The sequence below is a fragment of the Ursus maritimus genome, assembly GCF_017311325.1.
Source record: "Ursus maritimus isolate PB19 chromosome X unlocalized genomic scaffold, ASM1731132v1 scaffold_X1, whole genome shotgun sequence".
NCBI classification, from domain to species: Eukaryota; Metazoa; Chordata; class Mammalia; order Carnivora; family Ursidae; genus Ursus; species Ursus maritimus.
In genome coordinates, this window is record NW_024423319.1 from 123,673,148 (window position 1) to 123,743,640 (window position 70,493).

Here is a 70,493-nt window from a genome sequence, read left to right on the forward strand (position 1 = left end):
ACGTAAACATATATGATAGTTATATTATTATATATTTATTTTATATTATAACTATATATTTATAACATATATTTATATATATTTATAATACATAGTTATAATATATATTATAATATATATTTTATATTTGTATATATATATTTATAATATATTATATTATATATAAATTGTATATGTAAATAAATATATATAATATAAACTTATCTATATACATATATAGATAATATAAACTCACAAATACAATTTTAATTAATTTAATTATATAATTATACATATACATATACAAATTATACATATAATTTGTAAATAAAATTTGTGAATAAAATGTATACAAATATAGATGTAAAATATAAATATATAGAATATATAAATTGTATAAATCATATATAAATTATATATTTTATATATTTATAAGTATATTTATATATTTATAATATAATATAATACAGATATATAATAATTTATATGTATAAATATATAAACATGTTTATGTATATTTATATATTCTTTATATATTTCATATTTATTTAGAATGTATTATTAAATAATATATATAATTATATATACAAAATATATGTCTTTTTCCCTTTAGCCAAATGCATTAGAATTATAAGACAACACAGTAGCCATCGTCAGTGAACCTGGCTTATGTCCACTGGAAATTCTGCACCCAGCCTTTTCCCTCGGCCCCAAGGTCTTGTGCACAAGCAAAATATATGCCATATCATGAAATGCGTGTCTCTGTACCACACCATATCCCTTGCACCCACAAGAAAGCTCTGCACCCTTTCCCGGGTCTATAAGGACACAGTGTAATACACAACCCTCTGTCTGCCTGGGACAGCAGCATTTCATGTGTCCAAAAGCAATTACCACCTGCACCCAAATGCCTCACACAACTGCTGAATCTCTCGCTTCACACTCCACAGGGAAGCCGTCCACACCATGTTTTGCACCAGCGAGGCCGAGGAGATGGGCAAGGTGTCATGTTCGCACTGTGCTCTTGGCAGGTGTATTTTGGGCACATCCCGAGACATAGAGAGAACCCACACATAGCATCCCTTCTGCACACGCTGATGAACCTTGCGGGCAGCAATGCAGCTGCATTCAAGGACCGTTCCCATCACAATTCTTTTTTTTTCTTTTTTTTTTTATTTTTCAATATTTTTTATTATGTTACATTAGTCACCCTACAGTATATCATTAATTTTTGATGTTGTGTTCAATGATTCATTAGTTGTGTATAACACCCCGTGCTCCATGCAATAGCGCCCTCCTTAATGTCCATCACCTAATTACCCCATCCCTCCACCCCCTCCCTCCAGCAACCCTCAGTTTGTTTCCTGGAGTCCATAGTCTCTTATGGTTCGTCTCCCTCTCTAATTGCTCATCCTTCCATTTTCCCTTCCTTCCCCTAATGTTCTCCATGCTATTCCTTATGTTCCACAAATAAGTGAAACTCTGTGATAATTGTCTTTCTCTGCTTGACTTGTTTCACTTAGCATAATCCCATCCAGTTCCATCCATCTTGGCAAATGGGGGATAATCATCCTTTCTGATGGCTGAGTAATATTCCATCGTCTATATGGACCACATCTCCTTTACCCATTCGTCTGATGAAGGGCATCTTGACTCCTTCCACAGTTTGGGTATTGTGAACAATGCTGCTATGAACATTGGGGTGCAGGTGTCCCTTCAGATCACTACATCTGTATCTTTGGGGTAAATACCCAATAGTGCAATTGCTGGGTCATAGGGTAGCTCTATTTTTATCACAATTCCTAAAGAAAAGTCCTTCATGGTGTCGGGAAGAGAAAATTCTTCCTCTACCCTTCAAGGTCTTCCAGCTGGGTTAGGAATAAAATCAACATGAGACAGATTAACAAGAGAACAAACAAAACCCCACAAAGTTTTATTACGTGTGCACAGAGGCCCAACGTTGAAATTTGAGACCCGAAGAAACGACCAAGGCAGGCAGTTTTTACACATTTTCCATGAAAAGACAACATATTTGTGAGGCATGGGCAGCATGAAAACAAAACAAAACAGGTGTTTGGGAGCTGAAATAAGTAAGGAATTCTGAGCAGAATTTGGGCTGAGGCAAATTAGAAAAAAATAAGCTTTATTTACTTAGCGTTCTCAGCTTTAAAGCCCCAGTTTCTGGTGACCAGGGTTTCTTTTTGCTTCTAAGTACAGGGAGGGCATTTTTCATACAGAATATCTGTTTCCTGCTTTCAGGAGGACAGAAGAGGGTCTGAGTATCCTTGCCCTGGCTGTGTATTAAATAACTTCTATTTAAATAATATGTTTTGTTTCTTAAACTCCACATATGAGTGAAATCATATGGTATCTGTCTTTCTCTGGCTGACTTAGTTTACTTAGCACAATACTCTCTAGAAACATCCATGTCTTTGCAAATGGCAAAATTTTATTCTTTTGTATGGCTGAATAATATTCCATTGTGTGTATACATATATATATTATATATATACACCTTATATATATATGCAATACATATATGTATATACACATTATATATGTAATGTATATATATGTATACACACATTTATATATATAATGTATATATATGTATGCACACAATGGAATATAATATATATGCAATATCTATTATGTAAATTATATATGCATCATTTATTATATAAAATATATTACAATGTATATATTTTGTATGCATACACACAATGCAATATAAATGTGTGTGTGTATATATATATATATATATATATATATATATATATATATCTCACACCTTCTTTATCCATGAACACTTAAAAAAAGATACAAACACAAAAACACTCATAAATACTCAGAACACACTGATGGTTACCATGGGGAGGGGATGAGTGAAACAGGGAATGGGGATGGGGTGCACCTGTCATGATGAGCCCTGGGTGTTGTATGGAATTGTTGAATCTCTACCTCGTACACCTGAAACTAATGTAACAGGGTGTGCTAACTATATTGTAATTTAAAAAAAATTTAAAAGGTAGAATAATGCATATGCTAACGTGGTGCATTTTGGGGGGGGCCTGCCCTTGGCCTCCTACAAAAGAGCAGAAAGAACATGGAAAATCATCCATTGGGAAGGGAACATGCTGGGGGGAGGGTCAAGAAACCCACTGAAGAGATTCAGGTGTTTTCAAAGAACCACTACATTTGGGCCAAGGTGAAGGCTACGGGTCGTGGAAGCATTATGTGTATCGAGGGGGTGCCCGGAAACCCAGAGACTCAAGAAACACAGTGCTTAATACGGAAAGTAGTTCTGCTATGAAAAGTTTGCCTCGCATAGGCATCCTGCATCAGAACGGTGAATTTCTGGAAAGCCACATTCTGCACTCCTGTCCTTGCAAACTTCATGGGAGGAACCGGGGTCACAATACAGACATCTATTCTTCCTAAAACCTTCCAAATAGGTTCCCATCACTAGTGCATGAGCAAAAAGAACTGAATAATTTTTTTTTAAAACAATGCTAAAGTCACCAATTTTCAGAGGTTAGTTATTTGCTTCAATTGATTTGTTTGACTATGTTTCTGGGTATTTTAAATTTTTATTTTATTATTATTATTATTTACTATGTTTCTGACCATCTGAGATTCACACAAACAAAAAAAAAATTCAAGGCCCTCATGAAAGAACATTAACAGGCATCGGAAAATTGATGGGTGCAGAGCGAAAATTACCCTCGAGAGCCCAGCATTGCAAGGTTTGAAGACAGAATTTGGTTCCTAAAGAACGATGAGAATGAGCAGAGCCCCACGTGTGCAGACTTGAGGCTACATTCATCATTGTTTTGAAATACCCGATAGGAAGAAGTCTGACGGGGTCTGAAGTCCATCCTTGGGAGCACATTCTGACATGACATTTGTCAGCCGTGAAAAAGAAAAATCCACAAGCTTTAAGGACGACCGTCTCCCCTGCAGGCAGTAAGAACGGATGGTGTGGGTGGAAATCCCCATCTTCAGGGGTACCTAACTAAAGCCGCTTTTCTACGAAGCCCCAGGATGCAAAGAAAAAGTAACTAAAATCAATAAGCAAACACAATGTCAGTAAATACTTGCTCAAGGTAGACGTCACGCTGCTACGGACGCTGGGTCTTTGGAATTGGGGACAAAAGCATGAGACCAGGTGACCTCGAATCACAAGGAAGAAACTCAAAGAAAATGATGAATGTGGTCACATAAAGTCTCAAATTCTCTGGGACAAAAAAGCAGCCCAAACTACGCTGAATTATCTGATACAAGATAAAATAATGGTGCCCAGACAGCGCTTGTTAAAAAGTCTCCAAAACGGGGGCGCCTGGGTGGCGCAGTCGTTAAGCGTCTGCCTTTGGCTCAGGGCGTGATCCCGGCGTTGTGGGATCGAGCCCCACATCAGGCTCCTCCGCTATGAGCCTGCTTCTTCCTCTCCCACTCCCCCTGCTTGTGTTCCCTCTCTCACTGGCTGTCTCTCTCTGTGTCAAATAAATAAATAAAATCTTTAAAAAAAAAAAAAAAGTCTCCAAAACGGACAAGCTTCATTGCAGTCAGGGGGAAAAAAAAATGCAATTTGAAAGTCAGATTCCAGAACACGCATGGAATGAGTATGCATTCCACGCATAGCCAAATGTCAGCGCAAATGGAAAGCCGTTAGTGAACCGGATTCATGTGGATATAAAATTATATATAATGTATATATGTATTTATATACACACACGTGTTTTCTGTATATTCATTTTATACAGTTTATATTGTATCATGTATTCACATATAAATACATTGTGTATACATATCGTATACTTATATATGTAATTCTATACATGTCGTGAATTATCACGGAATATTGCATTTATAGTGCATCCGCTATGCAAAGAAACAGGAGCATCTTTCCAAAGACACTACAAGCCAGATCTAGGCTTGGGGACCCCCGCACGCTCCCAGCAAAACTGCTTGCGGGAAGATGAGAACTGGTTTTTTGTGTGCTTTCCAGCTCGAGTGTTTTGTAGAATCGACGTAGAAACGTCTGTAAGTGCCAGGCGCGCACCGTGAGGATTTGACAGATTTCCACATGGCAATGGGATTACCAACATCATGTTAGCCAACGCCTCCCTCCTGGCACGCAATTATCCGCTCTCTCGGCGACTTTCCCATGCACCGTGCAGAATAGTGACCATCCTGATGCCCCAGGACTTTTTGGTCTTATCCCTGGAAGCTTGTGCCCTTTTGTTTGGTAGGGTGTGGGGACCCACAGGAGAAGGGTCCCTCCATCAGGACAACCGGGTCGTGACACAGCAGCCCCTCCCCAAAACCAAACTCCTGATGGGCCTCAGGACGACAGGTGCTAGTCTGGGAGAAACAGGAGGGTCCTGCAGCCCCAGAAATCAAGGTGGCATGCCATTGGCCAGAGCTGTCACATGACCATAACGACCTGCAAAGGTTGCTGGGAAGTGTAGTTCAGCTGGGAAACCTTGCACCTAGCTGGAGTGTTATAGATTCAGAAAACAGAAAGAACAGGTTTGGGGGAGGGAAACCTGCACTCTCGAACACTCTGTGCTTTTAGTTAGTGTCTGCAGTTTTGATTTCATGGTCTCAACTTCTCACCTGACTCTAACAAATATCCTATTTATTGCAATGAGCCTAATTCTATTTATATTAAGAAAAAAAACTTCATTTGTGTTTTTTTTTCCTCCGTCCCACCTGCAGCCCTCGCTACCTACCAGGGCCGACTGCGAACGCCTGTCACATATGAGCTCATTGACCTTCACCATTTGGGGGAAGCAGAGCCCATTCTTAGGCTCATTCTTCAGATGACAAAACTGAAGCCCAGAGAGGTCGTTTAACTTGCCGAAAGTTGCACAGCTGGAAATGCAGAAGGCAGCCTGTGAACCCATGACTTGGGCTCGGCATCCGGAGATGAATCCTGACTGGCCTCACGGCTACGTCCCAAGAGGAGCTCAGTGAGTTCCCCATCCTTCCCTCTAAATTAGGAACACATGTACCGAACATGTAGGGATGTAGAGATGAGTTTCTTCGGGCTGCTGTAACCAAGTCTTACAGACTCAGGGCTTCAACGACAGATGTTTATTCTCTCTCTCTCTCAGTTCTGGAGGTAAGATGCGTGGGATCTGGCCAGGGCTGGGATTATAGGGCCCCACCCCCAGCGTCTGGTGGGTCCTCGGCTAGTGGTCCCTCTGCTCTGAGCAATGCATGATATTCTCCCTGTGTGCGTGTCTGTGTCCACATTCCGCTCTCGCACGGACACCAGTCCTATGGGGTTAGAGCCCACCGTCCTCCGGGATGACCTGAGCTCATGACCTCTGCAAACACTACTTCCAAATAAGGTCACATTCTAGCAGCTTCGAGCTACAACTGCAACATATTAACTTGGGTCTGTGTGTGTGTGTGTGTGTGTGTGTGTGATTTCTTCTCCCCACTTTACAAGTCACACGGCAATCGGCGTAACCATGCCTCCCCCTGCTACTGCAAAGCATTGCATCTCGCCATGGATACTGGGTTGGAGAAGGGAGCGGGAGTTCTTTCTAAGCACATGCAGGAAAATGGAAATAAATCTACAACTCCTGTGGGGGTCACCATCCCCTCGACCCGCCTAAAATTTGATTTCATGTTTCTCTCCATTGCAACGTGAAGATGTTCCTCCAGGCCTGGACCCCCCAGGCACACTCGATCTCCCAGGAAGAGGAGAGGAGTGTTGCTTTTTACACAATACAGTCAACACCATCCTTTCTTTCCTTCACGGGCACGCAGAGTGCAGCTAATTGCAATATTTGTCCTTTTTGTAGCAGGAAAGCATGCCGTCCTGGTGGCCCTGGGTGAGTCCGTAAGAACGTATGCTCTCCACCTGAAACTAATGTAACACTCTGGGTCAACCATACTTCAGTCATCAGTCAATCAATCAATCAACTGCTTCTGCTGTGTAATCCCTACCCTCCAAAAAAGATATGCATCCCAGTGCCCATGATTCAAATATTCTTATTCTAACTAGGTTGAACATTAACCGGTTTCCACTTGTCGCTTACATGATTTCCTTTCCCTTTCCTTCCTCCTTTCCTCCCTCCCTTCCTTTCCCTTTCTCTTTCTTTCTTTCCCTTTGTTTTCTTTCTTTTCTTTCTTTCTTTCTTCCTCTTTGTTTTCTTTCTTTCTTTCTTTCTTTCTTTCTTTCTTTCTTTCTTTCTTTCCTTTCTTTCTTTTTCTTTCTTTAAGATTTGATTTATTTATTTGAGAGAGAATGCACAAGCTGGGGGAGGGAGAGGGAGAAGCAGACTCCCCACTGAGCAGGGAGCCCGATGCAGGACTCGATCCCAGGACCCTGGAATCATGACCTGAGCCGAAGGCAGACACTTAACCACCTGAGCCACCCAGGCGTCCCACACTTGAGTGATTTTCATCCCCAATTCTGTAACTACACTTCAGTGTCCCCCATCCACCATATTCCAAATGGTGCCAATGACAACACATCTTCCTCGGGAAGGCGACAGGTGCCCATGTGCTCCCCAAACACCTGCCATGACCCTCGGAACGGAGCAGACATCATGCCGGAGGCAAACCCACACCCAACGGACACCCAAGCCTGCTCAGGACTGAATCTATTTGATGCCCGTAAAGCTGCATAGATAGCTTTGTCGGTCAGAGACCTATCCCATGATGCCTCCTCGTTTTAGGTGGAAACGACAGAAACCAAGAACACAGCAACTCAAGCGGGGTATTCTTTTCTCTTTTACACGTATTGGCAATGGTGGAAATTGATGTAGGACAGTTACAGAAAAAGAAAAAAACAACCCAGATGGATGTATGTCTGTATACATGCTTCTGTTGTGTCCAGGTCTGTATGCAAAGGTGAAAATGCGTGTGTCCACGCACACGTGCACACACACATTCACACGCGCTTCTAACCAGAGTCAAAAGACACTCACGCGGAAACTCACACGCAGAAAACGTGCGGCCACCACGCGGCTTCGTCCCCCAGGGCCAACAGCTGAGACATGGCTAGAACATTTCCGTCCCAACAGGAACTGCGGCCGCCGTCTTGGAATGGCTCAAGTCGTACACGGATCCCTCACGTGAGACGCCCCATGGGGAGTCTCAGCTGCGACCTCCTTTTTGCATTTGGGGAGCTCTTTCTAGGGCTTTCTGCGTTCGGCATCCCCTGTTTGGAGACAGAGCTCTCCATCCATCACGGTGAGCATGAAGCATGCATATTTAGGACTTCTCCAGGTCCTCTTCGTGAGTCCCACATGGCAATAATTGTCTCTATTCTGATATTTGGGGTGAAGTGCCAAAGTTCTATAAGAAGGTACCTAAGTCGAATGAAACTATACCAATAAACCCAAAGGGTCCTTTTTCCTTGCCCTGAAAATGATATGAACATAGAAGCAAATAGGTAGTATGCATTTCAGATGCGTGAGCATTTAAGGTTCTCTACTACGGGTCTCGAACAAAGCATCAACTAAGAAAAAGGATGGCATTGCTCGAACAGAGACCTACAGAGCATCAGATGGAAACTAATACGAGAACAGTCAAGAGACACACATCGCGATCGCCGTGCCCTAGTTTCCCAGAAATCCCAAAACCGTAAGATGTCACGGGGAAAGGAAAAGCATCCCCACGCTGCCTCCCCCCACTCCCACCCCACCCCCAAGACGGCTTGCATTCGAACGACTGTGCATGCACAATCCCAAAACCCAGCCTCCATGTGTGCAAGTTGGGGACAGGGGAGGGAGGGCTGGACAAAGCCGGCCCCGAGTGGCAGGAATTCCCGTATCCGCCAGACCGGTGGGCACTGGCTCCCTGATGAACCCTCAGCCCGGGTCAAGCTTCTCCCCAGAGCTTGCTGCAAACCCCCCACCCCCAGTGGCATTCCCAATACCCCCAAAGAAGACAGCACCCCTGCCCACGACCCCATGCCCTGGGACCCCCACTGGGCTTTGGGGTGACACACCCAAGGGTCACCCAGGTGCACGTCCCAAACCCTGAGGTAGTGCTGGGAACCCAAGACACACTCGGCATCTATCCACACCCACGATCGAACCAACAGATGAAGCAATCATCTTTGTAGGACACAAGGAGGAGCCCAGTTATCCTCATGCACGCACCCCATGCAGTGGACGGGGGATGCTTTCGTTGACGGGTCATCTGTGCCAAACAGAAAAAACACTTCGGGGCGGCGGGGGACGTCGGCAACGGAAGGAGGTGTCCCAGGCGCGGCCGAAGGGGTTCTGGTCCACACCGAGCTTCTCCCGCAGCGACTGCTGAATCTCGAACCCTCACACGTGCACTGGTTCTGGAAGGGAACATGGAGAACCACACGTCTTGACTACGAAAGAAAAAAAATCCTGTCTCGATGGATTTTAACCCATAAGTGTCCTTTCTGATGGTTTGCCATTTTTTTTAGGGCTTCGAACATCATCAGTGAATTGACCGACGACGTCTTTTTGGTCGCAGCTGATACTTGTGCAAACCCCCTTTTACAGATGTGGTTTCATTAACCCTCACACCCCCGAAAGCGGGAGATTTTATGACTTGCAGTTTACAAAATAAAGCCGAAGCATCATGCTTTAACAGTCCACCTGTCGCCCTGTAACAGGCTCCATCCCCAGAAGTGTGTCCCCAAGAAGGTGTGGCAGCTTCAAGGTGGGGCTGTTGCACCTGTCCAGTTCCGCAGGTTGCGCACTGCAAACTCATCCCCCTACCACTTCCCAAGACAGCGTTGTCAGCCGTCCTTTAGCAGACAGGTGACTTCCCGGACCCAACCGCACAGCCGGGCAGCGTCAGTGTGAGCGTGGAGCCAGGCTCGCTGCAATGCTGAGACCCCCACCCCCACCCCCTCCACAACCCGGGTCTCAGATAAAACCCTACATGGGTTCACCATGGTCCTACTTGTTAGATGGTTTGCAGATTTGGCAACGGACAAGACCAGGTAGCCCCAGGATGAGCCCTGCCCACCTTGGGAGGGTCCCCTCGTGCTGTGAGAGCGAGCGTGCCCTCTTGAGGTCTGAGGGCCCTAGCTTTAGCAGAAGGGCAAGCAAACGCGGTCCCCACTGGATCCGGTGACGTGATCCCTCAAGAATAGCTAACGGAGGGGCACCTGCGGGGCTCATTCCGTGAAGCATCAGGTCAGGATCTCAGGGACCTGGGATCGAGTCCTGCATCGAGCTCCTTGCTCAGCGGGGAGCCTGCTTCTCCCTCTGGCTGCCCCTCCCCCAGCTCACGCTCACTCTCTCTCTCTCAAATAAATAAAGAAAATCTTAAAAAAAAAAAAAAAAGAATAATTGAAAAACTAGTTGGGTTATTAAGTCTCCAAAAAACCAAAAGAGCTTCCAGGCAGGAAAACCCAACCCAACCCAAACAAAAAAAGGGCTTTGTCTCAGATAAACAGGGAGACCATGACCCACATTTAAAACAAAACAAAATTTTAAAAAAGACTCCATCTGTTGCAGAAAGAAAGTCAGGTAAGGTGAGGCTTTGGGTGCAAAATTCTGGCAGGCACTAGAAAAAAACCCAACTCAGGTCTACACCGATGGGTTCTGAAATGCCCATGTATCCACGCAGAAGGCGGAATCCAGAGTCACGGTAGGTGCGTCTGCAAGGATCATGGGAGCTGCCAGCCACAGGAGGGGTTTTTCAGAGACTAGGTTCCCCACCAAGCTTTTCCGGGGGCGGGGGGCAGGTGTGGTGTAGACCTGAGCTCCCGGGTGTCTGGATTTGGTCAGTACTGCCCGTCTGCCAGCAGAGGGAGGCCCCGGGCAGGTTTTGGGATTTTGCAATCCTACCTAAAACACCCTTCCTGCAGGCTTCCGTCCTTAGGGCCACAAAGGAGATGTGGGCACCCTGCAAAACCCAGATGGAGTCCAATGTGGGTGCTTGCTGTGTAGACCACCCCTCAACACACCCTCAGCTTTCTTGTGCAATAGAGCCCCCCTCTCTGTGACCGGACCCTCCCTGCAGACAGGTCCTCAGGGTCGGCCACTGCCTAGCACCCACCACCTCTGCCCCCAAGAATAGCCAACCACACCCGAATTCTCCAAACCCAGGAGCCTACGCCCCCCCGAAAAATCCTGAACTAGAAAGCCGCAGCAGCCCCGCACCCATTTCTCTGAGGTCCGTGCACAAATTCAACAGAAAACCTTCCGATTCTGTCCTTCCATACTTTTGTTTTTGGAGAGGAATACAAACACGGCAGGTTCAAACCCAAACGCTTTCCGAGTCTCTTATGATCCATCGACATGGTATCAGCCCAGCCGATTGCAACCCTGAGCTGATAAGGTTTTAGTCTATGTGAGTTACTGGCAGGAACACCCAGTTTTGCAGGTCACAAAGCTGCTTAAAAATATGGAGAAAAAAAAAAGGAAAAGCATCCCTCGTGAGGACCCAACTTAAAACCACTTCCTTAGGCAAGGCCACTCGAGGGGACGTACCCAGAAAGAACCCTGCCCAGTGACAGACTCCAGGAAGTATTTTTAGAGCCAGAAACTTGCCATTTGCCCTGAAACAGTTTCTTCTTCTGTTCCGTTGGCAATAACCAGCCGCCGCCCCCACCAGCGTGACCACCAGCACAGACACGATGGGAGACACGATTTTCGCTACTGTGTTACCTGCGAGATCGAGAAACCAAAGAGGGTCTCAGAAAACAAACACATGGCCAGCAAGAACGCTGTTCGTTGTAAATCATCCCACAATGTCACCTTGGGCCCTTCCCACCCTCAAATGCACGGAAAAAAAAAAAAATAATAATAAAAAGAACAAATCAGAACAAGGAGCCAGAGGAAAGGATTCTGCTTCTATCCCACATTGAGATTATTGGTGACGTCTTACCCATTGAGGACATTCAAGGCAGAGTATTGCAAATAAATACTCGATTTGTTTTTTGTGCATATGTTGAATTTGAAGGATTTGTACCTTTTTCGAAGCACAATGTTTAAACCCATGCAAAAAATAACTATTCCACGCACACATGCTCTGATATGCTTGCCCACAGAGCTCTGGACACAGGCACACACCTGCCCCTTTGAGATGAACTCACTGCGAACGGTTTGACTTTTTCTGCGTGGGACCTTGCGAGACAAAAATCAACGCTTCCGAGAAACAAGAAACCATCGCTTCCATGGGCGAGAACAACCTGTGTCTCCTATCAGAGTGGGTCAGGCAGCTGGTGTGTTGTTGGGATGGATACGTGACCCCCATGGGACCCTGGCTTGGATACCGAAGCATCGCCTGCCCTCTCCCCACCCCAGTTTGGCATCGGTCCCTGTGTCTGGATGCAGAACCCCATACGTTCCATGCAACCATGTGTGTCCCACCTTGATTTTTTCTTGGGCTTCGCCCCTCCAGCTCCAGGGTTGTGTCCCAGAGGAGAACAGAAGGGATGGATGTCCTAAGGGCACCAACACACCCACCCATCAAGCTGCAACCCCAAGGCTCTGCACACACATGGGGACGCAGGGGCTGGAAAGCCCTTCCATGCGTCCTTCTCCTGGAGTATCTATGACTCACAGAAGCCTGGCATGGGGGGGGGAGTGCATTCATCCTCAACGTGAATGACGGATTGCTAAGAGGGGCATGACCAGCGTGGGCCTTCTGGACTCCACCCCTGCCTGGTCTGACGTGCTCTGGGGTGTGCAGTGCACTTCTAGGGGGCTTCTCTAGGGCGGAATGTCCACACCCTTCTTCCGGTTCTCCTTCTTGGCTTCCCGTTCGGGCGTTTGCTCAAAGACCGGGAGCCATTCGTGGCCCTGGAACAGGTGCAGAGCCCTACCCCGCCGTCAAAGCCACGAGACATCCTCCAGTCTGAGACCCACCCTCCTCCCTCCTTCTCTGAGCCCCCAGGGAGCTGAGTGCCCTGGAGAGGTAGACAGCGCTGCTCGGGAGCTCGCTGCTTCTCCATGAAAGCCCAGGTGGGCCGTCCCACAACGCTACGCAAGAGCGTGTTTTTATTAAAGACGGGATGGCTCAGATCCATTACCCTGTGCGTTCCCGTAGGTCGAGTATCCGTCTCCGTCTGTAAAGAGGAAGGCACATGGTCATGGGTTTATTCAGCAGAGTTTCCACCGCCGGGCGCTGCAGAGACGCGGGGCGTGCAGCTGGAAGCACTGCGGCCGGGGATCTCCGTGTGCAGGGAGCTCACCTTCTCCCGGAGGACGGGGCGGACCCCCAGCCTCAGGAGGGGGGTGTGGACGCTACATCCAATGCTGGAGAGTGCGAGGGGGCAAGGGATGGACACGGCAACGCGTCTTTCATTCCAGGCGCAGTGGATATACACACACATTTACAGGTGCGACACGCCTGTGCACGCAGCCACGTTCACGCATGGGCACACATGCACAGGTGCGTACACGCGCGCCACCCATACGCACGAGCACACACTCGCATTCATGCTCGTGCACACGTGAACGGATGCGTATATGCTCACCGCCACGCATGCGCACTCTGCCAGCCACGCGCGCCCTGCCACCCACGTGCGCCCGCGTCCTCCCATGCGCACGAGCACACACTCACACTCATGCACACACACTCGTGGACAGGTGCATACCCAGGCCGCCACCCATGCGCACACAGCCGCGCATGCCCGCTTCTCTACCCATGCGTGCCCTCCACCCATGTCCATGCCTCCACACATGCGCGCGTGCACACGTCCACACAGAATACACGCTAACAGACCTGCAGGCACGCGCACACGCCACACCCATATACACGTGCACACTTCCACCTGCACACGCACTGTGCGCACACAGAGACACACGGACGTCTAGATGCAGATCCTTGTGCACAGACGCACGCCCCCAGAGGGACACGTGTGCACAGGCGAAATACAAGCCCACGGGCATTAGCACCCTTCTGTACTCGGTCACACACGCACACGCACAGGTGAACACTAACGCACACACACAAGCTTGTACACACACACACACACACACACAGAGAAATCAAACGTAAGCAGGGCTGACTTACTTCCTTGCAAGAAAGTAAGGCTGTAACGCAGGCAAAGGAACTTTGCTGACCGCTGAGCACACAGATTAGTCCCAGCGGGTCAGTTAGTTTCCACGCAGGGGACAATAGGACAAGCTTCCCGCCAGCGCCCGGACGGGGTGTTAGTTCTCCCCAAGGACAGTCTCTCTGCACACAGCTCATAAGAAATAATTCCTTTACCGTAATTATTTCCGTAAGAGTTGGGTCTAGAGCGCCCTCCTCCTGCAGGACAGAAAGACCACATGAAACGGAAGAGACCCCTCCAGAAGTTTCGGGGACACCGCTCAGAAAACCAGCACACCCAAAGCGAGATGCCGCGTGAGGCTGCGGAGATTTCCAGGCCACACTCCCGGTGCAAAGGGAAGGGGCACAGTCACCACGGGGTGGCCTCTGACCACACAGGGAGCGGCTGCTGACGTCAGCCTGCACAATGCACAGCTTCCCCTGACGCCCTCTGGAGCACATGGCGACGGGGGCACATGCCACGCTCATCCCCAAAGACCGAGGGCTTGCCTTAGCTCACGGGCAAACACGCTTTTTTTTGAGGTCAACCTCTGGAGGGCCGTGGGCACAGACTCTAGCCATCCCGGCAGGTGGAACAGAAATATTTCTGGTACCTTCTTCTGATGTCTGGAGACCAATATTCTCAACCAAGGTATGAGATGACAAACGAACCGCTTGATGCTAATTTTGTTAATTTGGAACCGGGAGTGTTTTTGTGGGTGCTGTTTGCACACTGTTGGGTCATTTGATCAACTGTCTCTTCCAACTGGGTGATGGGGGTTATAGGCTGAGCCATGTCCCCCTCCCCAAAATTCATATGTTGAAGTCCTAGCTCCCAGGACCTCAGAACGGGACCGCACTTGGAGGTGGGGACTTTAAAGGTAGCAACGTTCAAAAGTAAGGTAAAACGAGGTCACTAGGAGGCGGTCACTAATCTGTTAGGACTGGTGCCCTCTGTGCAGGAGGAAGGGACGGTGCCCAACGCGTTCTGCCACCTGCATGGAGAAGCTGGGTGGCCTGGTCCCCTGTTGCATGAACCCAATCCTCAGTGCTAATCGGAGAGCAGATTCACAGCCTGGTGCAGCTCAGTGCCATGAAACAGGGGTCCTCACATGGATGGGGCCGGATGCTCTTGCCAAGAGCCTCACACGCCGGTGACTGTGGCCCCCCGGAAAACTGTGAACGTCAGCCGGGCTTTGTCCTGCAGCTCTCTGCGCTTGACCCCAGCCCCGCCAGAGAGCATGGGCTGTTTTGCAGACGTTTTGCCCGTGGGGTGAATAATCATCCTGATGAGTCTGCTTTTCTGCACGCAGCAGGGAGACAGGTCTCCAAGAAATGGTGGCCTGTGATCAGAGTCCTGACTAATTTCCTGGGGAAAAAATGTAGGCACCCTTAGGGCTCCCAAGAGCACTGCTAGATGAGTCATTTCTTTCCCGTTTATGAATCCGGCAAACAATAAAACAAGAGGCTCTGGAAAGGATCCTCGTGGAGGGAGAACCTTCAGAGACACACGCATGGGGTAAACGCATCTCGGGATCGGGATACCTCCCTGGCCTGGAGGAATGTGGGGGCGTCATCTGACCCTACGACGTTCGACGTGGCTGCTTATAAAAATACTGAATAAGCTTTTGTCCCACAATTTCCATGGAAAGAGGTTGATGGGAACATGACGTGGGCACATTGAGCTTAAAGAAGACAGCTCTCGACCCCTCTCAACTAGGACCCTTCACACGCCACCTGTCCCATATAAGCAATTTGTGCACCTTGGAGGGAGCGTTATGGGGATGGGGCCATCTATAGCATGACAGATATCTGTCCCTTAAAGCAGACTGTTTGAGCACCGTGCTTCACCTTTATGTTGGAAAACAGGATAGAAAAGAATAATTTGCCCTTCAGAGGTTAGGGACCTTACTAGGACCACATCTCCAAAAGGACCTTGCACACGCACCATACAAATATCCGTTTCAACCAGAAGATAAATCACTCAATTCACGTATGATGCAGAAAACCCTTAACAGGTGGCAAACAGAGAAGAAAAATAATGCTTTGAAATCAATCCATAAATCTATTGATGGGAGAAGGGGAGTCAAAGATAGAAACGAGACATTACAGGATAAGTCCTGGCACGTCACGTAGAGCATGGGGTCCGTAGTTAGCAATCCTGTAGCCTATATTTAAAAGTTGCTAAGGGAGTAATCTTTAAGGTTCTCAATTTACAATAAAAAAACAAAATGTGTGGGCTGCCTGGGTGGCTCCGTCGGTGAAGCGTCTGCCTTCAGCTCAGGTCATGATCCCGGGGTCCCGTGTAGGGGCTCTGCTTCTCCCTCTCCCTCTCCCTCTGCTGCTCTCCCTGCTTGTGCTTGCTCTCTCTCTGTCAAATAAGTAAATAAAATCTTTGAAAAAATTTTAAAAATAAAATTTATAACTACATGTGCCAATGTACAAAAAAAATTGTGCGTGGTGATGGGCACAAAAAATAAAATTTGTAACTGTGTGTGCCAACGGACACAAAAAAATAAAGTTTATAACTACGTATGTTGATGGACACTTCCCAGACTTAGAGCCGTGATTCCTTTGCGACATATAATAAACGTTGAATCACTGTGTCGCACACCTGGAATGAATACAATGTTACAAGTCAATTGTATCTCAATCCAAAAAAAAAAAAAAAATCAACCCGTAGCATTTTGTGTTCCCAGTGATGACGTTTTGTTCTCAGTCTTCCCTTGCGGAAGCAGAGAGCGTCTGAGGGCTTCAAGATCCGCTGATCCATTTACGAACAGCTCAGTGTAGACAAGAACCCCTCGAATCACTCCAGTGGACATTTCTATCCGTTCTTGGCAGAATCTGACACCCCAAAGCGTTTTCTGTTGGCACTAGGTCAGCCGCGTAAGAAAAAGTGCCCGATGTGTTGGATGGTCTCCCCCTGGAGACTGTGGCTACCTGCCTGTCTGTTTCCTGCTACCTGGACACCAGGACCGTGGACGGCAGGATGTGGCCAAGCCAGACGGGCAGTGCAGAGAAGGCTCGGAACCCCGGACGCCAGCAGACAGAGTGCCAACACCCAAGACCCCAGGAGGAGGCTGTGATAGGGATGCAAGGGGGAACCCCTGCAAAGACGACCCCCACCCCACTGCCCACCGGGGTCCAGGTGCTGGGCGTACCGTGCGTGTTTCCGGACCCGTCATGGCTGGGGTAGTAACTGCCACCACCTGCTGCAAGAGAGAAGGTCCATGTCAGGGATGCTCTTCTGGGAAGCGCGGGGTTCCTGGCGACGGCACAAAGCCATGCCCAGGACTCACCCCAAAGAAAGCCCCACATGCTGGCAAAGAGCAGGGACCACCGGGGCACGTCCAAGGCTGCCCCCCTAATGCCACAACTTTCTGGTAGGAACACTCACGCCAAGACAGACCCCCTATGGAAAGCTTGGTGACTTCAGAGAGCACACAGGGACCCTGAGAACTCCCCGTGAACGTAGGGGCGTCCTCCTCCTGCAGAGACCTCTGAGCGGAACTGGACACCCTCATACAGAAGCACCTTTACGAGACGGGACGACTAGGAAAGCAAACCCCATCGTGAATGTTCTTTATCAGGGGCCAGGCATGTTGACCGTTGGCCGATGGTGACCGTCACAACCTTGAAGACAAAGCTGTTTGCTCACGGTGTTAAACATCGCAGAAAGAAGGTGCACCTGTACCCTGCCTGCCCAGGAGACCCATGTGCCCCTTGGCAAAGTATCGGGGCGGAGGCCTTACCTCTTCCGAAACACATTGGATGATGAAACAGGGGAGAAACCTCGCCTACATGACTAAAGCCTCACGCCCTACACCCTGGAGCGTCTAGAGCTGGACTGTCTAGAGCTCTGTCCCCTACCGCCATGCTTTTGCGTCCATAGGAAAATTCTCTGCAGGTGTTCCCGTTGGAGTGATAGAGAGAGCATCACATAAAAGCTTTATATATACGTGTGTGTGTGTGAGTAAACTTATATCTCTATGCAAAGGTATATACACACATATGCAGAAATAAAGGTACATATAGATCTGTAAAAGTACATATGTAAAGACACATGTGCGTATAAAAGCATAGATATATATAAAAGTATATACATATAAAGATATATCTACACATATAAATATGTAGAGATGCATATATAATGATATGTATACTCAAAATGTATGCACACATATAACGCTGTCTCAATGTGCATATATAAATGTATATATGCATATATAAAGATACATCTCTACATATATAAAGGTATATGGATGTGCAGTATCATGAACGTATATGTATAAACATGCAAATGGAGACATATATACATATTCAGAGGTGTGTATGCATATAAAAATATAGAAATATAAAGGTCCATCGAAATACACATATAAATATTTATATACACTATATATAAACATATATGTGTACATAATGGTATGTAATTCCTATGTCGAGAAATATATATATACACACATATATACACACACAGACGAACGAAGAGATATAGAGATTCATACTTATAAAAGGTTATATGTAAACAGAGACATGTAAATAAGTACAGACGTATATAAAGGGATATATACATAAATAAATATGGAGACTTATGTATATACAGGTGCATATGTAAATGAGTATAAAGGGATCCATACATAAATATAAAGATATATAAATATGTATATCCATATAAAAGGGATAAATACCTAAGTAAAGATCTATGGAGACGTATGCATATAAAGATGTTTATATAAATGTGTATAAGGGACATAGGCATAAGTGAAGCTAGACAGAGACCTGCGTCCGTACAGGCGCATGTGTAAATGTCTGTAAAGGGATCCATACATAATATAAAGATATATAAATATATACATCTCTCTATAAGGGATATATGCATACGTGAAGTTGTCCAGAGACACGCGTACACACAGGTGCACATGTAAAGGTCTGTAAAGGGATCCACACGTGAACGTACAGATGCGTGCAGGGCTGCGTGTCCGTAAAGCCATACACACATGAAGCCTTGCGGGATACCGACACGTACAGAAGTGTCGTGAGAAAGGCACGTGTACAGGTGTGAGCAGAGCTATAAAGGAACGCACACACAGGTGCACACAGACACACACATGCACACACGTGTGCACAGGCACAACCACCCCTTGTACGTGCAATCTGCCCTGTGGCCAGTGTCGCCCATGACTCAAACCCCCAGGGGGGACAGGTGCACAGAGCACGGCCTGCATTGCGGCATGGGACGCGGACGGCCCGTGCACTGTATCTTACGCTCGGGGCCGACTCTGCACCCAGGCCTCCCCAACACCTCGCCAGCAGAGTGAGAGAAGCCACGGGCTTACCTGCGGGCGGCTTGGGTCTGGGCGGGTAGCGGCCGTCATCCCGGTCGGTGTTGCCGAAGTAACCTGAGGGGTGGAGCAGAGACCCTCCTTCAGACCCTATGCAGACGGCGCTCCATAAGCCCCAGCCCGTGGGTAGCTTATGGAGGGCACGACAGACCCCTTCCAGGATGCGAGGACACCGGGACCAAACCACAAGTGTTCCCATTGCTGTACAGGTGGGACACCATCCTTCCTGCGGGGAGAGCGTACGGGGGACCCGGCAGCCCAGGGAAGGCACATGCTGGGACGGGCCCCTTATGATCTGAGAGCTGATGGAAAATGCAGAATGCACAGGAAGACAGTGATCCACCCTCTCTCAGACCCCCAGGCCACAGGACCTTTGCACGTGTCCTCTGCACTGAATGCAAGCTTCCCTTCCCTTCCTGCCTCAGCCCCTGTGCTAAGACCACCTCCACCCTGGGTGGGACCCCAAAGGCCCCACACTGACCCATCCTTTAGTTCCATAGTGCGGGGGGGACACCGTATGCGTGGTCACTGCTGCACCCCCCTGCCCAGAACCAGCCTTGGCACTCAGTATACACTCCCATAAACACTTTGGGATTCCTCAAGCTCAAACTACTGAAACCCTTGGAATTTCCCAAGTCATAAGGTTGAGAAACACACCTGAGCTGACTTAAAGGAAGCCCCAAAAGAGGGACGCTGGTTGCCAGGGAAACCAAGCCCCCCGTGATTGTGATGACCTGGTCATAAATTGCAATCCCGTCCCCTGACTTCAGGGGACGGGGAAGGCTCCACAGGTTGAGTTAATCCCCGGGATGACCCATGATTTAATCAGTCATGTTTATGTAATTGAAGCCTGCCTGAAACCCAAAAGGACGGGGTCCAGTGAGGTTCGAGGTTGGTGAACACATCCATATGCCGGAGGGGGACACAACGCCGCTCCCCGGGAACACGTGCTTCTGCACTTGGGACCCCTCCAGACCTCACCCCACGTACCTGTTCCCCCAACAGCTCGTGCGTATCCTTTATCACATCCTGTACGAAAAACTGGCCCCCGTATTTCCCCGCATCTGTCCGCCCCTCTAGCAAATTAACGGAGCCCAGGGAGAGGGTCCTGGGAACCTCCGATCTCTATAGCCAGATGTTCAGAAGCTCAGGGGACCACCTGCCTTTGCAACTCTTGTCTCAACTGGGGACGGTGTCCTCGGACGGAGCCCGTACCCTGTGGGATCCGGTGCTATTTTCGGGCAAGAGCATCCAAAGCGAGTTAACTGCTCGGTGGTGTTAGCAAACGGATACACCAAGCACGTTCCCGTGTGGGAACCTAGAATATGGTGATGCATGCCTTCCAAAATTTCCCTGCCCTCTTCTGAATAAACTTGCTTACTCCCAGAGCTGGGTTTTGTGGGTTTTTCTTTTCCTTTTCTGTTTTGCTCAAAATAGAATGAAATTTACTGTGCACTTGGGTCCCCACCGCTCACTTTGGGATTCAGTGATTGCCTTTGTTAACATTCTCCTAGGCACCAAATGTCCCGACCGTTTTCTGGGGATGCTGATGTATGAAGCCTGCTGAGGGGTCCTGAGCTGCCCCCTGGGGTCTTGGGGGGACCTTTGTGTTTGCAATCAGAATAAACCTGGGGGCCTTGAGAGGCGGGGGGCCCACCTGTCTGCAGAGCCTGGGTGCAGGATGTGAGTTGCATTGGGATGCCGGGATGCTAAGGGGGTGTCGGGAAACAGCAGTATCACCCGTGGGCACTGATCGCGTCCCAGATAGGAAAGCTGTGTGTATTGTCTACTGCCCTGGCCACAAGCCACAGGCTGCCCACCTCCAGCTGCCTCCTGCACCCACAGGGAGCTAGGTCCTAGCAGAGACCCCAGCCCTCACGTCGGAGCTGGCCAGTCGTCAATGCCATGCAGACACAGGCAGCCAACCTCACCGTTGGGAGATGTGCACGCAACGGAAAACCCCAGAGAAGGCGTCCCCTTGCTCTCTGCTCCCAGATGCCCGAAGCCTGCATGCTGCCTCCCCAAGAGCCAAAACATGGCCCCAAAGATGCATGTACAGGGGCTTAAGACGCCCTAAGCATCGTCAGCAAAATCCATCTGCGTAAAACTGCAAAATGCAATATCAGTCAGTGACCTGATTTCTTTCAGCAAAAATTGCTCTGTCACAGACGCCTGCCCAGAGCCGCAGGGACGCCCGGAAAAGGAGTTTCCGAAACCTGTCCTGCCATGCAGTAAGGGTCAGCCGTCGAAGACATGGCGGCATCTTCAAGAGGCTGAGTCTCGACGCTCTGGAGAGCTCATGATTTCTCATTAATTTTGCTTCAAGGAGCGTCTCTGGAAACATCTCTGAGCCGTGACCAGCGTCAGTCAGGACCCCTCATTAACATTTTGGAGGACACTGAATGTCAAGGTGAGGGATTTGGGGGAGGGCACAGGGGGCTGTGTAGAGAGAGCACTGCAGGAAACGGAGCTGAGGGTGTGCACCCCAATGGAGGGATTTAGGGCTGGGTCCTCCAACCCTGACATTGGCGTGCGTGCCTCGTAAAACAGCCTCTGGGTTTTCGAAAACCACTGTCATTTCACCATCGAGGACTGAATTTCGAGAGGGTCACTGTGAACGGTGGATCCATCCCCCACGCTTCTGAATCCCGTCGTAATGGGCTTACCTCCCCCGCTGTCTGAACCACCGGGCTGCGGGCGAGGGGGTGGCCTCGGCCTGGGGTAGATACCTGTCGGAAAATAGCAGGGGGACTTTAGGAAAGTCACGGCGGCTTTCGGCCACGGGCCAGCCCCCAAAACGAAGCAAGCACAGACTTAGCCCAGCCTCACGGGGCTCTACCAGGTTTAGGGTTTTCAGGCTGTTGGATTGAGAAGGACGTTACTGACAATGTTTTCTTTTCCTTCTCTTTTTTGTTTTGTTTTGTTTTGTTTTAAAGAATCTATGGGAACAGCGTCTGCCAGGTTTTTGAAGCCAAGGAGACCCAGAGGGTACATGACTTGCAACGCACAGGGCACGCAGGTGGGCTTTTTGAACGGGACGTGATTGGGAACCCTGCAAACGAGCGGGCAAGGAACTTGTCCTCAGCCTAATTAAAAATCCATCCCAAGAACGTACAATACCCTCTGAGCACGTGGTATCTTCCAGCGCTCAGAGCAACGGGAAATAAAGTGAGCCATGTCAGTTCAACCTTCTGGCTCCCCCTGCTTAGGACCGTGACTCAGTTTCCAGCAGAGGGAGCTGCTCCTTATTTCAAAAGCAGCCCGATGACAGCCCCCTCCCCCCAATAAAGACAAAGTGGGCTTCATGAAACCAGGTTGGAAAGGAACCCAAAGGCGGAGAATTCTTACTTCCACTGTCGTCCGACATCCCGGGCTGGGGGCGGTACGGGGGTTTCGGCTTTGGGTAGATATCTGCGGGGGAAATGACATTGCATTTTCAGTGGAGAGAAATAGCCTTCTGTCTCAAGCAGCCTAGGAAACAAGGACTATAGATTTTCTATCTCATTCACATGGGCTGCTCGCGGTGGTACAGATGACCATCGACCCCCTGGGCACGACTGAGTCCATAGACGTAATATCTCAAAACTACAATTTAGAGAAAAAAACCCACAGGTGGGCGTGCACACACACACACACACACACACACACACAGACACACAACCTGTTCCTAGAAGCTCGCTTTCCTGCAAGAGGGTGCTAGGACCCCAGGTTGCTGGCAGGTGCCAGCTTAATTAAGATGTCCAGCGTGCAACTAAAAAGAAAAAAGGCAAAGAATTCTCCTGGTGTATTTTTACATTGATGTCAATACTTTCTTACTAAACATTTCTTCTTCTGGTTGTTGGTTCTGTCTCTCTCCCTTTCTTTTATTTTAACTATATTATTTACGTATATATATCATATCATATGATATGATACCAAATAATATCACATCACATATCATATAATATCAAATAATATCACATCATATGATATAATATCAAATAATATATCAAATATCATACATGATACGTATTACATATGCTATATTATATATAACATGTTAAATTTTATGTTATATAAATATATTATCTATTTTATATATAATTTAATAATGTAGATGATACATATATATTACATGTGTATAATATATGTACTCTATGATATATAATTATATACCATTTAATATAAATATATCATTTATTTTATATATAGTATATATGGTACATACTATATTACATATGCTACATTATAAATAATTACATATCATATCTTACTGTTTAAATGTTATTTCCTTTACATGTATATTATATATGCCGTATTATATATCTTGTCTATTGTATATAATTCTATATTGTCTTTTATTATGTGGTGTATAAATATGTTAGTATTTCATATATAATTTAAGAATGTATATTGCATGTGACCTACATACGTGCTCTATAATTATAATACATATGTGGTATAAATCATGAGGTATAATTGACATATAAGATTATATGAGTTTCAGGTGTACAGCCTGATGACTGGGTATTTCTCCATATTTCGGAATCTAATTAATATCCATCATCATAGATACCAGCTACAAAATATTATTTTTTTCTTGTAGGGAGAACTTCTCAGATCTGCCCTCTGAGCAGTCTTCCAACACACAATGAGACGTTATTAACTGTGCCGTGAGCCGTCCTCATTGTGATGCACGTGGACTCTGTGCGTTCATACCCACGGCTCTGTGGCCCGCCTCTCACAACCACCCCACTGATGGACACTTAGGTGGTGTTTTGTATCTCAACGAAGAGGATTCTTTCTACCCTGAGCTCATGAGACATGTCCCTCTATTTTTCCAACACTTGCAAAGTGTTCCTTTGCACATTAAGGCTTGTAATCCACCTCGACTTTATTTTTAAATATTGCACGAGGTTGAGAGTGAATTAGCTATTATCCACGAGAACAGCCACTCGCCCTGGCCCTGCTTACGGGACGTGCTCCCTTCCCACTGTTTGCTGGCTCCGACCTCTCTCAGGTACCGAGACGTAATTTGGTCCCTGAGCTGCCACCCTACCCCTGGTCACGCCTCAGCCTTCCACCCTCCCTGGGCTCTGTGTCTGGGCTTTCTTGTCTAGACCCCTGGTCAAGAATGTGTCCACCCCTGTAGAAGTAACAGGCTGTCCTCATCCCTAAATCATCCTGGGCTTCACGAAGGTCTACTTCCGAGCTAGAAAGCTCAAACATAATAAAAACTAAAGAATATATTGTCATGGTGACATATCATCTTGCACCTGTTGGCTATCATGAAAAACACAAGAAACAACAGATGTTGGTGAGGATGTGGAGAAAAGGAACCCTCTTGGTGGGAATGCAAGCTGGTGCAGCCACTGTGCGAAACAGTAGGGAGGTTCCTCAACATATTAAAAGCAGAAACACCCTGTGATCCAGTAATTCCACTACCGGCTGTTTATCTAAAGGAAACAAAATTACTCTCTTGAAAAGATATCTGCACCCCCACGTTCACTAAGCATTATTCATAACAATCAACAGATAGAAGCACCCCAAGTGTCCATTGGTAGATGAACGGATAAAGAGAATGTAATATATATGTTGTAATATAATGGATATATATAAATATATTCTATCTATATGTAATAGGTATAAAAGAGAATGCAATATATATTGCAATGTAATACAAATATTATATTGTATCTATATGTAACAAGTATGTTGCAATGTAATGTATATATTGCAACATATACAGATAGAGATATATTGTATCTGTATGCAATATGTATATTGCAATGTAGTGTATATATTGCAACATATGCACATAGAGATATGTTATATCTGTATATAATATGTATATTACAATGTAATGTATATATTGCAACATATACAGATAGAAATATGTTGTATCTATATGTAATACGTCTATTGCAATGCAATGTATACATTACAATATACACGGGAAATCCAAATGACGCAAAGTGAGGGAACTAATGTATAGAAAATTCAGAATCATGTTGAACCCCGATGGGGAGACAGGGAGATAGGAAGGGAGCTCACAGGTAGACGTATCCTATCGCCAAGTGCCATTTCTTGAATTCAACATGAAATCACCTAAAATACAGAAGGCTCTCCTTGAACAGAGACAACAAAGGGACATAAAACAAGGATCACGATTCATTCAAATTCTGTGCAGGTTTAAGGTTTTGGGCACTGTTGGATTGCTAAGGACTTTATTGACAATGTTTCCTTTTATTTTATTTATTTATGTTTTTAAAGAAATCTATGGGAACCGCGTCTGCCAGGTTTTTGAAGCCAAGGAGACCCAGAGGGTAAATGACTTGCAACGCACAGGGCACACAGGTGGGCTTTTTGAACGGGACGTGATCTGGAACTCTGCAAACGAGCGGGCAAGGAACTTGTCCTCAGCCTAATTAAAAATCCATCCCAAGAACGTACAATACCCCCTGAGCACGTGGTATCTTCCAGGGCTCAGAGCAACGGGAAATAAAGTGAGTGATGTCGGTTCAAACTTCTGGCTCCCCCTGCTTAGGACCGTGACTCAGTTTCCAGCAGAGGGAGCTGCTCCTTATTTCAAAAGCAGCCCGATGACAGCCCCCTCCCCCCAATAAAGACAAAGTGGGCTTCATGAAACCAGGTTGGAAAGGAACCCAAAGGCGGAGAATTCTTACTTCCACTGTCGTCCGACATCCCGGGCTGGGGGCGGTACGGGGGTTTCGGCTTTGGGTAGATATCTGCGGGGAAAGTGACATTGCATTTTCAGTGGAGAGAAATAGCCTTCTGTCTCAAGCAGCCTAGGAAACAAGGACTATAGATTTTCTATCTCATTCACATGGGCTGCTCGCGGTGGTACAGATGACCATAGACCCCCTGGGCACGACTGAGTCCATAGACGTAAAATCTCAAAACTACAATTTAGAGAAAAAAACCCACAGGTGGGCGTGCACACACACACACACACAGACACACAGACACACAACCTGTTCCTAGAAGCTCGCTTTCCTGCAAGAGGGTGCTAGGACCCCAGGTTGCTGGCAGGTGCCAGCTTAATTAAGATGTCCAGCGTGCAACTAAAAAGAAAAAAGGCAGAAAAATTCTCCTGGTGTATTTTTAAATTGATGTCAGTGCTTTCTTACTAAACATATTCTTCTCTTGGCTGTTGGTTATCTCTCTCTTTCTTTCATTTTAACTATACTATTTATTTATATATAATATGTATCATACTATCATATATGTTATTATATACAAGTATAAATTTTATTGTTATAAAATATATGAAATATATTTATTTTATACATAATTTAATAATGTATATACTACATGTAATATATATTATGTGTGTTATACATGTACCATATACTATATAATTATATACCATATAATATAAATATATTATTTATTTATATAGTATATATGCTATATAATATATATGCTAAATTATATAAAATTACAGATTATATTTTATTATATATTATTTATTTTACATGTATATCATATGGCTATATTATATACTACATAATGTATATAATTATATATTTCATTATATGGTATATAAACATATTATTTATTTATATATAGTTTTTTTATGTTTGGAAAGATTTTACTTGCTTATTTATTTTAGACAGAGAGAGAGCGAGCAGGGGAGGAGCGGAGGGGGAGGGAGCGGAAGGGAGAAAGAATCTCAAGCCGACTCTGCACTGAGTGTGGACCCAGATGCTGGGCTCGACCTCACAACCCTGAGATCACGACCTGAGCCAAAACCAAGAGTCGGATGCTTAACCGACGGAGGCTCCCAGGCGCCCCTTATATATAATTTAATAATGTGTATGCTGTATATAACTTATGGTATGTGTGCTATATTTGTGCTATATAATATATATAATCCTATATTATATTTTATTACATGGTGTATATGTTATTTTATATATAATTTAAGAATGCGTATTGCATGTGACCTACATATGTGCGATATAATTATATATTATATTATCATACACATGTGATATAAATTATGCCTGTATTACTGAGGTATAATTGGCATAGAGGATGACATTCGTTTCAGGCATACATGGTGGCGATTGGGTATTTCTCCCCATTTCTGAATCCAGTTATCACCCATCCCCATCGATACCGGTTACCACACATTCCTTTCTTCCTGTGGGGAGCACTCTCCACATCGACTCCCGGAGCACTCTTGCATTTGGCATTATTTACCCTGCCGCTCCTGCTGGGGGGCCGTCCTCATTGGGATGCCCGTGGACACCGTGCGTTCACACTCACCTGAGCTTGGCTTCTTGGTGGGTTCTGCGCACAAAGAGAGACAAGAAATCCGATCAGCATCAAAGACTTGTCCCCGGCTCACAGAAAGAACCGTGAACAGCCTTACAAAACGTGAAAATATCAAGGCACTGCGTAGAGCGTATTTCGAACACGCATCCCGTCGTGTATTTAGGGGGGAAAGAAAAGAAAGAAAACATGCTTGGAATGCATACCTACCAGTCTTCCCCGGCTGCTGTGCAGGGTTGGGGTGGGTGGGGGAAAATTCGGTGAGGTGGTCCCCTGGGCTCATGAGCACGTAAGTTAGAGCAAAGCCTTTCCAGAGGCGAGGAAGAGATACTTTGCACAAAGGTTGACCTAGCCGAGAGCATCCAGGGCAGGTGGGCGCGTGCCTGGTGCCAAGTGTACCAGGAAGGGGGCCGTGTGTCCGGTGGGAAGAGGTAGGAGAGGAAAAGACGAGCATACAGAGACACTCCCTGCTCCCACCATGCTGCTTCTTTCTGTATAGTTCACGTATGTGTTTATTCATTCAACAAACGCTGACTTTCCACAGATGCTGGGGGGGGTGTGTAATGGGGACGCACACGGCCCCCCAAGCGATTGCTCGAGGGCGTGGACATCAAGGGGACAGAGCTCAGGGTGCTGAGCACAGTCTGGGAGAGCCTGTGTGTGGGGTCTGGGAGGGCAGACGGGAGCAACAGGAGCTCAGCGGAGGGAGGATGGACAAGGCTGAGGGAGCATGGATGGGACGGCCTCGGTGCACAAAGCCCGGGGTCCTCCAAGCAGAGGAGACCACGTGCTTGGACTCCCTTCCTGCAGTTAGCATCACGTGTCCTCACGGTCCATCCACAGGGTGACAGGTGTCAGCGCTCCTCCCTTTCCAGGGCTGAGTCAGATTCCTTCCGTGCATGGACCGTGTCCGTGCATCTTGTGGCTACTGTGAGGAGCCCTCTGTCCACGTGCATGCACACGTGGATGTTTGGGTCCTCGCGCGTCCTTGCCTTGTGCATCTCCCTGGGACGGGAATGGCTGGGTCCTCTGCCAGTGCTGTTTCCAACGAGCTACGGCCTCACCCCCTCCCCCAGCCTTGTGGCCCTTCCCCGTGCATCCCATCCCCTCGTGCCCACCGCTCAGACTGACTTTCGGAGGATGCCGCCCCATGGCCTCGACGGCGGGCCACAACCATCTGCCCTGGGGCTACCCTGAACTTGCAGCTGTGCAAAGCGGGGACCGTGAAGCCTGAGGACCCCCACTGCAGCCTGACGGGGGAAACGGAGTTTCCACGTCGACGTGCGTCCACCATTAGCTTCTCCAACTGCACGGACCATCATCCCCTATCCGCTCTGCTGTGGTTCATATCCGCAAAAGCCTCCGTGCACGGGGAAAATCAGGACAGGTGCTTTTGTATCAGGGTGTCTGTCCTTTGTAGGGTAGGGGTCTCCCACCCCGTCTTCATTGCTTCTGCCCCTTGTCTGTCTGCATTGAGTGACTGCTGATTGCTGCTGCATCCAGAACCCGCTGACGGTCTTGCTCAGAGCAGAAATGCGTTTGTCTTTCTTTCCAAAGAAGACCCTCCATCCGGCCCTGTGTGCGTGCCGCCCACCACACCCCTTCCTCCCAGCTAGACCTGAACCCAGACCCTCCTGCGAGGTCCAGGAGCTGAATATTCAGGTTTTTGGCAGCACGAACGTCAAGCTGGGCTCAAGGCTGCTGCAGAGAGGGCGTGGGGGTCTCTCCAATCCCACGCCCTGTTTCCAGGGAAAGCGAGCAGCCCCGTTCATGGATGTGGATGGAGAACCCGCCAGGAGGGAAGCACCCCAGACCCCCAAGCAACCACCAAGCCGGTACAGAAGCAAAGAGCCCACGAAATAAGGTCACTCACCGGGGTCATCAAGAGCATCGGCCAAGTCGAAGTCACGCTGACCTGTGGGGGGCACAGAGGGCGTCAGTGGCACGGACAGGAGGCGTCAGGGGTCCTGGCTCCTGGCTGCTCCCCTCTGCCCCGTCTGCCCGTGCTAAGCCAGGCGCAAAGGTCGGCCCACCGCAAGAGCTCAGCGCAGGGTCGGAGTGTCTCGACCTCCCCCTGTGTTTGTTAAACAAGTATCTCGTCTTTCCCAGCAGCCGGTGCCCCTCACCCAAGACGCATCTTACAGGAAGTTATACCGTATCGCTGTCTCAAAGGAGGAAGGAATCCCCCTAGGATCTCAACTCCTTCTAGCTCCCGAGCAGAACACGGGCATGTTTCCAAAACGCCAAGCATCCACGCATCCTGCAAGCACCGCTGGGAGCTGGGCGTGTGCCAGTGAACCCCCAAGCCCTGGTTCCCAGCTTTTTCAGGGGTCAGATGCATGAGCACCCCGCCTAGGGGACCAAAAATGAGGCAGCGTGCAATTGCTCCTCTTGTGTGAGCACAACTGGAGGTCTTCCCGGAGGAGTGTGAGCTGTTTCAAAGGTGCCCGTTTACTCAAGAGAACAAAACACCCCAATCATCAGACAGCAGCACCAAGAGACGAGATAAGTCCCCTCACGTCCAGCGAGAGAAACTAATATTTTTAATCGGGCTGAGTGGGCACAAAACCAGTCGGCAGAGCCCACACAGAAGGCAATGAGATTTGCACAAAGAGCTTTGCAACTTACTGTGCCAAGCGGCGGCCACGGCCTCAAGCTGACAGCACCCTGCTTGTCCCTCTGCTCCCCAAGCCACCGTTGGGGACGTGTTTCTGCCCAACCATGGCTCTTTTCCCCTATTTAACCCCGGGCCCCAGCCTCCCCCTGCCGAGCAAGCCAGCCTGGTGTTACTTTCGTTTTGCAAACTGCTACTTTGGCTTTGCACACTGCGCCTGACAACAAAGCCTTCCCTGATCTCTGACCGAGTCCTTGCCCTGCAGGAATTTGGGGAGACACGCCCCAGGAGCCGGCCCCGACCCCCGTTTCTAGCTTTGGGAATGCTCCCGGGAAATGCATGTGCAGAATTCTGGGCTATTTTCCTTTCTGCGCTCAGACCCACGGGTGTGCCATGCCGGCTGGCCACACACCACCCCCTCGCTCTCTGCCATCGCCCTTCCCCCGGAAGCCTCCAGGCCCTCCTCCCGGAGCTCAGAAATGCCTGCGGCTTTCTGGCATCTGGGGAGGAGCTGAGACCCTAGTTCTGCTTTTTTGCTGGCTCATCTCAGAGACACTGTCCGTGCATCAACGTGCATGGGGGAGGCGGGGAGTGTGGGCTCTCCAGCTCTGGGGACCGGGTCCCCCTTGTCTGGGCAGACGGCTCAGAGGCTCTCCAATCCCAGGGTGCTGGTGCTTGGTACCCCCTCCCACATTTACCAAAATTTCTCCGTCTGATATGCTCCCCTGGAGACCCTTATCCATATGCATTTTCTCTAAAAAAACAAAAAACCCAAAATGTTTTAAATCAGCTGAGGGTGGCCAGGGCTGCCCCGAGTTTCTCTCCTGCTCGTTCAGACTCTCCTTCCCAAGCGGCTTTGCCCCTTTTGCTGCTTCCAAAATTATGAAACGTCCTCAAAGGATGCTTCCGAGTCTGCCCATTTGAATCCCCTCTTTGGCTAACTTTTTTTTTTTTTTCCCAAAACAGCTTCACGGAGATCGAATTCGCCATGCAGACGATTCGCCCACGTAATGCACACACTTGGGCGCCCAGAGCAAGTTCCCCCGGGGGGGGAGGGGATGGCAACTCCCACCTGCCTCTGTTTCCAGAACATTCCCCTGTCTGCAAAGGAGAGCCACTCGCAACCCGTCTCCAGCCCCCTCCCCAGACGCTGGTGACCACGAATGGGCTTCTGCATCTGCAGAGTGGCCTGTGTGGAAATCACAGGGGTCTGGGATCTCCCACGGAGCACGCATCTGAGGTTTGTCTACGGAGTGGCATGGCCCAGTCTGCAGTTCCCCATTTGCACGGGGCAGGCCTTCCGCCCACGCCGGAATGGCTACCGTGCACAGACCAGGAGCGTGTTTCATGCACAGACCAGGAGCAGGTTTCGTGCACAGACGAGGAGCGCGTTTCCGGGGGCGTTACGGGCAGAGTCCGAATTCACGCTGGACCCTCGGGCAGCCTCCTTCGCAGCCCCGCGCTCCGGGAAGGAGTCTGGGCGTCGCGGAACAAGGTGATCCCTGGATGCTGGGTGGCTTCCCTTGCAGCAAGCTTAGCTGGCCAAGCACAGACCTGTGAGGGTGGGGGACACGGAGGCCAGGAAGCACGCAGCAACAGCCCTGCGGTCCACGCGGGAGGCCCCGGAGGACGCGCCCTCTTCCAGAGCCAATCGCAGAGAGCCGCTTCTGACTGTATGAGGCTCCACGTCGCTCGGGAAGCCTGCCTGCCTGGCCAGGGTCTGCGTTACTCCAGCCTCTGCCTGTTCCTGGTGCGGAAACAGCCTGGGCCTCGTGTGCTGCCCCAGGGGCTCTCTCTGGCCACCCTCCTCCAGGGCAGACGCATAGGACTCCGCGCAGCCTGGCTGCTCAGACGGGTCACGAGGCAGCCACATGTGCAAACGTGGGGTTTGCACTGCATGAGCTGGTGTGTGAGCAGGACACATGCGTGCAAGGAGGGGAGGGTCCCTGGGACCTCTTGCATCAGCTGCAGACTCTGGCCAGCATCAGGTGCCTGTGTGGGGACCGTCCAGTCCTGCAAGGCAGGCGGAATGGGCCAGGCGCCCAGTGCTCTCCGGAGAGGCAATGGTCCACCCGTGGCAGGGGTCCCCCTGCATTTCACATCCTGCTGGGCGGGGAGCTCTCTCAGGCTGCCGAGGCTGTTCCTGGGGCTCCGTCCCTGGAGACACCCAGGGAGGGAGGGTGCTCACGAGGCCAGTGCTGTCACCAGCATTATTTTCCCCTCGGAGCACATGACGCGGCTCGTGTCCCAAGACCTGTTTCTGATCTGGTCTCTCCTTTTGCTTAGCGAGCTCGGGGACTTTTAATCAAACCCACATGTTTTGGATCCGTGACCCGGGGAGAAATCAACGTCCTGCGTCCTGGGGTCGTGACACTGGCAATCCCACTGAGATCCCTGGGATGTCGGCTTACGGTGGCTCGTGCTGGTGCGGGGCTGACAGTCAGCATTATACACAAGACCCCCCTCCCTCCACCCAAGAAAAAAAAAAAAAAAAGAAGCTATTTGCGGTCTTGTTCTGTCATCTCTAGGAACCAAACCCAGAGCACTAGCCCCTCGACCCCCACGAGACTCCCATCGGCTTCCTACTGCACTTTTCACGCCCTGAATTTCTCAGCTACGGTGGGGACCCTCGAGTCGACGCGACACAGGGCAATCTGCAAACTACTGAATTACTGACTCTGATCTAAAAGAGAGAATCAGCCCCGGGTAACCTCGGAGTAAAGGAAAGAGAAAACAAAACAAAACAAAACAAACCCGAAAACCGAACCACAACATGATTATTATGTGACCACGTCCATCACGAGACCCATCACTCACTCATGAATGCAGACAAGCTCTGAGTTGCTATTATTCCGACCAACATTACCCTGTGCTCCATTGTTCTTAAAAAAAAAAAAATGTATATATATATATATATACACATATATAAATGTACAGAACGCATATTTTCAGGGCTCTTACCCAGGATAGAGAAAATTAACAGTGCACCAAGGTGAGCCGTTAAGCTTTGCACAGACAGTGACAAGGAGCCCCGGGGTGGCGTGCCCAGGTGGGTGTGGGTGCATGGCAGCTGGGCTCCGCATTCTTCCGCTGGAACAGCCGTGCATAAATCGGTAAGAGTCTCGGGGTGCTCGTGAGGTTTCTGTTTCCAGCAGCAGCAAGGGTTATGCAAGAGGGCTGGGTTCTCATCTTGCACACCTCAGCATGCATGTATGGGGACACCACGAGGGACACTCTTCCCAGGGGCAGCAGTGCAGACCCTCCGTGGAGCCCAGCAGGTGGCCCCTGGGCACTGGCTGCTCCTGGAGCCCCACCCCATCCTGCTTGCCCAGCAGCAGACTGCCAGTGAGCCTCACCCTGCAAGGTCAACCAGTTGTCCCGGTTCCTAGCGTCCTCAGGTCCCCTTTCGATGAAAGCCCTCCCCCCTGATGACGTGCACAGTCCTGGGAGGGGAAGTACTTGGTCACAAAGGACTAAGGGATGGTCATTCATCATAAAAGCCAAGACACCTGTCATGAAATGCAGATCGTTCAACAAAGCAGGGTTGGAGTCTGTGTCCTAAACCTTCCCAGAGTGACATGTGCATTTGGACCCCCGGGGATGTGGGTGAAACACAGCCTGTGCCAAGATAGCTCTGGGTGTGCCCGAGAGGCTGTGTTTCTCTCCAGCTCCTGGGGGAGACTGAGGCTGTGGGCTGTGGACTTCACTTTGCAGGGGAAGGGCTTTGTATTCCCTCCTGGTCCTGGAGGCTGGGAGTCTGAGATCCAGGCGGGGCTGAGGCTGGGAGGCTGGGAGGCTGGGAGTCTGAGATCCAGGCGGGGCTGAGGCTGGGAGGCTGGGAGTCTGAGATCCAGGCAGGGCTGAGGCTGGTTCCTCCTGAGGCCTCTTTCCTTGGCGTGTAGACCCTGTGTCCTCCCTGTGTCCTCACATGTTCGTCCCTCCGTGCCTGTCCTCATCCCCTCTTCTTCTAAGGACTCCAGTCCTATGGGATCAGGGCCCACGCTCGTGACCTCATTTTCACCGTAATCCCGTCTCGAAAGACCCCCATCTTCAAACCCAGCCCCATTCTGAGATCTTGGGGTTAGGGCTTCATCCTGTGAATTTTGAAGGGACACATTCAGCCCACAACAGATTTACACCAGTAGGAGAAGCTGAACCACCAAGGAATCACCACCAGACACTCTGGTGGGAGAGAAGGGAGGCCCTCACCCGGCCCCAGGACTCGGAGGAAAGGGAAGGAGATTTTTGGCAGAGCTGCACGAGGACAAGCCACGCAGGGAGTGCTGGGTCCACACCAGCACTGTTCCTCAGCCTCAGGACTTCTGCCTCCGTGCCTCTCAGACCCTCGAGGGCTTGTGGATCAGCCCATAATCAGCTTATTAGCAGATTGTGGGTTGGCAGGTCTGGGTGAGGCCAAGACTGCCTTTCTCAGCTGCTCCCACGGGGTGTTGGTGCTGCTGTCCTGGGGACCCCACTCTACATGTTCACCGTGTGAACAGGAAAGACATCCTTCCTCCCTGCTCTATCCAGTTCACCGAACCCCTCAGGATCCAAGAGGTCCTCACCCCCTTCAAAATAAGAGCCAAAGAAGAACCCCAGCCTGCTTCCTCCCATGAGCAGGAGAGAAGACAGCTTTGCACCCACCGTGGGGACCTCCGTCCATGCAGAGTGCAAATATGCCAAGTCGATGCCCCTTGGACCACCTTCAGGGCAGCTCTGTCAGTAACTCTAGGAAACTCCAAGGGACGGTCATGGGTCTTGAGTAGAGACAGCTCTGTTCTCGTGCAAAAGGAAACCCACTGCCTTTCGGGTATGGCTTGCATGCATACGGGACATTGCTGCTTCCCCAGAGACCCCTGAATACGGTGAATCTGGCCTCATATTCACCCAGAGTCTTAACAACTAGAGAGGCTGATGGACGTCATCTGGGGCGGGGACACTAGATGCTCCTCACATGCCCTAGAAAAGAGGCAGGGGCTCCCCGAATTGTCGACATGGGAGGACCACCTGCAAAGTTCAGAAAGCACCCAGAGTGGGGCTCCAGGAATGGGCGGTGGAGCCCAGGACTGTGCATCTTGACCCTGTCCCCCAGCCATCCTGACGCCCACCGCCCAGAAAAGTTTCCCAACAACCTCCCCTGAGTATTAGCACTTTGTCCAGATCATATATTTTTTTTTGCAATCCACAAGAATAAAAACAAAATATTGGCAGAAAAGTTCTGAAAACTCTTGAGAATGGTCTGTTCCAGGGCTGCCTGGGAAAGCTGTCTGAATGCTCACAGCAGAAGTGCACAGCTTTGCACTCTTTGCCCCTTCCATTCTCAAGAATATGACAATTTCTGCAGCAGCCGTGCTCCCCACAGAGACACCCCCTTCAAGGGCGTAGCTCAAGGTCATAGGGAAACTGGGGATGATGAAGGATTTAACAGCCCTGGCTCCACTCCAGACCTCCAGCAGAAACACACACAGGAGTATTTCTGACTATGCAGCCGTGGGAGCCCAGGTGCTGAGAACAGGCACAAAGACCGTGGAACCCTCCGGAAAACCTGCAGAATTGGCATCTCAAGCAGTGGAAGTGGAAACATAAACACATCCCAGACGGTTCATATTTTGTGTCAATGTGGCCAGGCTTCAGTGCCCAGGTGTTTGGTCAAATGCTAGTGTGCTGTCACTGTACCAGTCAATGGGATTGCCATCTGCAGTCACGTGCCGGGAAAGCACATCACCCTCGGTAATGTGGGTGGGCCTCCCCTGATCTGCTGAAGGCCTTAAATGTAATAAGTGACGTTTCCAGGAGAAGAAGGGAGTCAGACTCAACACAGCAGGCTTGCATCGTAGCTGAGTTTCTAGCTTGCCCTCAAGGTTTTGGACTTGCCAGCCCCATAGTACTGTGGGGCAATTACTTAAAATAAATTTGAGTCTATGGATTGACGATGATAATGACAATGATGATAGATAGATAGATAGATAGATAGATAGATAGATAGATAGGTGGATGGATAGATACATGATGGATGGATAGATGAATGGATGGATGGATGAATGCAGGAATGGATGGATAGATAGATATATGATGGATGGATAGATAGATGGATGGATGGATGGGTGGATGAATGGATGGATGGATAGATGGGTAGGTGGATGGGTGGATAGGTAGGTAGGTAGGTAGATAGATAAATGATGAATGGATGGATAGATGGATGGATGGATGGATGGATGGATGGATGGATGGGTGGATGGATGGGTAAATAGATAAATGATGGATGGATTGATAGATGAATGGATGGATGGATGAATGGATGGATGGATAGATGGATGGGTGGATGGGTGGATAGGTAGGTAGGTAGTTAGGTAGATAAATGATGAATGGATGGATAGATAGATGGATGGATGACGGAAGGATGGATGGATGGGTGGGTGGATGGATGGATGGGTAAATAGATAAATGATGGATGGATTGATAGATGAATGGATGAATGGATGGATGGATGGATGGATGGATGAATGGATGGATGGATAGATGGAAGGATGGTTAGATGGGTGGATAGCTGGTTGGGTGGGTGGATGGATGGGTGAGTAGATAGATGAATGATGACTCGCTGGCTGGCTGGATGGATGGCTGGTTAGATGAATAGATGGATGGATAGATGGGTGGATGGATGGATGGATGGAAGAATAGATGGATGAATACATAAATGATGGATGGATGGATAGATGGATAGATAGATGATGGATAGATGGACAGACAGATAGATGTACGTATGTATAGGTGGACAGATAGTAGATGGATAATATTTAGATACATAGGTCAGACACACAGGCAGATGGAGTCTCCCGTGCTAACATAAGTTTTCTCAAGCTGAGCGCCAGCAACATTTCGGGCTGGATCCCTCTCTGACATGTGCGGCAGACATTGCCCCTACCCATTTGAGGACACCCACCCACCTACTCACAGTTCTGACAGCCAAACATGACTCCAGTCCCCTGGGGGCAAAGTGGCCCCTAGTTGAGAATGGCGGACTGCAGCCTGTCTACCTAGACAATGTCCCTTCTGGCCTGGCCATGCTGGGTGATGATGCATCACTGAATGGGGAACCCCAGAGCAGCCACCCCCTAGTGCCACGGATGCATGAGTCTCCACCCAAGGATAAACCAGATGGCCCGATGCTTACTCATCATCCCTCTGAGGGAGCCCTGACTCTGCAGGGCATGACTCTGGGTGCTTCTGAACCTACAGGTCCCAAGCCCCACCCACATACCACACAAGCATCTCGAGGGGCGGGGTCTGGCGTGGCACCTTTAATCCAGCTCCCTCCCAGGTGACTCTGCATACCAAGGATTGAGAACCACTGCCCTACATAGCTGGGCAGGTTCAGCCCCACCGATGGGCATGGTGACAAAACAGGCTTAAATGACCCACCTGGGGCTTGGCCTTCACACCCACAGATTGGCTAGATCCAACGTGGTTTGGGGGCCACGAGGAAAGAGGCAGAATCAAGGGAGACTCTTGATTGGTTCTGGGGTGCTGCCAGTGTGGACTGGAGTCCCGTGGCCCAGCGTGGCCTGGCCTGTTGCGTTGGGCACATATCCCATCCTCCGCGCATCACCAAAGCACTATGCCCCGCACAGCCGAATGCAGCCCATGATTAAATAAGTAATAATACATTACAATAATATATATACACAAGATAATATATATCTGGGGGCATAAGGATAGATAGATATAGATATTTCCTTTTTTCTCAACAGACCCAAACCACACGCTGGCCTTGGCAAGTTTCATTTCTGCTTCTGCTTCCTCACTGTGACCTCAAGCACCTGATGGAACACCACCCCATGCCTCAGTTTACCCATCTATAAGGCGGCGGCCAGCACGGCACCATCATCGGGCTGCGTGAGAATCAGCTGGGAAGCTGATGTGTGCGTGGGGTGCAGGACGCATTGCCGTCGCAGAAAGAATTTGGTGCCTGTGGGCTGGGGCCGGGGCCTCGCCAAGGACACCTGCTAAACACCCAGGGGACGTTCCCATGGACGCCCGAGGAACCGTGTGGCTGCTGAAGGACTTTGCCTCTCTTGTCCCTAAAGCATCAAATGGACAGCACTGTGCGGGTCTGTTGTCCTGAGCGGGCATGCTCGACCTCCCGTTGTCCCTGCAGGGTGACGAGAGTCAACTCTGGGACACGCTTTCCTGGAGGAGGGGCTGGGTTTGCAGCTGGACGTCTCTACGTGAAACCCGGAGCTCTGCCCTCTGGCTCCTGGGTGGGTCAATGTGGGGACTGGCCTCTCCCTGCACACAGGAGCTCCTGAATGCATTTCATGCTGGGTGAGATATCCAGGGGACCCTCCACATCCCATCGGCCCCGAGACAACCGACGCCTCGTCCCTGAACACACCTTGAACAGGACAAACAGGACGCACTTCTACAAGGACATCTGACCACCGTCCCGCCATTCCTAACCAACACCACTTCCCAAGCTTCCTTCCCACCCAGCCTACCATGCTTGCAATGAGAACGTTAAAATGACCAGAGGGGCTGTTTTGGTCCTGTATCTCATAGCCTCCTGCCCCACCCTCCAACAAACCAAACAACCCCCACCCCCACCCCACCCCAGCATCTGGGAGACAGCCCGCGAGCTCCAGCTGCAGCTTTGGGCATAAACAAGTCACACGATTTCCCTCTGCCACAGGGAAGGATGACATTTATCCAAAAAGTTGCTGAATCCAAACAAAGCCCACCCCCCTCAAGCAACACAGCCCCAGGAAGGCCGTCCCCCAGAAACAACCCGTGTGCCAACTCTGCGTTGCCCCCACGAAAACGGGCAGAACTCATGTTTTCCATCAGCAACAAGGAATGTAAAGGACCCGTCGTACCCTGTCGAGCTTAAAACACGGAGTAGGACAGGCCGTGTCGGACACGCAGAGCAGAAAAGCAGAGAAACCCTCTTGCTTCCAAATGCGGTTAGCCCGCGTTCTGCGGTTCCCGGTCCAGTTTCCGGGCTCTGAAGTGGCCCCCTGTCCCCTCTGCACCACTCCTGTCTCTCCTGACCCCGCCTGGCAACTTCTCGCCGTTTGTGTGGTTGAAGCTGCGTTGGAAGGAGTTTCAAGAGGGAACCAGACAGCACGCGGCTCCCCCTCGGGACCGAGACGCCTCTTACCTTGTACGTGCATCAGGAAGCCCAGCACCGTGACACAGAGGAGGCCCCACCGGCTCTCCATCCTTGGCAGCCGCAGGAAGGAGCCCCCGTGCAGGCCACAGCCCAGCGGCTCACCCTCCGTGTGTTGACTTCCTGTCTCCCAGCTGGGAAGGAAGGGAGGCGACGTTGCAAGCGGAAAGTATGAACCAAGCTGCAATCCCTTTGCCAAAAGCTAATGGGCCCCGTGCGCAGATTCCAAACCCCACAGCCTGGAGCCGATGAGGCAAGTGCATGCACGCTGAAGGCCGACCTGGGCCTCCCCCAGCGGTGCTCGCCGGCCAGCTCTCAGCACGGCAGGGAAACAGGCGTCACCTGGCATCAGTGGGCATCTTCCGCTTCGGGAAGCCGGCACACCTGCTCGGCTGCTCTGCTCCCTGCAGGCGTGGGAGGCGCCTCGAGATCAAAGCTTTGCCAACCCTGGGCGCAGGGAGGACACGCTCTCTGCCCACACATCTGGAGACTGCCGGCGTGCTGCTTCAGGTCAGTTCACATCTGTTCTGAGCCAGGCCCACGCTGGGTGCCGGGGTTGAAAAACGAGTCGTTGTTTACAAAGAGGAGGGGACCCCGAAAGTTAAACCAGACGATGGCAGTGTGACCTTGCATAACTCAGGGGCGCACACCGAGGTCTTGGGCAGGAGGGGGATACCTGGCAGAGTCTGAACTCAGCCGGGTGTCGGAAAGACCTTCTGGAGAGGGTTGTAGCCTCGAGATGATTTTAAAAGCTGAGTAGGAAGGACGCAAGATGGGAAGGACAGAGCGTTCGGGCAAGTTGTGGGGTAAAGGCACTCAGTAGGAAACAGGAAGCCCAGGGCCACTGTGGGGAACAACTCTAGGGGGCGCTGTGTACATGGCCAACTGTTACAGACTAAAGGTTTGGTCCCCCCAGATTCATACACTGCAGCCCTGTCTTCCAATGGGATGGAGTTGGAGGTGGGCCCTTTGGGACTGATTACGTTGAGATCAGGTCATGATGGTGGACACCATGATGGGATTCATGTCCTTATAAGAAGAGATAGAGACCTCATAGCTCTCTCCGTCCACCACGTGAGGACACAGAGAGAACATGATGTCTACACCCCAAGGAGAGAGGCCTCGGGAGGAACCAGTCTTGGCTCCGCCTGGATCTCACACTCCAGCCTCAGCCCGGCCTGGATCTCAGACTCCCAGCCTCCAGGATAGTGAGAAATAAGTGTCTATTGTTTGAGCCGTCCCATCCTTGGTATCTTGTCATACCAGCCCAAGCGGACAACCATGCCAACTAGGACGAATGATCGAGAGGTGAACAGTAGCCATTATTTGCCTCTTTCCGTATCGACCTAGAGTGTGACTTAGCTCATGTCCATGTGACAGCATCTGATAGAGAATTCATGAGATTCTGTACAACCTGGAGATGATACTTTCTCTGCTAAGCCATTCCTTGTCCATGTAGGTTTGGGGGTGTGGCATTCAGATATCAATGGTGTTGCACTGTTGACACTGGGACCTGACATTCATTGCTTTGTGGGCCATCAGAATAGAGAATGCATTTGCCCCCATATTTATGGACTTTGTCAGACTCGACGTTTATGGATAGCGCACATTCCAAATTATGTTGAAAGCAGCCCAAGTTCCATTGTCTATTGTGTCTCATTTTGTCCCGTAGCAAAGGGAGGTAATGACCATGTGAAATGGAAACGCAGGACCTATTGAAAGTTATCTTATGGCTGTTCCTTCCTTCCCCCCAAAAATCAGGACCATGAAACATCTGAGTTGGGCCTTCAAGCGCAAGTACAAATCTGATGAAGGGAAAGGGAAGGGAGAACATTCTGGGCAAGCAAATCTGGAGGTGTGGACCTCTGTGCTCTTGAGTTTGGTCTTGATAATAAGGTCTGTGCTGGGTCCCTTGAGGATTAAAATGACGACCGGCCAGGTCTTGACTTTGCTAGTCCTGAATGCTATTTAAAGATCTCGGTTCTGCAGGCAGAGGGGACCACACTGCACTTGTGATCAGGGGAGGATGGAGATGGGGACCTCATGGGAAGAGAAGCCCACTAGTGGCCAGGAGATGAGTTACAGATGGGGCTGAATTTGACACAAGGAGGTCACAAAAGACATGGCTGTCATGCTGGGGGAGGTGACATCAGCAGAGGTGGGCAAACTTAATGGTCATGGGGGGCAGCGGGTTTCAAGCATTCTTTGGAGAGAGAACCAATGGAAACATGGCTCCCATATTCAATCACATATGGACCTTCAAAATACTCTTCTATGGATCTGGAGAAATTTCAGTCACTAGCATATGGCAGAGCTAGGATTCAAAACCAGGCAGCCTGGGGGCACCTGGGTGGCTCGGTCAGTTAAGCGTCTGACTCTTGATTTTGGCTCAGGTCATGCTCTCAGGGTCATCAGATTGAGCCCGGCGTGGGGCTTCCTTCTTCACTGGGAGTATACTAGAGAATCTTCTCTCCCTCTACACTTCCACCTGCTCATGCACTCTCTCCTCCCTCTCAAATAAATAAATCTTTAAAAAGCATGGCAACCTGAGTCCAAGGCTTGTCCGTGCTTAACCTGTCCTGATGATGGCTGGCCCAAAGCACGCGTTCAAAAATCACCCGTTAAGTTACACTGAGGGGAATTCGGATGAAGGTGGCTGGTGAAGGGAATGGAGGTGACCATCCAGCCATCCGTCTTTGGTCCAGAGTGGGTCGGGTTGACCCCCAAATGAGGGAGCAAAGTCAAGAGTGACATTCAGTGCTTGCCATCAGGAGAGAACTCTTGCTCAAGATGGCTTGGCTTTTCGGTAAGGAGGGCGTCTGTTTCCCTGGTTTCATGAGTATTCTTCACATCTCAAAGACTCAAGTCTGTCACCCACCAACTATTTGGCAATTCCCTGCTCGGTGTCAAGCCCAGAGGTGGGATGTGACGCTGAGCTTACTCAAAAGATACCCTGCTCTCGGGAGATGCACAAATCCGTTTTTGGCTGAATTGTGTCTCTTCAAAAAGATGTGTTATGGTCCTAATGGCCAGGAACTCAAAATGGGACCTTATTTGGGAAGAGGTTCATTGCAAATGTAATTAATTAAGATGATCCAGGTGGGTTCAGAGACAGAGGAGGAGATACAGACACAGAGGAGAAGCCACGTGAAGACAGAGGCAGAGAAGGGAGGGACGCGACCACCAGCCAGGGACGCCTGGGGCTCCAGAAGCTGGAATAGGCAGGAAGGACCCTCCCTACAGCCTCCTGAGGGAGCACAGCCCTGCCCCGCCTGGATCTCAGCAGCCCCACCCCGCCTGGATCTCAGACATCTGGTCTCCAGAGCTGGGAGGAGATGAATCTCTGTGGTTTAAGCCACCTGATTGGTGATTCTTTGTCACAGTAGGAATGGGACATTCACAGATGTTCCTTTCTTTGAAAGAAAAGAACAAAAAAGTACTAAGCATTAGCATTTTTCTTCTAGCTCAGAAATAACCCCCCAAGCCCTCACATGCTATGCATCAGGGAACCATCACCACTGCCACGATGTCAATGCCACATCATGTCAATCAGCACCGTTGCACGGAACGACACATGGACCTCTTCTGTGTTGAGGGGTTGTTTTTCTTTCTTTCCCCCTCCTTCCATCACCACTTGGATTCGGACGCAACGTCATAATTCCGAGAAAGGGTTGGAGCCGGACCGAATGCATTTCCAAAGTGCCCATCAGTCCTTCCTGACACGCTGACCCACGTGAAACACGCAGGCACTCACCTTAAGAGCAATTTTCGGGACACAGAGCCCAGCTTTTTCGTGGCCACCCCAAGCTGGAGAAGGCATGGGAGAAAAAAGCGGGGCTAGGGCTCCAGATAAATACCGCCATCAGTCGCTGTCATTACCACTGGAGAGGCTCTCAGTTGTCGGGAAGAGGGTCTGAGATGTTATTTGCAGTAATTACCTGCTCTGCCCCCTCTGGGACCCACGGTGCCATCCAGGATGGAAACCGAGGGCCGGAGCTTTCAAGCTCCATCTAACTTTGCAAAATTTCCCCTTTTGTCTCTCTCTCTTTTTTTTTTTACCTCGTTCCCCACAAAAGGCATATGGATCAGTGCACATCATGGATGTTGGAAGCATTTTATGGAAGCACCAAATTCTTTACATCTTGTGTTGGGAATCTGTCTGCAGAAGACATAAATATAGCCGGGTGGCAAATCCCCCCCCCATTTCCCCAGAATTTATTAGGTTTACTCTGTAAGGCTCTGTGATTGTGTCTCTCTTATCCACACACACAGACGTTGACTGACCCTTGTTGGCTGCCTGCCTCCGTGTGCCGGGGAAAAATACAAACTCACCATCTCCAAAAGGCTTTGAACCCATCTGAGAAACGGCATTCGTGCACAAGAAAGAAAAAAAAAGTAATAAATCCTGGTGGTGAAAGTTGTTTCTATAGCACCCTCCCCCACCCCCAAAAGCTGGATTTAGGCTAAACAGATGTGAAAGGGGAAATGAATCCTGACTTTTTTTTCGGCACCTAGAAACGTGTCCTTTGAGTGTCTGCTGTTCGGTTCAGCTTCTCTCCACGGAGCATTGTTATAAAGCGACGTTAGATACTCAGATCCGATTGGGGTGCACGCAGGTGTTTCTTTCTAAAGAAACCTGCATTTGCAACCCCAGACTCTCCGTGGGACAGTCAAGAGCAGCACGTGACGCGTTCGGAAAGACATTTTCTCCCCGTTTCCGCGATGACGAAAAGGAACGGAGGTCTGGCACACACACGTACACACCGCGATGTGGATAAACTTTCAAGAGTGTACGTTCAGGGGGCGCCTGGGTGGCACAGTCGTTAAGCGTCTGCCTTCGGCTCAGGGCGTGATCCCGGCGCTCTGGGATCGAGCCCCACATCAGGCTCCTCTGCTGGGAGCCTGCTTCTTCCTCTCCCACTCCCCCTGCCTGTGTTCCCTCTCTCACTGGCTGTCTCTCTCTCTGTCTGTAAAATAAAGAAATAAAATCTTTAAAAAAAAAAAAAAAAGAGTGTACGTTCAGGGGCAGAAAACAGACACCGAAGGCCACGTCGTGGGTGAGTGAGTCCGTGTCCACCAACTGTCCAGAACGCAGCTGGGTGGTTGCCCCGGGGTATGCAATCGAATCGTGGCCCCCTTACCTCTCCCCCAAAATCCTACGTTGCAGTCGTCACTGGTCGTCCTGCAGAACACGACCTTTGTTGCACATCGGGTGGGTGTAAATGGAATTGCTTAGGATGGGGTCACCCTGGAGTCAGGTGGGACAGGACCATATGCATATGTTTCTGCTTATGTCGTTGGCCGTCTGCAGCAGACGACAGGCCCCAACGACCCCCATCCTAACCTGCTGAGGCAGGGGGGCTCCCACGTGCATGAAGGGGTGTCCACAGCCTCCCTCGACCCCATACGGTTGCATATAAAGATAAAAAGGTGCACAGAATATAAAACACCTGTTTCAATTGCCCCAGGTTAACTAGGAGAGAGCAAGGGATGCAGGGCTCAGGTGACGTGCCGACAGCCAGTAAAGAAAGCACAGGGAGGCAGAGAAGCCCACAGCTGTCTGGGGGGGACGCCGACCTCCAGAATGGGACCTCCGACCACGTTGCTCCTGCCTGCAGGTAATCATCCAGGATGCAGGGCACAGATGCCACGTTAGTTCCCAGGACCAGAGGGGGAGGGAGCCCATGCATTTGCTACCCCTGCAACCTGCCACGTGCCCGGGAAGGTGGGTATGACAACAGAAGGGGATGGGCAGAACAGGAAAGGAGCAGCCAGCCCCCGGAAAGCCGGCTTGAGCAAACCGGGCTGTATGCAGCAGTCATGTCTGGCCATACGTGGGCGTCCTCTGAGCAGCAGAGCGGTGCATGCCGATTCCCTCGTCAGGCACTCGTGGCCGGAGATGCTAGCAATGAACCGGGCACGGCCGAGCTCAGAAGTCCCTGCAGGTGCCGTAAAGCGGCGGACTCATAGCGGACCCGGGCATCATGCCCAACGCAAGCAAGACAGAGTTTCGAGCATTTCGCGTGAAGTCAGACAGCTCTCAGCAACTGTGTGCCCTACGGAGCCCGAGAGCCACTGTGTCCGTCTTTGCAAGCCACGCACACGGGCTCTGCGGAAACCACTCCATTTGGCCATTACAGGTGGGAGGCAGCCACGAGCAATCCGAAAACAGTAGGTCCGTGCGTCCATCACACGCGATCAATGGACACGAGATTTCGAATGCCACATTATCACGTGTCACAAAATACGCCTGTTCTTACGAGATTTTAAAACCGCCTAGAGTTGGGGGGCCTGGGGGGCTCCGTCAGTGAACTGTCTGCCTTCAGCTCAGGTTATGATCTCGGGGTCCCAGGATCGAGACCCGCGTCGGGCTCCCTGCTCGGCGGGGTGTCTGCTTCTCTCTCTCTGCCTGCCCGCCCCCCGCTCGTGCTCTCTGTCTCTCAAATAAATTAATTAACAAAATCTTTCTAAGACATAAATTAAAAATAACAAAACGACATAGAACGTTCGCATCGTCTAAAGCCGGGAGACCGGTAAGCACGTCCAAGAAAGCAGAGAACACAAAAATATCACGAGGTCATTAAAAAAACAAAACAAAAAACTCTGAAAATCCTTGAGTTGACGAGCAAGAAAAAACACCGGGAAATGGAGACTCTCTGGAAAATAGGAATCGGAATGATCTGGGTCTACCCTTGAGCTCCGATGAAAAGCCGGAGCCTGGAATATTTATGATATTCAATACGAAACGTTGAGAAATCATGGAAATTAGCGTTCGATTCAAGGTGCGTCTGCATGGACGGCAGGTAAACCCAAAGAACGCCAGTGACAGGGGTCACAAGCGCAAACCGCAGAAATGGCGAAGCTTATCATCCAACCGAAGTCATAGGGATGAAGGGTTCCCCGTGGACCCAGAGAATATGGAACAATTAGGAGGAACTTCTGTGTTCAAATTTATGCGGAGGTGTTTTGAACGCTCAGGAAACGTGGATGATTTTCCAATGAAAAAGTGGAAATAAAGCTTTTTTTTTTTTTAATTTAAATCTCTGTTTCCCTAAGAGAGGAACGAAAGACAGGAATCAATTATCCCGTCTACACACACACACACACACACACACACACACACACCAGGCTCAGGTGGCTGCAGCCAAACCAATTTCTCAGGATGAAAAGGAGAACGTCCATCAGAATCTGCAGAAATTATGCAGACACAGAACACTGAGCGAGGTCACTCTCGGGTACGGACACAAAAGCCCTACCCCAAGTGACCAGCCCACCACCAACGAAGACCCAGGTCAAGGACAAGAGGATGCTTCTGCATGGAATCGTATCGAATCCATCATATTAGCAGAATAAACTGGAAAACCCTACGACCATCCCCACAGACTCTGCAGAGGCACTTAATTCGATACCCACTCCTGACGAAAGCTCTAAAGAGGGATATTCTGGTTTTTTTGACATCAAGAGGGATATTCTTCCATGATTACACATATATATGGAATATTGGGTACACGGTTTGGGAATAATGGCATGATACCCTACGCAGAGGGTGGAGGGGGGAAACCGCATAACAGAATCTCTTCCTCCTTCCTATACAAACATGCATTTCTAGGGGATCGAGTATTTTAATGTAAAATAACCCACATTAACGTGTTGGAACAGAGTTTGAGGTTTTGCAGGGTTTTTTTTGTTTTTTGTTTTTTTACAGATTTTATTTTTGAGTAAATGTCCACATCCAACATGGGACTTGAACTCACAACTCTGAGATCAAGAGTCTCGTGCTCCACCAACTAAACCACCTATTTGCCCCCGATGTTTAAAAGAAAAAAAAAATGTTAGTAAGGTTGATGTTTTTCTAAGTCTAACAGCCTGCCCAGAAACCATTAAGTAATTTCACTACATAAAAATGATAACAATGAAAGGAGAAAACATCACTTCAGTTAAAAGGCTAAAAATAAAGTGAAAAAAGTTTTTGGCTACCTATTTCAGGGTCAGAAACCAGCACTGTCTTTAATATGTAAAGAGTTCCCACAGATCACTAACAATAGGAACAAAGACACATGTAAAAATGGGCAAAGGGTGCGTTCAAATGGCTCCCCCACAAAGGGAGCACACATGGATTTTCCACACGCACATTCTCCATCCCACCTGTGTTGAGACAAATGCAATGTAAACCATTGATTTGATACCATGTTTTCAACGGGTTGGCAAAGTCCATCATGTTTGCAGAGCTATTTGAGGACAGCTGAGACATCACGGGGAGCACCATGAATTTGCACAACCTTCTTGGAGGACGGTTAGGGAGTGCCCATCAACAATTACACACACACACACACACACACACACACACACACATCGTAACAAAGCTGACCTCAGACAATAAATACATTATGACCCAGGTTTAAACCCTCCAACTGTGTTTCCGTCTCCCGCCAGCCTACATAAATTTTCTTTCTTTTTTTTTTAAGGATTTTTAAAAAAGATTTTATTTACTTATTTGTCACAGAGAGAGAGGGAGCACAAGCAGGGGGAGAAGCAGAAGCCGAGGGAGAAGCAATCTCCCCGCTGAGCAGGGAGCCTGACGCAGGACTCGATCCCAGGACCCCGGGATCACGACCTGAGCCGAAGGCAGACGCTTCACCGACTGAGCCACCCGGGCGTCCCTCTACATAAATTTTCTAATCCTGATTTCAAAAACGTGACACTATGACGTCTTCATACAAAAGCTGAGAAATAATTAAACAAAGTCATTTTCGTCAAGAAGGAAGAGTATGCTTTCAGTTCATTTCAAGTTGTTAGGAAACACAGCAGTAGCTCCTCTGCCATAAAGCAGTTTTGCCCCAAAGTTAAAGCAAGCTCTCACACCAAAGCAGTTAAGACACTTTGTAAAGACATGACAGTCAACAAATTTCCACAAAAAACCGACATGGAGGAAGAGGGTAGTGTCTGAATGCAGGGCGATATCTGATGGAAGGGGGTATCTGAAATGAAAAGGAGTATCTGATTCAGGCGAGTAGCTGAACTGCAGAGGAGTATTTGATTCTGAGGAGTATCTGAAATGAAAAGGAGTATCTTATTCAGAGGAGTAGTTGAACTGCAGAGGAGTATCTGATTCTGGGGAGTATCTGAAATGCAAGGGAGTATCCGATTCAGGGGAGCAGCTGAACTGCAGAGGAGTATCTGATGCAGGGAAGTATCTGAATGCAAGGGAGTATCTCAATATAGAGAAGTATCTAATGCAGGGGAGTATCTGAATATAGACAAGTATGTAATACAAGGGAGTACCCTCATGTACAGGAGTATCTGATGCAGGGGAGTATGTGAATGCAAGGGAGTATCTCAATATAAAGAAGTGTCTAATGCAGGGGTGTATCTGAATATAGAGAAGTATATAATATAGGGGAGTACCTGAATGTACAGGAGTATCTGATGCAGGGGAGTATGTGAATGCAAGGGAGTATCTCAGTATAGAGAAGTGTCTAATGCAGGGGTGTATCTGAATATAGAGAAGTATGTAATACAGGGGAGTACCTGAATGTACAGGAGTATCTGAATGCAAGGGAGTATCTAAATGCAAGGGAGTATCTCAATATAGAGAAGTGTCTAATGCAGGGGAGTATCTGAATACAGAGAAGTATGTAATACAGGGGAGTACCCTCATGTACAGGAGTATCTGATGCAGGCGAGTATGTGAATGCAAGGGAGTATCTCAATATAGAGAAGTGTCTAATGCAGGGGAGTATCTGAATATAGAGAAGTATGTAATACAGAGGATTATTTGAATGTACAGAAGTATCTGGTGCAGGGGAGTATCTGAATGCAAGGGAGTATCTGAATGCAAGGGAGTATCTGGATGCAGGGGAGTATCTGGATACAGAGAAGTATGCAACACAGGGGAGTATCTGAATGCTGAGAAGTCCTTGTCCCCGATGTACCAAGGCCAGTGGAGGCAAGTAGGCAGAGAAAGAAAAATCCCGAAAATGCAGAGATACACTTGGGTTGAGCGTTTGTCTCAGAGCCCCAGAAAAGAGACCACAGGGTCCATTCCACTACTTTCCACAGCCTTTCTTAAACGTTACCCCATGGTAAAACATTTAAGTAAAAAGTACTTGGTTTCTTATTTCTTTTTATTAGTCTGGTGTGAAAAAAAAAAAATCCTACTCAATGAAGGAAATTTTGAGGACACTAATGGAAGGCTTATCTCACTGTATCCGAGGGTCGTCGCCAGGGAAGGTTCGGTTTAATTCACACGTTAATGGGTCGACGGCCCAGAGTTCCGGGTGGGGGAACTTCAGTGGGGTCGGTGTTGGCACGACTTTGTGATGGACAATCGGCCTTTCACACCCCACGGGGAAACCCCTCACGGCCACGGGCAGGGTGAGCGCAATTCCCCTCTGGGTGCAAGACGCGGCGTTAGTATCCCTCGTCTACCCAGCATGGTGCAAACGGGCACAACGCATCTCAAGGTCAAAACAAAGAGTCTCATTTTGAGCAGAGGCGTGGGCAGGATGGGGCTGGATCCCGGCTTGGAGGTCGCTGCCCTGGTGCATGTGTTTTTCGGGAAGACACGGAAGGTGAGTCTTGTCTTCCTCCCGGGAACGTCGTTGCAGGAAGCTGCAAAAATTGCAGCCAAGCTGCTATTTTTCCAGAAGACTCCACTGAACTGGCAAGGACAAACAGACAAAGAAAGACGTCACAAGGCGTTCCCAGCTCCCCCCAAAACCCGCACGTCACGGTCTGGTTCTTAAAAATTTCAGACGCAGGTGACTCCCTTGCTATGGAAGATAAACGAGCACGAAACGCATCGTCCACAGAAAGCAAAAACCAACTCTACTGCTCGGGGCGGGGGGGGTGGCGGGGAATTCAACAAATTTCAGAGTACGATCAACTCTAGCTAGAAAAAGAAAAATACATACTCTAGGAAAAACAAATAAGAGAAGGCATTTTCTCCTAGAAAAACAAAAACAAAAATAAAACCCAGAAAAATGCACTCCAGGAAAAATAGGAAAAAGAATACAGAAAGCATTATTTTCCCTAGAAAAAAAGTACATATTCTAGGAAAAATAGGAACAAGAAATAGGAGAAGGCATTTTCTCCTAGAAAAACAAAAACAAAAATAAAACCCAGAAAAACGTACTCCAAGAAAAATAGGAAAAAGAATATAGAAGGCATTTTTTTCCTAGGGAAAAAAGTACATACTCCAGGAAAAGAAGGAAAAAGAAATAGGAGAAGGCATTTTCTCCTAGAAAAAAAAACCCCAAAACTCCAGGAAAAATAGGAATGAAACACAGAAGGCATATTTTCCTAGGAAAAAAAAAAATACCCAGGAAAAGTAGGGGAAAAAAATCCGAGCAGGCATTTTCTTCTAGTGACTTTTCTAACGCAGCCCAAAATGTCCGTGATCCCCCAAATCTCACCAGACGTAATTTCCATAATCCGGTTCCGTGGTTTTTATTGCTTTAAAGTGATTTGGGGTTAAGATTTTGCTCACCGACTCATTTACGGATTAGAGGTCTCTTGTGCATTTTGGGCGCCTAAACACGCTAGCTCGTTTTACACACGTGTCCCCAATCTGAGGCAACAGCGAGACACACCCGTCCTCAAAGTGTCTATTTTTAGAATTCCGAGGACGTTACAATTTCATGAAACATTTCTGTCAATTCCATACGCGTCCCATTCAGCACAGGCTGCCTCTCTCTGGGCAAACAGGTAGCGGTCCCCATGGCACCTCGTCGAGTCTTGCTATTAATTTTTTTTTTAATAGCAGACGATTCCCCTCATTTAAAAAAACCCACCTTCTCCACGTGGTCGGAAGGACGTGGCACAAGGAACCACAAGATCACGATACAAAGTTGTGTCTCGGGAGAGATGCATTTCACCGTTCGCCGCACACCCGCCGCCTGACCGCCCGGCCAGCTCAGTGTGCACGCGGGGGGTGCCGCTGGGAACGTACGGCCATTGACACGGAAAGAGGGACAAAAGTGGGTGTCGTTGGAAGCCTCAAGCCCTGGAGGGTTTATACGGCGTCCCCTGGACACGTCCCGTGGGAGGGACCTCATGCAGAGACATACATGGTGAGGGCCGGCGGCCCGTGGCTCACCTGTTTGGTCCGCGCTCGTGCTTTCCTGGTTCTTGGGGCTGGGCTCACCCTGGTCGGCTGAAAGGAAGCACAAAAGATTCCCCAAGGGGGTGAATACACAGAAGGCCCCCTAAGGTCACCGGCAAGCGGAATCTGCCCATCCTCCACCCTACCCGCCAAAATCAACGGGACCTGGAGGGATGGAGACAGAGACGCCCCCCCTACCCATCCTGCCCCAGGGCAACTCCGTGCACAGGGAATCGAAGGCTGAGGGGGTCTCGCGGGGTCCCATCAGCTTGATTTCGGGTTTTCTTGTTCTCGGTCAATTAAAATATTTTTGGGGGAAATCTCTATTTGGAAATGTGAGCACTATGCATCAGAGCAGACATGACCACGGCCCCCGCCGCCCCCACTCGCCCCCCTCCCGAGATACACGGCACACGTGGATGGAATTCAAGACAAGCGAGAGAGTCACAGGCAAAAGAGGTTTATTTCTTGACGATGTTGGTGTCTCAGGAGCGCCGGCCACAAAGGGGCCCCAGAGAACCACATCGAGACTGTGCACAGAGCTCGAAAGTTTATACAGAGTGCATTGCCAGGGCGAGAATACCGTCCCACGAGAACACGCCACGCGCATTCTGCTGCAGGTCACGGACGAACGGGTCCCGATGCAAGGAAGCCCAGCATCGGTCGCCCTGTCCCCCCAGCCCCAAACGCAGACCCCTGCCGGAGACCCAGAGTTGCAAGAGAACCGTCACCGCTCAAATGTCGCGTCTTCTGCAGGAAGGGGGCAGGTGGCTGTCGTGGGCGCATACGGGTTTTCGAGCAGATTGCAGCTGGACAGCTTATCCGGCCACACATAAGAGCAAAGTGCAACACAGCCACTTGGCGCAAGGAAGCATCGTCACGGCCACAGCCGTGTGGGGACAACACGCAGAAGGGCATCTTCCCTGCTGATGCTTTTTGACGTTACCGTCACACACTGCCGGCTTTTGGAGAACCTTCCAAAGGCAACGATGTCACGGCTGCACTTTGGACGAAGCAAGACCCCTGAATCTGCATGCACGGGGAGCACAGTGGACGCTGCATGGCCCAGGATAGGTGTCTGTCCTCTGGGGAACAGGACCCCAGAATCCCCATGCAAGGGGAGCAGAGTGGACGCTGCATGGCCCAGGATAGGTGTCTGTCCTCTGGGGAACAGGACCCCAGAATCCCCATGCAAGGGGAGCAGAGTGGACGCTGCATGGCCCAGGATAGGTGTTTGTCCTCTGGGGAGCAGGACCCCAGAATCCCCACGCACGGGGAGCAGAGTGGACGCTGCATGGCCCAGGATAGGTGTTTGTCCTCTGGGGAGCAGGACCCCAGAATCTGCATGCATGGGGAGCACAGTGGACGCTGCATGGCCCAGGACAGGTGTCTGTCCTCTGGGGAGCAGGACACAACCCCTGCTCCCCAGAATCCGCATGCACGGGGCATGCAGCACGAACACCAGCACCGTTGGTGCTGGCTGGCTGTGATTCCGACGGGGCTTTGTCCCCCGGCCGCTTCTCCCAGATCCTGCTGGCAACGTGTTTTGCGGGAGTTGCACACAGCCCTTGGCGGAGGCTGACACTTCAAAGGGAGGCCAAGCTTTGTGCGCACCAGGGACCCAACAGCCAGATTCCCCATCTCCCAAAGCGGCCTATGCGAGCCCCAGAGACACCATGCACCTGTGCCCCATCGTGCCACAGACCCCTCAGGGGACACCGTGTTCCACAGGACGCACCCTGACTCCCATCCACTTTGCCCTGCCTTCGAAACAGAAAAGGCCACGCACAGCACATCCCAAAATAAACAAAAGCAAGGCATATGCTTTTCGTCTGCACTAGGGACTGCTTGTCGCTGGTAGAACCGTCATGGAAATGGCAGCTTTAGCAGGTGTCCGTGCCTGGGGACTATTTACGTACACACACAACATGCATTTGGAGCCAGGACCACAGCCCTGGGGGACCACTGACCAGCAGTGCCTGACTTTAGGCTACACCGAGGACTTGCTTTTTGGGGGCACAGACACACTGGACTCAAACCCACCCCTTTGCTAACTGGGGAACAAGCTTCATTATTTATAAGAACCGAGAAACCTGCAGGGACCTCCTCCAACAGGCCAGGTGGGGGCCAAGGTGACCACGGAGGGGGGCCAGACCCATGAGAAAAGCATTTAGAGCGCCCACGACAGCTCCCCTCCCCATTAACCACCAATGCTAACTAACCCCACAACCCACCCGCGACCCAGCCCTCACATCACCACCACCCCGCCGCCCCACCCCCGGGGCCGGACATCCCGCGGCAGCTCGGCACGAGGTCCAAATGAGAAGAGCGATTTTTACGCTCAAGGAAAGGAGATGCCCGGACGTGCACAGGGGGAGGAAACATCCCCGGATGATTTCACGTTTGCGGGAAGATCCAGGATGTGCGGATTCTCGAGTGTTGGCGAGGACCACCCCGTGCTCCACGGACTTTAAAATGCTAAGATCGTGAGATTTTCATTTTTCCTAAATAAGTGGGTGTTTTTTCCTTTCCCACCTGGAGAAGTGGGTCAAGTGGGACATACACCTATTTTTTAAAAATGTAACACTGGTCAGAGAGACAGCTAGGACCGGCTTCGTGGGACTTGGGGTGGGCAACCCATCAAAGAACTACAGAAGGGGGGAAATCGGACGTGGAAAATGGCACTGCGAGGCAAAACCATACGACCAGGTGGGCTTTGCCTCGGGACCCTCCGTCCAGCCCAATTCACCGGCAAACATGAACCTGACAGACGGTCGTGAACGGGATGAATGAATACAAGCGCCCCCCACTCCCCCCACCTGCTACCCCTCCCACCGTGATTTCTTCCCCTCGGATTTCAGTTTACAAGAAAATATTTGCATTCCTCTCCATGTCCTGAAGCTTCCCGCCCGTTAATACGATATAATAGTATGAGCTTCCGTGCATGTACAAGCGGGTGGGTAGGGGGGTGGGGGAAACACAGAATCTGGTCTGGGAGGCATGCCATCACCATGGCAACTGACTAGCCATAGGGAGCAGGGCACATGCCGGGCTTGGCTTTAGACTTTGCGTCTCTAGCGGACACGGATCGCACAGGGGCAGCTCCAGGCGCGCGCACGGTTTCCCGCTCGTCCCTACATCCTCGGCTCATCTGAAACGAAAGGTCGAGAAATGAGCACAAACAACAAAACCACGCAAAAACCAAAAAGGTACGGTTCGGAGACAGGTGCAGGCACGTCCGAGTGACAAAGACACTCATCGCGCTCAAGAGTAGACCAGGATTTTTTTTTTTTTTTTAAGCGATGCTTAAAGCCCAAGGTGCAATGGGAGGCGTGGCTCAGAGACCGAAGCAAAATCAAGGAGGAGAGGGAGGTGGAGGAGGGAGGACGAAAGCAGGGAGGGAGGGAAGGACAAGGGACACGCCAGCCGCTCAGCCCAGCAACGCCTCAAGCATCTGCTGGAAACGGCAGGCGGACACGCGTGTGAGCACACGAATCAGTCACCACGCCCATGGAAGGACAGCCTCGTGCATACCAAGTGACAGCCGCCCGAAGCTGCACTCTGTGCCAGCAGGTCACCTTCCATGCCATTTGCCGCTCAAACCCGTCCCTTGAAGCCAGCACAGCAAACCACGAAAATACACACCGGCCACGAGCCCACGCCCGAAACGGCTCTTACAAGACCAGCATGAGCCGTGTGCAAGAAAACCACATTAAACTCATCCAAACACGTCCCGATCTCCAGCAATGGAAAGGACCGATCTACCAAATTTCGTTGGCCACGGATACTGTTCCGCATCTCAGCTCAAAATATGACACTAAAAAGCACCTGCGTAAGACTAACCTTCATGCCCAACTCAACACACCCTACAACAGTCAACACAATGACAAGATCCTGGGAAAAACCACCCTCTACAAAAACAGCCACGCTTGTAGCGCAATGGTTTTCCCCCCAAAAAATGGTCTCTTCAAGCGCTGGGACGCGCTGTGGCCACATGCTTCTTAGGAAACGTCCAAGCTCACAACTACACGTGGATATGTGCTTCTTTACACCACCGCCCCTACAAGAAAACCCATAAGCGGTAATGCACAGACTCCCCAAACGTTCTAGGATGTTCATGAACCCAATGCCTGGACCCAACGCATCAATTCTATGTCTGTTCATGAAAATGCGTCATGGAGGGGCGCCTGGGTGGCACAGCGGTTAAGCGTCTGCCTTCGGCTCAGGGCGTGATCCCGGCGTTATGGGATCGAGCCCCACATCAGGCTCTTCCGCTATGAGCCTGCTTCTTCCTCTCCTACTCCCCCTGCTTGTGTTCCCTCTCTCGCTGGCTGTCTCTATCTCTGTCGAATAAATAAATAAAATCTTAAAAAAAAAAAAAAAGAAAATGCGTCATGGAGACAAACACGGAGTTCACCTGCCAATGCAGGTCGAAAACACCAAAATGTCTCTTCACAGACTCGGAAGAGATACTCACTCTCCTGTGTTAGCGTCCTGGGGTTTAGAGAAAAAGAGCACCTAATTTTCTTTGACTTAGCACTGGGCATTTTATGGCCCCAGACAAAGGCACGTCGTGACTAAAATCGAAACCACCAGCTTCCTTCCCTTGTTGGCTTTTTTTTTTTTTTTTTTACATTTTCTTTGTGCATCTACACCAGCAAAGAGCATAAACCCCATAAAAACCAGAAAGCAAATCCAGATTGTGAAGTCGCCCCCAGTGTCCTCTTGGCTCATGCAGAATGAAGAACTGTACGAAATTCTGGATAAATGAATTTAGCTGGCTGCTCAGAGCATACGTTGAGTCCCAGGCTGCCCTCAGCCCACTCTTCAGGAAGGATGCTGTTATTTTTGAAATTGGTGACTTCAACAGTTCCTACCTGGGGAACTTTCTGTTTTCTACCCCTTTAGGAACGTAATGTTTCAAAGAAAGACCAAGACCCAGGAATGGCGTTCAGGGGGATGGAGACCACTGGTTTTCCAAGTTCATGAAACCATTCCAAGTACGAGACAATGTCAAGTCCACTAAGGTTCTTGGGTCCTTCCCCAAATCCCTGTGCCTCGGCATACGAATGTCCAATCGGCATCATAGCATCCAAGGGGGCCATATATCCCAAACACACGGTGACAGAAATGCTTTGCAACTCCAGAATCCGACTGGATTGGAAATCCAAATTGGATTCGAAAGTCACCTACAGATTTTCAGAAAATCGTTGTGCCCGGGCTTCCCAAGCATCCTTCCTTAGCGGGCATGCCTTCCTCCTCTCCTGGCTGGACGTCATGCTCTGAGCTCAGCGTGTCTTCAGAGCGGGGGGCAGAAATGAAGTCCATTTGGGCACGTCCTTGACCTCGGTCATCTCTCCATTTGGGCACGTCCTTGACCTCAGTCATCTGTCCATTTGGGTGTGTCCTTGACCTTGGTCATCTGTGCATTTGGACGTGCTGGATGGTCAACATTCAGGCAACTGAGCACAGTTTCCTGAGCGCCCCTGATGGAAGGCGTCTGGTCACATATGGGAAATAGATATAATCAGGCACCCTTCCCCTTCACTGCAAAAAGAAGGATGCCAAACAGCAGCTTATGTTATATCTCTAAACCCACAAGCTGTTTGAGACTTTTAATTTTGGGCTCCAAACAGAATCTGTGAATCTAAAAATCTAGAATGATGGGAGATTAAGGGCAGAGTCCCTCCCTATAGTCAAATTTTGTATCACCATCTATTCAAATCTTTTGTGAATTTCCCTACAGTCCTCAGTCGGTGGTCCTTGAGGATGGAGGTCAACGGCTAAGTGTGAATCTGGTCTTGAAACCACAGGTAGGTTGAGAAGTTCAGACATCATGAGGCTCCATCCACAGACCACGGGACCCCTAAAGACACATCAGAGTCCCACCCCCATGTTCATCTTGCAAGAGAGAAGCCAAGACTTAGAGCAACCCAGAGACGCATGAACATGAGTTATGTTCAAAAGACAATTTACGGACATCAGGGAAAATCCTATGTAATTCAAAGACTCTTGCCTAGGCAGTCCCCAAACACCCAAAACGATGGAGTTCCAATCCCTATGTGGGCAGGCATGACATCCTCCACATTCGCCTGTAAATTTTATATCCCACCCAAGAACCCTCCCGAGCACCTGTTGGTATGAGGTGGTACCAGAAAGGGCATCAGCCACCCTGTGTTTTGAGTTTAATTCCCTTGGTTGGAGAAAACAATATGGCGGCTCCCTCAGCCATCGCTCTTGTCCTAAAGGTTATGAGGATGACAGCAATTTTAAATAGGATGAATAAACATTTCCAAGAGCTAATATTTCTTCAACCAACCTGTCAAGACTTACACACACAGCCCTATAGATCCTCACAAAAGTCCTATGGTGTGCAGACGATCATTTCCCCCCTTTAGAGACAGAAAACCCAAAGACGGGGGTGGTTAGTGACTTGCAAACTTTGCACAACTCCACATGGGCAGTGCTGGAATGGAAGCTACAAAGTCCGATCCCACTATTCCAGCGATCTCTTGAACAATCAGCCACCTCACACGTGTCTCATGCCAACGGGACTTCCGGGTTGTTTTAGCTTTGAGAAAGCACAGCTTTCAAGTTAGTAGGGCACGAAGGACAGGAAGCGGCCGCAAACACTTTACCGTTTTCTTTGAAGCACAACTTTTTCTTCTGGTAGGCGATGAAGCTGGAGATGGCTCCGGCCACGGCCACCACGACGGCCCCGATGATGCCAGGGACTACCCCAGGGGAGTCAGCTGAGGGAAGAAGCACACGGCACCGTGACTGGGAACACTCGTGGAGATCAGACCACGCCCAGGACATGTGGCTGGAGGCGCTGCCCACAGGAACAAGGTGGGATTGAGCGTTAAGACACAGGGCCCCAGGGTGACCGTGGAGGAAACCCCACTCTAGAACCTTGCCCAACTCCAAACGCCGCCTCCAATCCATTTGCATGACACAAAGGACTGCTCCCCAAAAGTCCCACCTGGAATTGGAATTCATGTGACTACACATACCGCTTCCAATGCAAAACGGGTTTCCGGTGGACGACACACCCTCCCTCCTCCCATCCCTATGGCCAGTGCAGGGGTCCTAACAGTTGGAGGTCTTCGTCTGTCCTTGCACACGGGCACTCCTAGTTCTTGGGATCTGAGACTCAGGTGTGGACTTGTACCCCCAGCTTTCCTGTTCCCAGTCCTGGGGCCTAGGACTGAACCACACCAGTGCCCCTCCTGGGCCTCCAGCTCGCCGTCAACAGATCACAGGAATTCCCAGCCTCCGTAACCATGTGGGACAATTCCTTATAATCAATCTCTTTCTGGATATCTACACCTACATGTATATCTAGATAGATCCCAATGGTTCTGTTTCTAGGGGGGACCCCAGGGAATGTAGACGGTATTCCTTCCTACAGTGGGAAGATGAATGAACTTAACCTGTGGGCCCCATCAGTACCCCGTTGCTGAGTCTATTCAAGAACATCAACCAGCTACTTGAGCAGGGTGCTTGGGACACCCACAGCGCAAAGTACCGCACTTTGATGCTTTGCGCCATCAGCTTTAGGATGACACAGCGAACACGACACGTTTGGTCTTGACCGCTGCATTCCATTTCTCTCAACAGTGCACGTAAGAAACCCAAGATGTCAGAAACCATGTGTACATACCCTGCTCCCCTCCATCAGGCTTTTGGCCTCCTCCACCGCCACCACCACCGCCTCCTACAGGGGAGAAACAGGCTTGCAGACAAGTTGCATTGGGAAGATTTTTGGTAAAGAAAATCTCATCCCAAAGATCAACTCCTGGGACCTTGAGCTGTGAAGGAACTCACAGAGTCCTTTCCCTTTGTTGAGTCCTTGCTTTGCCCATTGTATCATCGGACTTGCTCCCATTTACCTGACACCCAGGCTCAGCTCCTGACTCAAAGCTCCCCTCCCATGGTGGGCTGGCTGCAGCAGAGCCAGTAAGTCCTGGGTGCCTCATGGATTCTGACCCCTCTTGCTGGGCTCGGGGAGAATCCCAGCCGGGGCTTTGGAGCCCGTCTGAGACCCGGCCCATGGCTACAGGGTGATCCAAGGCACATTCCTGTTGACTCCCAGGACATGTACCTGTGACCTTTGAATAACGCAAGATGATAAGGAGAGCCAAACCCCGGTACAGTCAAAAATCCACAAACAACTTCTGATTCCCCAAAAACTTAATTCCTTACTAATAGCCTACGGTTGAGTGGGACGCTTACTGATAACACAAATACTCGATAACACATATGTTGTACGTTCTATGTGTTATATACTGCACTCTTACGATAAAGAAAGCTAGGAAAAGAACACGTGATTAAGAAAATCATAAGAAAAAGAAAGAAAGAAAATCATCAGGGAGAGAAAATACATTTACAGGATTATACCGCATTTATTGAAATAAATGGACCCGGGCAGACCTAACTCGTGTTGTTTAAGGGTCAACGGTGAGTGCATATTACGATGAACTACCCGTAACTATAACAAATCAATATTAATATATTCAACTACTATGAACACATGTATTATTATATTTATTGTATACTTATATTTTTACTTATTTATACAAGACGTGTTATAGCTAAGTACTGCTTTGGACCCTACTCTAAAACATAAGATTTTAAAGAGAGAGGTAGAAAATCGGCTTTTCTAGTTGTAACTCTACCAACAAGGGTCCCATGACTTCATTCTCAGGGCTTTCATTTCTACGTTCAATAATAGAACACACATCATTGGTAACACCCAACAGTCACCGAAAAAACCAGGTGATTGGGAAATTCAGGAGATGTCTGAGAAATGCCCAGTCTGCTGGCCTCGAGCCCCATGCATATGGCGGGGAGCTCCCCGACCCATTAACCCAGCTCCCAGGGACCAGCCTCTGTGCGGCAGGCCCGACAGTCTACGTCTTTGATGCATCTACAAATGGAGGAGATGGGAAGAGATCTCCAAGCAGCCGACTGTGATTTCGCCGAGGGCTAGGACTGTAGACCCTGGTGTCGTTGTGTGCAGCAGGTGGGTGATAGGGGGAAAAGAGAAGAAGTAGTAAGAATACCTCCATCTGCAGCCCCGTCGATGAGATCGGAATCTGAAAACCCACCTAGGAGACAAAAACACAGTGTCAGCTCCCATATTGGGACTGTCGGGAGGGTCTCGATGTCTTGGAATGAAGGAAAACACCATCAGACTCAAAAGCAGATCTGGGGCAGGCAGGGGCAATCCAACAAGGGCTCTCCTTTATCGGAGAACCCCTTCAAATATGCAATGACAATTGAATTCCCAATTCTGTTTTTCTAAGATTAGTCTCACCAAACATTCTGCTGGGAAATCTGAAAAAGACACCAAAAGAAATGGAAAGCATACACCAACCTTTTGGATGAATGTAAATTGGTCGGGTATAGATTCAACCCACGAACGGCCCTAAGTTTTCACTCTCCCCATTACGCGTGGCACGTTCTGCTCACTTCTCGACTCTGCACCCGGCCACGAGACGTACTTTGGACAACGGTAAGTTGGCAAAATGGGAGCCAGGTCAATATTTTAAGATAGTCTCCGTTGGGGCTGATGCTCTTGCCCCTTGAAAGGGGCTCATCAAAGCTAGCGGCGGGGTGTGGGAGACACATAAGGGAACCCTTAGTCATCCCAGCTGAGGTCATCCGGACAAGCCAACCCCATAAGACCCACCAGCTGACCACAGACACGTGACAGCCGTGCCTGGTCCAGACTCATGACACACAACACATTTTTTAAACAAGATTTTATTTATGTATTTTGGAGACCGAGAGAGCAAGAGAGCGTGGGCAGGGAGAGGTGCAGAGGGGGAGGGAGGAGAGTGTCAAGCAGACTCCATGTTGAGTGCAAGCCCGATGTGAGGCTCGCTCTTGTGACCGTGAGATCAGAACCTGAACCGAAACCAAGAGTCAGACGCTCAACGGACTGAGCCACCCCGGTGCCCCAAAACATAACAATTTTAAAAATTTTAAACCACATTGGGTTTGGGTATATTTTGTTTTTCAGCAATAGCTAGGTGATAATATCAGATTTAACCCATCGATTTAACAACACCTATCGTGACTCAGTACAGTTTATTCCAGAAAGTCAAGGATGAATTTTGCAGAAAGACAGGCTTCATTATACCTTGTCATATTCACGGGTTAAAAGAAAAAAAAAAAAATGCTCGTATGCATTGATAAGGACATGCACCTGATGAAATGTAATATGGGTTTTCCAGCCAAGGCAAAATGATTCAAATACAAGAAAACTGGAAAGACGAAACATAAGCATAAAAAGATATACAGATTTGATTTAAAAATCATTTTGCAAATAATGTGATAACTACACAACGAAGGGAAACGTATTAACAGGTTGCAAGGATTCATCGTGACGTGGCTGGTGAGGAAAGAGGCACGGAATTCGCTTCCGTATCACGGAAATAAGCAGAAGAATAATGGGTGTGAAATGTATTCACAGACACGAATACCGACAGGCAAAAGCCATTGAGGAATGATGTTTATAGGAACAACAATGAGAAAGCAGGACAGAACACTGAATCCGAAGCAAAAAAGCTCAATTTTGCAAACGGTCAGCACTCTCCAAATAGATTCCTCGTTGGAAAGCATTCAAATAACAATACAAGGAGGGTTTTCTTTCTCCCAAGAGGGATCAGAGACAATGACTAAGTGAGTGTTAAATTAAAAGGAAAAACCGGAGAGCCGCAAAGACGCAGGGAAACCGTGCAAACATAAAAGACCTCACGGGGAAGCACACACACGCACACACACACACACACATTTAAAGACTCACTTACCAAAAAAGCAGTGTGAAAAATACCCAAAGGCTAAAATAAGGGGGGGGGGAATGTTTTCATCATAAATGATGGCAAAGAGCATCTGTACGTCAATGAAGCAAGCTTCTCGATCCGGAAGGAGATGCCGGTTATCCTCGAATGTAACCCAGAACCAGAGACACCAGCGAGCAACGCCCAAAAGAGAAACCAGACATGTCCAACTGACACGTCGAATTAACTTCCTGTAATTTCCGAACTAAAGACGTGAAATTAGGGCCGAGGACCGTGCAACCTTTCACTCCATATGTCTGGCAAATGTTTCCAGGTGATAACAACGAGTCCCGGAGACGGTGTGCAGGAGAGACACACACTTGCACCAACAGGTGGACTGCGGTGCACTGGTATAATTTTGATGGCAATTAAAAAAAAAAGTCAAAAACAGTAGCACACACGGACCTAAACTGTTTGACTCCCACCAACTCTTTTAAGGAATAAGAAAGGGAAGGTATGAAAGTTTCTTTTCTTTTTTTTTTAAAGATATTATTTATTCATTTGACAGAGAGAGACAGCCAGCGAGAGAGGGAACAAAGCAGGGGGAGTGGGAGAGGAAGAAGCAGGCTCCCAGCGGAGGAGCCTGATGTGGGGCTCGATCCCAGAACGCCGGGATCACGCCCTGAGCCGAAGGCAGATGCCTAACGACTGCGCCACCCAGGAGCCCCTGAAGGTTTAAGTTTGCTTTGCAAATCATACTTCTCCAGCGTCAGAAGAAACACAGCATTTTTGACATTAAGACGCACGATGAAAACGACCAAATGGACTAAAAAAGGTTTATGAAATATTAATAAGCTCGACATGAGGTTAGGACAGTAGGACTGAAAGACCGCCATCGGCTCTTAGGGATTCTGCTCATTTCAATTTACGTCTAAAACACTGGGGAACATAACCGCCGAAATGTTGACGGTGGCATAATATGGAGACATTTATGTTTTCATGTGTAAAAAATTAAACCAATCTAAAGCAAGAAACCCACTCACTAAGCATCTAAAGGCTTCACACAGCCATGCAATTCAGAAAACAGGTGCCAGTTGGGTTATTCTAAATATACTGGAATGTGTCGGAAAAAGGCTGAAAATCCAACAGCTTCCCTCGAGGGAAACCACAAGCTGATACTTTTCTCCTAATCCGTTCTATACATTTAGGGATGCCTGGGTGGCTCAGTCGGTTGGGTGTCTCTTGATTCTGGCTCAGGTCACGAGCTGGGGGTCGTGGGATCGTGCCCTGTGTCGGACTCTGTGCTCAGCACAGACTCTGCTTGGGATTCTCCCTCTCCTTCTGCCCCACCCCTGCTCATGCTCTCTCTGTCAAAAAAAAAAATTAATAAAAAAGAAATACGTAAACTATTCCATTGCATTTTTGGAAGGATTATGTAAAACCTTGGAATGGAACCCCAGCAAATCAAAAAGTCAATTCCAAACCAAAAATATCTTTTAGAAAACCTGTACTACCATACTCTCAGAAATGCACAGAACACCTACAGGGTAGGGGGTCTTACCAGAAGATCCAGGCTGGTTGGGGTTTGGATGCGGCTTTGGTTTGGGTGGATTGGGTGGTACTGGGTCGTCTGTTGGTAAAACATAAGCGTTGCGTTGGTGAGCACTCAGCAAAAAACTCCCCAAAAAACAAAACCCATCAGTTTGCCTACAGATAGTTTCCCAAACTGCTAGAAAGTGGAGCATAGCTTCCCAAACACAGCCACCTGCCCATTCCTTTCCATCATCATCCAGCTGCCCTACTTACCTTCGAGAGAACTGAACACTTCAAATACTTCCATAAATTTCCGTTAGAAACTAAGGCAGGTGTCTGGACCAGCTGCAGAATGTGTGGGATCCAGTGCGAAACGAAGATGCAGGGCCCCTCATTCAAACCACATTGAGAATTTCAATATGGCGGCATCAAACCATCCCAGCAAGGCTGGGGCTCCTGGTGAGTGCGTGAGTGCGGGTTACTGGCCCAGGCAAGGGTGTTCACATTGACCTTATGCCATTCCAAAGGCTGCAAGCCCGTTTTTAAAAATAAAAGCAAAAGCAGACAGGTGACAATGAGAAACCCAACAAGGGTCAACGACAACACACCATTCCCTACGTGTTTGTGGTAACAGCTCGTTCTGACTTCAGAGGGACAAGACTCTTGGGAACGATGATAATTTGGAGATCGTAGCAAGTCAGCCAGCCAGCAGACTTCCCAAAGGTACTTACTGTTTCCTCCCCCGCCGAGGGCATCTTCTAGACTGAACCCATCATCGTCTGCAAGGGAAACGGGCTGTTAACACCGAGGATCCAGGAAGGAATTCAGCTCCCTAAACAAACAGAGGAATCCCTGCATCCCCGCCTCCCCAAACACATCTCCGAATACCAGTCTGATCCAGGTCCAGACAGAAGAGCCAAATTCCTGACCTCTCGGAGGAAAGAAGCAAGAGAGAAAACAAAACCCACAAAATGGAGCTCTCCAATCCATGGCGCTACAGGGACCAAGCTGAGATTCCAACTCTGCCCGCCGAGAATCCCTTGCTGTCGCCCTTCCATTCGAAACCACCCCTCCCGCGTGGCCAGGGCCCTCTGTAAGGCAGACACGACGTGGTGGGTGAAGCAATGAGGCACCAGATTCGGGCTGGTGTGCACCGACACTGGGGTTCCCTCAACGAAATGATGGGACCCCTGCTGGTGGCATCGCGGGTTGCCTGGGTTTTATGAACCCTTTTCAAGTTCCAGCTACGTCTGGGGACGTTGGCAAATCTGCCCGATGCAAGGCACTGAACTACCATAAACATTCAGGTTCTCAACAATCTCTTATCCAGTGTCCCCTGCACGCCCGTGCCGCGCAAGGATGTGGATTTGAACGCGACAGGTGCTATCCCTTCACCCCTGTCGGGACATTCTGGCCGGGGAGCCCTATCCTTAAACCTATTCAGTTAAACACAAATTTAAAAAACAACAGTGGTAAGACCTCCATGATTTTCGCATCATTTTTTTGTCTGGGTGGCTTAGGAGCAATGGATGAGACCCTGTTCCTGATTCCTGACTTTCATTCGAAAGGAACCCCTCCAAGAACGGGCGGGTGTGTCCCAGCGGCTGGCGACTGGGTTCGCTCATGGGTTCTACCGGCATCTCAGCCCCAAAACTTGCTTGTCCTACACAACGCATATCCAAAGCCAGAGCAAAAGCGTCTAGATGCGCTGTCCCAGAAAGCATCCCCCAGACCCATCGGCCCAGAGTCTTGCCCAAAAAACATGGCGCCCTGTGGCCGACGTCCCAACATCGCTCCAGTAGGAACCAGTCTGCATGCAGAGCCTCCGAAACCACTCGTGTCTATGCTAGTCTGTGTCTCCACCAGTTCTTGGGGTGAACAGGAGCTTCTTACCAGCGCTGGGTCTCTTGGGCGGTGCCGTGGGCTTCTTGTCGTTGTCTAGAGAGAAAAGACATCAAATCAGCAAGACCTGCGGTGAGAAACCGTGCCAACTCTTGGGGATGCCTTATGCGCTTTTTTAAAAAGTCGGAGAATGTCCAAAGCACCTCTCCCCCTGGTCGCTCAGGTGGCAGTGGCCAAGGGTTTGAGCGTGAATTCTGAGCCCACCAGGATTCCCACGGACAGGTGCACAGGCTCATGTTGGCCATGGTTTCTGGTGAGACCAAGAGCATGGAGGTCTCGGTTTACGTCCCCTACCCAGAGCGTCCGGCTGTTCCTCCTCCCGCGTGAGTCCCTTTACCCCCATACACGCTTCGATATCCTTACTACGTTCAGACAGAACACTCAACGTCCGTTTCACGTCAACATTCTAATATTCCATCTTTCACCTTACAAATATTAAATCTTAAGAGTACTCACCACCAAGGGCATCTGACAAATCGAAATCTTGACCTACGGGGACAAAGAGACCAGTTAGAAATTGGGGAGATAAAAATGTAAGCTTTAAGAAGACAATACAAAAAAGAGGGGGAGGCTGAAATTTTTCTGGATTTCACGATGTCTGTGGCAGTTAGCCACTTTCTAAAACGTATAACGAGCCGGAACTTCTCATTTCTTCCACCTGCTCACGTTTACGCCGAAAAGTAAGATGACGGTTAACGTTCGAAGCAGCTGGTGATCCTAAAATTTAGTTGCAGTTACGGCAGTAGGAAAACAGGGTAATTTCGCCCGTGCATCATTCATGAACAGCAGACCCTTTGCGATAATGACTAACGATGTCCCGTACGTGATGGAAAACACGCACAGACAGAAAAATCCCCTTTCGTGACCAACCTCTCTGACTACGCACCCAACCTACATTTCTTGCAGAATTTCTAGACAAGCGAGAAACACACAGAAATTGTTTTTCAGTCTCCTGGGATTGCAGAGGACGGGGCATCTGCTGAGCTGTTCCTTGTTCTTCTCTCCGGTCCGGCTGTTTTCACTGAAACTGTGTCCATGCCGCTGCTGACTGCCCATTTCTGATGGGCTGCAGAGAAGGCACCGTAAGGAAACTCTAGAGAAGCCAGCGTGGACTGCGTGGTCAGCGGTGAGGAGACTGACCGCAGGTGGGACAGGACTGTAAGGTCCAGAAACTACGGGGACACCTGCCCCACCTCGGAAAGTGCTGGGTGATCAACGGTCCATGAACACGCGTGGGAGCTGCCTCAGTGAGGGCATGAGCTCAGCGTACGAACGTCTCACACAGGCGACGCTCTGTAATTGTGTCCTCCCTCCTGTGTGCGTGGGGCATGCGTGTGCGTGTGTGCATAGATATAAGTGTGTGTGTGCGGTATGTGTGTGTGGTTGTGCACACGTGTGCACGGTTTGCATGTGGGCCCGTGTGTAAGTGTGTGTAGCCTGTGTGTGCATATCTCTGTAGGTCTGTGTGTGGTCTCTGTATGTGCATAGGTCTGTATGTCTCTATGTCTAGTTTGGGTGTATTTGTCTCTGTGTGTGCACATGTCTGTATGCGTGTGTGTGTGCGTGTTTGTACGTGTGTACTAAGAACAGGTGCAGAAGCAGGTGCTCTCAGGCACAGCGTGCATGGGGCCCCCAGCAGCACCACAATGGGGCTGCATTCACGATCTCAAACCCTGGAGTGACCATGTCTACACCGCGTGGTCCAGACACAACAAATGCAGTAATACCTAGTCCCGTGTGCAGCAGGTTTCCCTGAGGGAGCAGGTGGGGATTTTACCAACACCAAAGACCTCACTGGGCGCGTGCATAAACCTGCATGTCTATACACACCTGCGGTCGTGTGTATTTACAGAAACCCACACCTGTCCACTCCCCTCACATACGCTTCGCCTGACATCACCGTGCAGAGAGCTTTCTCAGACGTCCATCTCCCCTCGCATGAGAATGTGTGCACGTGGGCGTGTGTAGGGCATGTGTATGCATGCACGTGGGCGTGTTAGCCGTGTGTAAGCATGAACATGGGTGTGTGATAGGCGTGTGTATGCATGCATGTGGGCATGTTAGGCGTGTGTATGCATGTATGTGGGCATGTTAGGCGTGTGTATGCATGCACGTGGGCATATGTCTATGTGGACATGGGCGTGTGTTAGGTGTGTGTATGCACTGCACGTGGGCACGTGTCTGTGTGCACATGGGCGTGTGTTAGGCGTGTGTATGCACTGCATGTGGGCACGTGTCTGTGTGCACCAGAACCACTGACCAAGAACTCACTCTCCCGCTGCCTCTTGCCCTGCCCAACCTGCCCCGCCACTGCTGTGAGGAGATCACGGGTCCCCTGCATGCCCCTTCCGCTGACCCCCACGTGGTCCCCACAGAAACCGAGTAGGAGCAGACTGAGCAGGGGTGGGGGAGGACTCTCCAACCACCCTCCAGCCCCCCACACCCCCAGACTGCCCCTGTCTGCTGTTGATCTCATCCAGGGCTCTCTGCTTCAGATCACGGCAATGCCCCCATCCAGTCACCAAAATCAACCTGGAGCTTACTGCTCCCAGGACCCCAAGGTCAACCACAGGCAGGTCTGACAGTGAACGGGCAAAGGAAGAATGTCCCCTTCCCAGCCTCCTTCCCAACCCCCCAGCGTGCCCCAGGAGAATGCACTTGGCCCCAGAGCGAGAGCTTGGCTTCCAGTTTGACCTCTAGGCTGGGACCCCTGCAAGATTGCCACGGGCTGAGGACAACACGCAAGACCCCCAAGCATTCAGCTGAGACCATTTCACCCTGGATCCCATGTCTCAGGGCTCTCCCTGCCTTCTGTACCCTGGGGACCTCCTGTCTCCTGGTCACAAAGCCACACCCTCACCATGGGTGACAGAATGCAAAGGACTGCCCCCCGGGAGTCCTTCCCATACACAGCTGCACAGAAATTCAGGGGCACAGAGGGGCCAGCTCCCATGGAAATCCCCCCTTAACTCAATCATGAACACGCCAGCTGTTCCAAGATTGTGCCGATGTTTGCAAAAAGGATGCACACACATTATAACCAGCTGGAACCCCCACGGGAACGGTCAGGAAATGCAATGATTCAACACCCAGCAGCACTGACCAGCAGTAACCCCTCCCAACCTCCTTCTAACCTAATCTATCCCTCTATACCACGGGTCTACCAGTTCCAAGCCAACACTGCTGACTCTGTGTCATCACGGGCGGCCACGTCAGGGGGCTCCCGGCTCCCGGCAGAAATTCTCGTCTGCTGGCTACTCTCTGGGGCCAACTGCCGATCGGGGCTGCAGGACCAGGAGTCTAGACTCCATGTCCAACATTCAAGGTAGGCAGCCCTTGGTCCCGGCTGCAAGTGGACCACTGTGCATGGAAGCCTGTCCAGCCCTGTGGGCTCCAACCCCCCTCAAAGCTGCAGATGTTCAGGGGAAGTCAGGGGTGAGTCATGCAGGGCGAGGCTGCCCCTGGCCAGAGGGAGAGACACATGAGTCACACTGATGGCACCATGCCTCCAGCAGCCCCTCCCGCCCTGTATCAGCTAGTCATGCCGGGACACAGGAAGAGCCATGTGCATTCCCCAAAACCCCTGGGCAGGCAGGCGGGTGGGTGGGCGGCTCCTCCTGAGTGTGGATGCCGCCCTGCCCAGATCTCCATGCCCTCCTGGATCTCCATCCCCTCCTGGATCTCCAAACCCCTGGATCTCCATCCCCCCCGGGTCTCCATCCCCACCGGGTCTCTATCCCCCCTGGGTCTCCATCCCCCCCGGGTCTCCATCCCACCTGGGTCTCCATCCCCCCTTGGGTCTCCATCCCCACCTGGGTCTCCATCCCCCCTGGACCTCCAAACCCCCTGGGTCTCCATCCCCCCCGGGTCTCCATCCCCCCTGGGTCTCTATCCCCCCTGGGTCTCTATCCCCCCTGGGTCTCTATCCCCCCTGGGTCTCTATCCCCCCTGGGTCTCTATCCCCCCTGGGTCTCTATCCCCCCTGGGTCTCTATCCCCCCTGGGTCTCTATCCCCCCTGGGTCTCTATCCCCCCTGGGTCTCTATCCCCCCTGGGTCTCTATCCCCCCTGGGTCTCTATCCCCCCTGGGTCTCTATCCCCCCTGGGTCTCTATCCCCCCTGGGTCTCTATCCCCCCTGGGTCTCTATCCCCCCTGGGTCTCTATCCCCCCTGGGTCTCTATCCCCCCTGGGTCTCTATCCCCCCTGGGTCTCTATCCCCCCTGGGTCTCTATCCCCCCTGGGTCTCTATCCCCCCTGGGTCTCTATCCCCCCTGGGTCTCTATCCCCCCTGGGTCTCTATCCCCCCTGGGTCTCTATCCCCCCTGGGTCTCTATCCCCCCTGGGTCTCTATCCCCCCTGGGTCTCTATCCCCCCTGGGTCTCTATCCCCCCTGGGTCTCTATCCCCCCTGGGTCTCTATCCCCCCTGGGTCTCTATCCCCCCTGGGTCTCTATCCCCCCTGGGTCTCTATCCCCCCTGGGTCTCTATCCCCCCTGGGTCTCTATCCCCCCTGGGTCTCCATCCCCCCTGGGTCTCCATCCCCCCTGGGTCTCCATCCCCCTGGGTCTCCATCCCCCCCGGGTCTCCATCCCCACCGGGTCTCTATTCCCCCTGGGTCTCCATTCCCCCTTGGGTCTCCATCCCTGCCTGGGTCTCCATCCCTGCCTGGGTCTCCAAACCCCCTGGGTCTCCATCCCCCCTGGGTCTCCATCCCCCCCTGGATCTCCATCCCCCCCGGGTCTCCATCCCACCTGGGTCTCCATCCCCCCTTGGGTCTCCATCCC

General features: G+C 49.9%; 2 protein-coding genes and 2 long non-coding RNA genes across 24 annotated transcripts in view; 1 reads left to right on the plus strand and 3 right to left on the minus strand.

Annotated features, from left to right (window-relative positions):
* Positions 1 to 7,708: 7,708 nt before the first annotated feature.
* XG (Xg glycoprotein (Xg blood group)) lies at positions 7,709 to 39,872 on the minus strand. 17 transcript variants are annotated; one of them, XM_040634910.1, is made up of 12 exons: positions 39,728 to 39,872; positions 29,482 to 29,523; positions 27,603 to 27,626; positions 25,994 to 26,056; positions 22,677 to 22,739; positions 21,995 to 22,057; positions 19,323 to 19,385; positions 17,145 to 17,195; positions 14,158 to 14,199; positions 12,974 to 13,009; positions 11,490 to 11,606; positions 9,045 to 9,295 (listed from the first exon to the last, which is right to left on the minus strand). In XM_040634910.1, exons 1-12 carry the CDS (start codon positions 39,732 to 39,734, stop codon positions 9,279 to 9,281), a joined length of 588 nt encoding a protein of 195 aa, XP_040490844.1. In that variant the 5' UTR covers positions 39,735 to 39,872; the 3' UTR covers positions 9,045 to 9,278. The 17 variants fall into 17 exon arrangements, with proteins under 17 accessions (XP_040490860.1, XP_040490866.1, XP_040490851.1 ...); XM_008694309.2 differs by lacking the exon at positions 39,728 to 39,872 and adding an exon at positions 39,377 to 39,493; XM_040634869.1 differs by lacking the exon at positions 39,728 to 39,872 and adding an exon at positions 29,763 to 29,964 and having other exon boundaries at positions 17,145 to 17,192.
* Positions 39,873 to 49,491: 9,619 nt separating this feature from the next.
* The window catches only part of CD99 (CD99 molecule (Xg blood group)), a 35,147-nt gene continuing 14,145 nt past the window's right edge, over positions 49,492 to 70,493 (minus strand). Inside the window, exons 2-10 of one of the 5 annotated variants that reach the window (XM_040634974.1) lie at positions 66,167 to 66,199; positions 65,702 to 65,746; positions 64,417 to 64,587; positions 63,837 to 63,905; positions 60,554 to 60,598; positions 59,152 to 59,205; positions 58,127 to 58,240; positions 51,483 to 51,539; positions 49,492 to 50,045 (exon numbers count right to left, since the gene is read on the minus strand). In XM_040634974.1, coding sequence (XP_040490908.1) covers positions 50,020 to 50,045; positions 51,483 to 51,539; positions 58,127 to 58,240; positions 59,152 to 59,205; positions 60,554 to 60,598; positions 63,837 to 63,905; positions 64,417 to 64,587; positions 65,702 to 65,746; positions 66,167 to 66,199 — 614 coding nt within the window. In that variant the 3' untranslated portion in view covers positions 49,492 to 50,019. Of the gene's footprint in view, positions 50,046 to 51,482; positions 51,540 to 51,932; positions 54,640 to 58,126; positions 58,241 to 59,151; positions 59,206 to 60,553; positions 60,599 to 63,836; positions 63,906 to 64,416; positions 64,588 to 65,701; positions 65,747 to 66,166; positions 66,200 to 70,493 lie in introns of those variants that run through there. The other 4 variants (XM_040634994.1, XM_040634981.1, XM_040635002.1 and 1 more) reach the window with 4 other exon arrangements.
* On the minus strand, positions 54,787 to 57,697 carry LOC121103755. The gene is made up of 2 exons (XR_005835985.1): positions 57,621 to 57,697; positions 54,787 to 56,974 (listed from the first exon to the last, which is right to left on the minus strand). It is a non-coding gene; the product is annotated as an uncharacterized LOC121103755 (long non-coding RNA).
* On the plus strand, positions 58,198 to 60,022 carry LOC121103753. The gene is made up of 2 exons (XR_005835984.1): positions 58,198 to 58,337; positions 59,109 to 60,022. It is a non-coding gene; the product is annotated as an uncharacterized LOC121103753 (long non-coding RNA).

Bases quoted from the DNA above. Each gene is read 5' to 3' on its own strand.
- XG (XM_040634865.1), bottom strand. From the start codon at position 29,949: ATGCATCTGACCCCTGAAAAAGCTGGGAACCAGGGCTTGGGGGTTCAC. The intron at 14,200-17,144 runs GTACGCCCAGCA...TCTGTCCTGCAG, and splicing joins CGGGTCCGGAAACACGCACG to GAGGAGGGCGCTCTAGACCC. The intron at 11,607-12,973 runs GTAATGGATCTG...TCGATCTCGCAG, and splicing joins GACCTACGGGAACGCACAGG to GTAACACAGTAGCGAAAATC.